Below are 72,089 nucleotides of genomic sequence, written 5' to 3' on the forward strand. Positions count from 1 at the left end.
TGAAGCACAACGTCAACACAATGCAAAGATCTTGACAATAAGAAGTGACAATGGCACCGAGTTCAAGAACTACACCTTGGATGAATTTCTTAGTGATGAGGGAATCAAGCATCAATATTCCGCACCCTACACCCCTCAACAAAACGGTGTTGCGGAGAGGAAGAACCGGACGTTGATGGATGCGGCAAGGACCATGATGTCGGAGTTCAAGTCTCCGTACAACTTTTGGGACGAAGCCATCAACACCGCGTGTCATGCATCCAATCGGCTCTACCTCCGCAAGGGCTTGAACAAGACTCCATATGAGATACTCACCGGTAACAAGCCCAATCTCAAGTACTTTCGGGTATTCGGGTGTAAGTGTTTCATTCTCAAGAAAGGTGTTCGGTTGTCTAAATTTGAGGCTAGAGCTTATGAGGGCATATTTGTTGGTTATGCTACAAACTCTCATGCTTACCGTGTCCTCAATAAATCCATGAGACTTATTGAGGAGACGTGTAACGTGGAGTTTGATGAGAATAACGGCTCCGAAGTGGAGCAAAGTGGCACTTGTGATGTAGGTGATGAAATTCCTCCCCAAGCCATAAGAAGAATGGGTGTTGGCTTTATCCTACCCATTGAGGAACCCCTTGTGGCCGAAGGAGAAGGACAAAGCTCCACTCAAGTGGAGCCATCACCAACCCAAGGCCCACACGCTTCCGAAGAACAACATGAAGGCCCTCATCCTCAAGAACATGACCAAGGGCAAGATCACGCTCAAGACAGTATTGACACATCAAGTGATGCCCAAGGTCAAGTTCTCTCCTCCGAGCAAGTTCAAGAACAAGAACAAGCCCAAGACGACGCTCAAGATGATCAAGTGACCACTCCTCGTCTCACCCCCGAGGAGGAATTAGAGCGCCGTGCCGCCAAGGTTGCTTCCAAGCTCTCCACCAAGGATCATCTCATGACGAATGTCCTTGGAAGCTTAAGAAAGGGGGTAAGCACTCGTAGACAATTAGAAAATTATTGTGAGCATCACGCGTTTGTCTCTTGTGTGGAACCCCACAAGGTCTATGAAGCGCTAGAAGATTCGGATTGGCTCGATGCCATGCATGAAGAACTCAACAACTTCGAGCGCAACAAAGTGTGGAGATTAGTGCCAAGACCGACCGGGAATCACAATGTCATAGGAACCAAGTGGATTTTTAAGAACAAGCAAGATGCCCATGGGATTATCATTCGCAATAAGGCTCGTTTGGTAGCACAAGGCTACTCCCAAGTCGAGGGTATCGACTACGGTGAAACCTTTGCTCCCGTTGCTCGTCTTGAATCCATTCGCATGTTGATTGCATATGCTTCTCATCATAACTTTAAGTTACAACAAATGGATGTGAAGAGTGCTTTTCTTAATGGTCCTATTAATGAGTTGGTTTACGTCAAGCAACCCCCCGGGTTCGAGGATCCCTACTTTCCCGATCATGTGTATCAACTCGATAAGGCACTCTATGGCCTTAAACAAGCCCCACGTGCGTGGTATGACCACCTTACCGAGTTGTTACAAGACCGTGGTTTTGAAGTTGGGCTAATCGACCCCACTCTTTTTACTAAGAAGGTCAAAGGGGAGTTGTTTGTGTGCCAATTATATGTTGATGATATTATCTTTGGTTCTCCTAACAAAGCTTTCAATGAGGAATTTGCCGCTCTCATGACCTCAAAGTTCGAGATGTCCTCCATGGGAGAGTTAAAGTTCTTTCTAGGGTTCAAAGTGAAGCAAAGAAGAGAAGGAACCTTCATCAATCAGTCCAAATACACTCAAGACATGCTCAAGAGATTCAAGCTAAGTGACGTCAAGCCGGCTTCCACTCCAATGCCCACCAAGTGCCAACTTGACTTAGATCCCAATGGTAAAGTGGTGGATCAAAAGGTATATCGTTTCATGATTGGATCCTTGCTTTACCTTTGTGCATCCAGACCGGACATCATGTTGAGTGTGGGAATTTGTGCACGGTTTGAAGCCGCACCTAAGGAAAGTCACTATGTGGCGGTCAAACGAATCTTTCGATATTTGGCTCATACCCCAAACTTTGGCTTATGGTACCCTGGATCAAACTTCAAGCTTGTAGGGTACTCGGATTCCGATTGGGCGGGAGATAAAGTGGATAGGAAGTCCACTTCCGGAGGGTGCCAATTTGGTGTGACAATGAAGCATATTGAGATGAAAGTGCCATCAAGATCTCTCTCAACCCGGTGCAACACTTCAAGACGAAGCATATTGATATTCGGTATCACTTCATCCGGGATCACATTAGCCGAGGAGAGATCGAGCTCAACTATGTCAACACTCATGACAACCTTGCAGATATTTTCACGAAGCCCTTGGATGAAGCAAGATTTCGCGAGTTAAGGCATGAGCTAAATATCATTGATTCGAGCAATGTGGCTTGAACCCTTGCACACCCCACCACGCTCAATTTGCTGTCTAGTTTAGGTGTAGGCATGGACATAGGGGGAGTGTTGTTCTCTCAATGAACTCTCCCTCTCCCCATTATGCATAAATTGATCAAGTCTTTCACTTTAGCCATTGTTGATGATACTTGTGTTTCAAAGACGAGTTTTGGTCATGGGCCCAAGGTTAAAATCTTCGCGGCGCCATACCTCTTGACTCAAACATAGGTGGCCTCGGCCATCGCCCTCTTTTGAAGAGGTGTGTCTTGGTCGTTTGCTAGTGTGCTCTCTTTTCTTGTCGTTCTTGTCTTTCCTTTGAGCAAACGCCATGTTGTTTGGTTGCCGCAGCGTGCTGGGCAGTACTACCGCTGGTGGTGCGCGGTACTACCGCCCCCAGCACGGTACTACCGCTGAGGGACGGGACCAGGGGGTTATATCGGGGCAGGGGGAGGTTTCTTCTCCCCCATACCCATTCACTTCGCCCCCTCTTTCCTCTTCCTCTCTCCAGCCTCAACTTGCCGCGGGAGGGCTCCGGCGGATCTCCGTCTCCGGGGCGTCCCTCTCCATTTCCTTTGGTGGAGTCGATCCCCACCCCGTTCTCTTGCCATGGATGCCGGTATTGCCCCCGTTCCTTCTCTCCTTTTGTCTCGTTTTCGGATCTTGTTTCTTAGGGGCAATGGTGGTAGCATCTCTAGATTTTTGGCTAAATCTAGACTTGAGTTGGTTGGAGAAGGCAACTAGACTATCTCGATTAGAGTTTGGTAGGAATATTTTTGAATTTGGCAGGCCGGTAGTGCCGGATCTGACCACGGTAGTAGGAAACCGCAGTTTCTCCGCCTCGTGCTATAGGAAACTGATGTTTCTCCGCCTCGAGCAGTACTACCGCTCTCGTTGGAGCGGTACTACCGCTTGACCTCGAGCGGTACTACCGCTCTCTTTGGGGCGGTACTACCGCTTGGGCGGTACTACCGCGGGCATGTCACGGTACTACCGCTGCATGCCAAATTCCATCATATTCCTGCCTTACCTTGATCCTTTTTGTTGTGTTTGTTGGCTTATGCTCGTTCTTTCTGGTTGTTTTGCGTGTTCTTGTGTTTGGCTCCAGGTGATGACCATTCTGAGCATCAAGCTCGCCGTATCAACCCCGGGCGTGCAACATCAAAACGCTACCGCACCTCTGAGCCAGCCAGTGGTTCCTTGAGCACCCAACCGCCTCCAGCAAGTGCATCCGCAAGTGTTCCTCCACCTCCTCAGCAATCGAAGAGATCCGCCAACAAGCCAAAGGGGAAGACTGTGATTGAGATGACCAACAAGGAGTTTTGGGAAAAGCATCACCGCAATCCCTATGAGGTGGACCAACAACCCACTTTGGTCAACCGCCCGTTCTGGAACCGATTTCAGTTTGCCATTTATTTTGATGTGATCAAGGCCAAGAAGAATCTCTTTGTTGATGTTCGCTCCATTAACACTGATGCTATGGAGAAGGACCCGGAGTACTTTGGCGAAGCCCTTCAGATGTGCACTCAGCTGAACATTCTCAGGATCATGCAATTCAACAAGGATTTTGATGCAGATTTGGTGGCTCAATTCTTTGCCACCGTTCATCTTGGGACAGATGCCGACAGAACTCTGACATGGATGACCAATGGCAAGCTGCTTTCTGTCAAGTGGAAGGCTTTCATGGAGTTACTTGATGTGGTGGATCACGGGCTTGAGACTCCAGTCGGTTTCCGTCCTCACCACAATGATACGTCCACCCACAAGCAAGCACTTTGGCCCTACTGCACTGTGAAAGTTCACCCAGTGACTAAGAAGAAAACCTATAAGCTATCTCTGTATCTGGACATTCTTCATCGTATCTTCCATGAGACTCTCTTTCCTTGCATCGGGAATCTGGATATGGTCCACTCTTATCTCGTGGACATGCTTCTGTTCTGTCAGCATGAGAAGGACGCAAACACTGGAGAGAGCCTGGATATTTCTCATGTCATGTGGTCTGAACTTCTCTCTGCCGTGTCTGAGCGCAAGTGCCCGATATATGGTCCATTCATCATGAGGCTCATTGAGAGGGCCTGGGCACAGATCTATCCCAGAGTGTTGCTAGAAACTGGAGACTTGGTTTCTCATGAGATCAAGCGTCTGAGGAAGAAGGACAATTGGGTCACCCCAGCGCCTCAAACAGGGGGTCCGTCTGCTGTTGCTGCTGCCATGGGGACCGAGGGTGGGGCTGCCACTGATGATCACGAGGAGGACTTTGGGCCCTCTAGTACAAAACCGTCATGGGCACAGAAGCTTAAACGCAAGATGAAGAAGCTTTTCTGCATGGAGTCTCATGGTCAGTACATGACTCATGTGGCAGAGAAGCATGCCAGGATACGCCACAAGGAGCTCATGCGTCAGATGGGAGCGACAGTTGCCAGTGGTTCTGAGGGTCGGATCACTGAAGAGGAGGAATGGATTCATCAGCATTGCCCTTGGACCGACTCCGATGCCGAGTAGTTTTCAACCCACGATGAAGATGCAGACGATCACGCTGAGATGTGATGTTCGAGATCCTCATCTTCCCATCACCTGGAGTCGTAGCATCACTCTTTGCCCTTTTTGGTGTCTCGCTGCCAAAGGGGGAGAGAGTGTAGGGATTTGTGTTGTTGCCGTGCTTTGAGTGTGTGTGTCGTCTTGTGTTTTCTTGTGTGTTCTCTCAGTGTCTTTGTTTGGTTTGGTTTGGTGCCTGTGAGACCTAAGTTCTAGACATATGGTGTGAGACATATGCTCCCTATCGCTACCTTATTACTTATGTCTATTCGGTACTGTAGTTTATTATGAGTTGCATGCTTGTCCTGTTTTTTTACTCTTCTCTCATATATCTTGTGCTTAAAATTGTTGGACTATAAAATATAGGGGGAGTGTTGATCCGGATGTGTGTGTCTTGCTTTCCGAATGCTCCTCTATCTAGGTGCACACATCCTGGGGGAGCCCGTCTATATTTTGTAGTTCTTAGTTTTCTTACATTTATTTCTTTTCCTTGCGCAAATCCCTAGTTGTCATCAATCCACCAAAAAGAGGTAGTTTTGGTGATTGATGACAACATGTTTGCGGACTAATCATGTGCTTTGAATAGTTCACAGATTCACCCCTAGCACGAGACGTTTTCTTCCCTTCGGAGTGTCGTTCAGGACGGTGTAGCTCTTTCGTTTCTCTCTCGGTGGACTAGTTGCGTAGAGGGCACCGTACTATCAAGAGGGGGTCCGCTGGGGTATTGCATGGGTGGAATCAACACATACACATCAACTTCTCACCCTCTGAGCTTTTCCATTCCATTGAAGAGATCTCTCCACTTTTCTTTGTCCTGTCTGGGTCCCAGCGATAGTACTGCGCAACCCAGCCGTAGTACCGCTGCGGAGCCACAAGCGGCAGTACCGCCCGTGACTCCACAGCAGTAGTACTGCTGGGGTGCCTGGCACCACCGCCTCGTCCTCAGCCTCTTTGGAGAGATTCTCTCTCTCTCTTCTGTGTCCCAGCGGTAGTACCGCACTACCAGCGGTAGTACGGCCGAAGGGTCACAAGCGGCAGTTCCGCTCCACAGCGATAGTACCGCCCGTGACCCCGTTGTCGTAGTACCGCTAGGCTGTTTGGCTCCTACCGCCTCGACTCGAGGGGTCTTTTTCTCGTGTCGGGTTTTGCGGCACTAGTTGCGGTTGTAGAGGCGGTAGTACCATTTCAGGAGCGGTAGTACCGCCCCTACCACCGCGGCAGTACCGCGTTGGGTCCTTTTCCCTACTAGTCTCCTCTGCGTGGCAGTGCCGCTGGCTGGTGCGGCAGTACCGCTGACCTAGCGGTAGTACCGCCCCCTCTTAGCGGTAGTACCGCCCTGTGCGGGGCTGGTTGGTGAGGGGCAACGGTTGGATTGTTGCCCCCACTATAAAAAGGGGTCCCCTTCTTCCCTTTGACCTACCTCTTCCTCCTTAAGCTCCATTTATTGCTCAAGCTCCATTAAATGCTCCAAGCTCCATTTTCGCCCGATCTATCTCTCTAGCCAATCAAACTTGTTGATTTGCTCGGGAGTGGTTGAGAAGGCCCCGATCTACACTTCCACCAAGGGATTTTCGATTCCCCCACTCATCCCTAGCAGATCTTGTTACTCTTGGGTGTTTGAGCACCCTAGATGGTTGAGGTCACCACAGAGCCATAGTCCATTGTGGTGAAGCTTCGTGGTTTTGTTGGGAGCCTCCGATTAAGTTGTGGAGATTGCCCCAACCTTGTTTGTAAAGGTTCGGTTGCTGCCTTCAAGGGCACCAATAGTGGAATCACGGCATCTCGCATTGTGTGAGGGCGTGAGGAGAATACGGTGGCCCTAGTGGCTTCTTGGGGAGCATTGTGCCTCCACACCGCTCTAACGGAGACGTACTTCCCCTCAAAAGGAAGGAACTTCGGTAACACATCCTCGTCTTCACCGGATCCACTCTTGGTTATCTCTTACCTTTACTTGTGCAAGCTCTTTAGTGTTACTTCTCTTGCTTGCTTGTATGCTTGTTGTTATTGCATCATATAGGTTGCTCACCTAGTTGCACATCTAGACAACCTACTTTGATGCAAAGTTTAATTTGGTAAAGAAAAGTAAAAATTGGTAGTTGCCTATTCACCCCCCCCCCCTCTAGTCAACCATATCGATCCTTTCAATTAGAACGATAATAATAAGTTATCCTTGGAATCTGCTGATTGACAAAATGTAATTTTCAGTAGCATGGCTGCTGATTACTAATTGCTATGGCATTTTATTTTCTGATACATCTAAAGCGTCCAATGTGATTTGCTTCACTGCAGAGTAATATGGATGAAGAACTGAGAGCAACGTTTGGTCAAACGATTCAGGTAGGAAACTAGTTTTCACAAATGCCCAAATCATGGTAAAGGCAGTAAAGGTAAGTTAAGAGTCTTTCAGTTACATACAGAATATAGACTATATTTATGGTGAGTGATGCGGGAAATTGACTCTGTACTTCACTTACATGTTGTACATAATGAGAAGGGTTCGTTTTCTAGAATTACTATAAATGTGATACAGATTCAGGCATAACCTTCGATTGGCTAAAATTTATGTCAAAGATACAATGCAGAAGCATGATATGAATGTGTGCCAACTCAACAAAACAAAATGTTACTCTATGAATCATTGTTTAAAGTGATTCAGTATCAGTTCATATCTTAAGATCATTGCACCATCAAGCATCTTCCTCGTAGCATGGTTTGCGGCCATTTTCTATAGAAAAATTATAGTAACCATGCATTTATGTTTCTGTAGTTTGATTTTAGCATTTGTTTCAATGAATTTGAAGGAACTGGCATAGTGGAGTTATTGTGGTATATGCCAGCATGTTTGACGTTGTCACACGAGCTATCGATAACTCGATATGCTATGAGTTGTCCTTCTGATGAAGAAGTTTTTACTTACATCTCAATTTTCATTGTGTCTGGAGGATAAATATTGATACTATCTCCTTTGATCTTTTGGTTGTCCCTCAGGCCATGAATGTTGCTACTGGGGTGAAGGTGAACATTCAGCTCATGCCGAGGCTTCACATGGTCGCCGATATCCAATACCTTGATTGTCGTGAGGCGCTCGTGTAGAAGTGCAAGATGGACTACGAGGAATCGCAGAAGTACAAGGAATGGAAGTTCATATTTGAGAAGGCAAATATTGTACGTGAGAATTGGTAGTAAATAAAAAAGTCAACGATGTGCCAAAATGGTATTATGGAGATGTGAATTGTGATCTATGCCTTTGTACATAGCAGTCACCTGTAAGTACCAATTTGTTGGTTGCACCATCTTATTTCGCGCCATAATTTACACTTATATTTTCTGTGTTGTCTCAGAACCATTTTTTGTCCATAGCTGGTTGGCTTAAGAATGTTTGATCTTTTTGTTAAACATCAAATTAAGAAATGGATCAACTTCTTGCTGTAATTTCCATTGTTACCTTGTGTAGTTGTGATGTGTTTAATGACAGAAACAAGTGTATGGCCATATAAACCATAAATACATCAGGCCCAACTTGATTGTGTATACTTTCCTTGACATCAGAATCACTTGCTCTAGAAAAAAAGGAAGCACTTACGCCACATGGCATGCGCTGTGCGTGCACACTTACAATTGAAAGATTTTCTGAAGTTTTACCCGGTACTAATTGCAATAGTTTTGTTAACAATGTCTGCACCGAACCTGACTTTCTTTTAGCTTGTTGATTGATAGTGGTTTCCATGCTGAAAAGATGTTCTTTTCTCATGTTTTTTTCCATGTCGATTAGTTGTACATATAGACGGTACCATACAATATAATTTTAATTTGAATAAATAAAAAACTTGAGAAAATCAAGCTATTATTGCCCATCGACTGCATGCCTCACAGCGGGAGTACGCGGTGGTTGTTGAAGACACGCACATCGCTCTCCATCCACCAAACCAGCTGTTAGGGCATGTACAATGGTTGATAAGACAATCTTATCTTTAAATCTTGCATGTAATTTAGATATGACAAAAAAACATGTTCTACAATGGGTCATCTCTTAGCCTTATCTTCAATAACTAGCCATTCCTAAAAACATGGTGAGACATATTGTGCTAAGAGATCACCTCTTGCCTTCTTTTAAATAAGAGAAGACAAGCCTTTTTTTATGATTTCTCTCTCCTCCACTTCATCATTTATCCTCCATGACATTGCTAAGATAGAACCATTGTACATGCCGATCGAACTCCAAGCCGCACGATGAGGAGCTAGAATCGCTAGCCATTATTGCCCAGTCGTAGAGGGAAAGAAAAACTTGCCACATTGCTGTAGCTGCTTGATAACTGATCGTCACGAGCTCATCAAATCGACATGGACGGAACTGCGACCACGCGAAGATCCCGACGTGTTCCGAGTTCCACCGCCACCACCACGTGCCCGACGGCGACGAGCGGCGAGGTTGCCGAGCGGTCGCCGTCATAAATCTTTTCCCGGCTTTAAAACCGCCATGCAAAAGTGGTTGCGAATTTGCGATCCTCCGCCCCGCACGCACCACGTGCGCTCCCATGGAGCACCTTTCCGTTAGTGTCCGTCTCATCCCGCTCCCACGCGTGCTCGCCAGACCTGCCCGTCACGCAGAGCCGGTTCAAAGTATTTTTGGGCCCGGGGCGATGTAAAATATTTGTTTTTTATACTAAACTTTTATAATTATTTTAAATAATGTGTACCACATTATAATTGTAATTAATATATATTTTCTATTACTTAGCCACATAAGATTGTTTTGAAATAATAGTTATATTATTCATTGTTATGCAATTGTAATGTATATCATTGAAAATTTTAATTCTACAAAATGAAAATTTTATCATGTACCAAAAGTTTTCTTTATTGTTAAAATAATTTTTGGATTTATTTTTCGAATATTGCATAAACAGTGTAGTGTATACACATTTGAATATCTATGCATGTGTTCATATATATTTTAATATTATTGAATATTATGGTAGAGATTTCTAAATCATATACACACTAACAAATATTTTAATAGTTCTTTCTAGTGTATATTAGGCAGTCATATTCCTGGAAACTTCTAGGGCATAGAAATTGTGACTTGCAAGTTGGGTTCGACAATAGAATCATCAAAGAAATAAAAATATTGTTGATTATACTTCTACATATGATTCGATTAACTAACTTGTTTATCCAGACTCACATGGTTTGATTTGATGCAAATGAGATGTCCTACATGTTTATCGAATAAAAAATTATGCATTTTTTAAAATTAAAAATCTAGTTATCATAATTTTTATTATGATATTAAAACATCCATCATAAAGAGAGACTAGTGTATTTGAACTCAACTCCGCCAGTCAGACTGATTTGCCTATGCATGGTACAACTTATTAGTATATGACGTGAACTTATGTTTTGACATATAGTGCTTACTAGTATAAGTTCAGTTGGGGCCTTTCCCTATTGGGGCCCGGGGCGGTCGCCCTTTTTGCCCGGCTTATGGGCCGGCCCTGCCGTCACGGCTGACGCGAGCCGGGGCGAGAGGAGATCGAGGTGTGCATAAATACTCGGCCGGCTAGATCGGGGGAGCGCGGACGGGGATGGCGCGGGCGGCGGCGCAGAGCGTGCAGGCGCTGGCGTCCTCGCTGGGCGCGCTCCCGCCCGAGTTCGTGCGGCCCGAGCACGAGCAGCCGCGCGCCACCACGTTCCGCGGGGCCGCGCCGCCGGAGATCCCCGTGGTCGACATGTCCTCACCGGACGCCGGGCGCCGCATGGCGGAGGCAGCGGCGGAGTGGGGCATCTTCCAGGTGGTGGGCCACGGCGTGCCGGCCGACGCCGTGGCGGCGCTGCAGCGCGTGGGCCGCGGGTTCTTCGCGCTGCCGCAGGAGGAGAAGCAGCGGTACGCCATGGACCCGGGCGAGGGCAGGACCGAGGGCTACGGTTCCACGCTGCGGAAGGGCGACCTGGAGGGCAAGAAGGCCTGGGCCGACTTCCTCTTCCACAACGTCGCGCCGCCGGCCGCCGTGAACCACGCCGTCTGGCCGGAGAGCCCCGAGGGGTACAGGGATGCCAACGAGGCCTACTGCGGCCACATGGTGCGGCTCACGCGGGAGCTGTTCGGGCGCCTCTCGGCGGAGCTGGGGCTGGACGAGGGCGCCATGGCGGAGGCGTTCGGCGGCGACGACGTGGTGCTCCTCCAGAAGATCAACTTCTACCCGCCGTGCCCGCAGCCGGAGCTCGCTCTCGGCCTCGCGCCGCACACCGACATGAGCACGCTCACCGTCCTCTTGTCCGACGAGGTGCAGGGCCTCCAGGTGTTCAAGGACGGATGCTGGTACGACGTCAACTACGTGCCCGGCGCCCTCATCATCCACATCGGCGACCAGATCGAGGCAAGTGCCTCAAACTTGCAGCGTCGCATCAACTATATATTATTTCACCTTTCACATGTGTTAATTTGCATTGTTCGTGATAGATCATGAGCAACGGGAGGTACAAGGCCGTGCTCCACCGGACGACGGTGAGCCGGGAGAAGACGCGGATGTCGTGGCCGGTGTTCGTGGAGCCGCCGCCGGAGCACGTCGTCGGGCCGCACCGGCAGCTCGTCGCCGACGAGTTCCCGGCCAAGTACAAGGCCAAGAAGTTCAAGGACTACAAGTACTGCAAGATCAACAAGCTACCGCAGTAGTCAAATCCTTCAGACAGAGACCTTTAACCAATAATCCCCTTGTTCATATGTACTGTAATCCTACATTTCATGCGTGTCTGTTCGGATTTTCTTCTTTGGTGGTTGGGAATTTGGGCTTGTGCTTTTCTTGAAGGGGGGTTAAGTTAAGGCTTTCGTTTGGACAGCTTTATACTCCCTCCGTTCCTAAATACTTGTCTTTCTAGACATTTCAAATGACTACTACATATGGATGTATGTAGACATATTTTAGAGTGTAGATTCACTCATTTTGCTCCGTATGTAGTCAGTTGTTGAAATGCCTAGAAAGACAAGTATTTAGGAACGAAGGGAGTAGATAAAGCGACACCCAACATACAATTCGACGCACCCACAGAACACCACACAAACACACAAACACACGCACCCAAGGCAAGATACACATGTGCCAAAGGCCAGCAACCACAACACCTCAAACGATTCAAAGTACATAAAATGACACTATGCATAATATGGAGTAGTCGGAGCTCTTCTGGACGAAAGACACCGCGAATAGGTGAAGAACAAACCATGACTTCCTAGAAAATGTCTTCAGGAAGGAAACGATGCCGAAGCGCTGCCACCACAACGGAGACTTCAATAAGGTAATGACGTCCACATGCGCCGCTTCGTCTGCCTGACCAAAGCCAAACATGTTTTTTTTACCCTAGCAAGCATACTCTGCCTTCGCCCCAAGTGTTTCCAGGCATACGGACCACAACCGCACACCACCATAGGATGTAGGTATGCCATCCACCACACCATGCACTCGGTCATGGAGGGGAAATATCAGGAGATACGGAGGCTGAGACGATACAGGCTCTCGGGAGCCGTTTGGATCTCAGATCCAATATAATGGTTCTCGGAAGCTCTTGAACATTTTGCAAAAAAAACTACCTGTGAGCACTATGAAGCCGCCGGAGCCCTTCTCGGCGAAAGACACCGCGAAGAGGTGAAGAATGAACCATGACCTCCTAGACAGTGCCTTCAGGAAGGACACGATGCCAAAGCGCTGCCACCACCTGATCCAAAGATCAAAATTTTCATCTGAAGCATGACGAAGGACAAGGAGCAACCACAACAGAGGACCTCAAGAAGGTGACGACGTCCACGGGCGTCGATTTCGTCTGCGTGACCAAAGTCAGACATTGTTTTCACCCTAGCAAGCATACTCTGTCTTCACCCCAAGTATTTCCAAGCACATGGACCACAACCGCCCACCACCATAGGACGTCAGTATGCCAGCCACCACATCGTGCACTCGACCATGGAGGGAAAATATCAGGTGATACCGAGGCTGAGGTGATACGGACTCTCAGGAATCGTTTGGATCTCAGATCCAATGGTTCCTGGGAGCTCTTGAACATTTTGCAAAAATACCCTCAAAGAGTCCCAAAATTGTGCGCATGTACGTACACCAGCTCCTCATATGTCGTCGGATCTGACATCTGAGATCCAATGGTTCAGGAGCACGTATCACGGCAGCATGTGAGTCCCGGTATCAACTGAAACTTTCCTCAGACATGGTTTCCCGGACCTAAGCTGCAAGCTCCATCCATGAGCACTACGACTACCACCACCCGGGCCGCCGCCCAGGAAACAAGACATCCTAGAGGCCATCGATGTTTACAGGCGATGAATCGACCAACAACCTTCGACTGCCACCAACATCCTGTTCGACCAGATCGATCAGGGAGCCACTAAGTCGAAGAAGAGGTGAAACATGTGGGAGTGGGCCACATCTACGACTGCCACCCTTGCCAGTGATGGCTGGCCTGACCGCATCGGCGCCACCGTTCTCTCTCACCACCTCTCTAAAATGCGACCCCATGTAACACCCAACAACAACTCCCTTCCTGGATCCGCGCACGTGGTACACCTCGGCCACCCATTGAACGACGCAAGGTGCCGAACCGAGCACAACCTCCCGCCGCGAAAGGTCACCAGGGACATCCACACTAGCCACTCGCCAAAGGGCAGACGCCAGAGCACATCCAGCTGCCGCCACAAACCGACCCGAACCACCACCTGGCCGCTGCCACCACCTCGCGCTGCACGCCGACCACCAGGGGTCAAATCCAGATGGATCTGATTGGAGCCCAACAAGCACCCACTACCTAATCTGGAGCCAGACGCAGCTGCCCCACTTCACACGGGCTCCCAAAATGTCGTCACGCCGACATAAGAGGGCCACACCACTAGGCTCGCCGCAAGCCATGCACCTCCATTTGCTCGATCGTCCCGCGCCAGCCTCTGCGAGCGAGTGAAGAAGAACAGAGAGGCCCCGCCAGGCTGTATAGCTCAATACACGCTCTCCCTCCACCAACAATAAGCTATAATAAACCACTAGAACTTGATGCACCGTTTTTTTGCTGTCACATCAATTGTGTACCTTTTTAGTCGTTTAATGCCGATGTTTGTTGGGTGATGTGTGTTGTGCTGTATGGTTTTGTAGGCAGTTGGTGTGGTTTAACTGGTCCTTGTCTTTTGAATGGACATTGTGAGCCATTGAATATGACACATGACACAAGGAAATCTACACACAGGTCACACACACCCAATAGCTTGACCAAGGTTGCTGAAACAACGAAACCCATAGTTCCACTCTTGGGAGCTTATAGTATCTTTAGAGATGATTGTGTATAGTCAATAGTCCAAATTAGAGGTATCGTGGCAGAGACGCCTGCATTCAGTACTTAATATAAACTTATGCCGAGCCATTAGAACGACGTAGTGTAACACATATTTACAAAGCCTGGGGACATATTTACATAGAGTGGCACATTGAAATACTTGCTAGAAAGAGTAGAATTGGGACATCGAGATAAGTAGATAGCACTAATGGAGCACCCTTCCAACAAAATGGAGAGGAGGCTCATCATCAAACATACGATGGTGCCAATATGGTTTAGGCACCGGCCACCTGTCGCCCAAATTTTTCAGTGAAAATTCACGTCAAGTAAATAGGAAATGAATTTGCAGTGGGAAACAGCAAAAATACCTGTTTTTCTTAACTGTGGCATCACCCATTATGTCTATGGGATGGTTCAATCCTCTTTGTCATGCAAAGAACAAGTTATTGTAAGCATACCGAATGAATATGCAGCCACACAATAAGAACCGAGACAATTTACATAAAAAGAAAGTAGAACTCTTCTAAAAAAATGCAGAACTAAGACAAACTAAGACAACACTTCAGGCAAATTAAAGCTCGTACCTTTGAGATGGGAGATCAATCCTGCTTAAAGCTCGTACAATGAATCTCCTTGGCAGGTAAGGAGTTCTATTAGTTCTATCATAGAAGTTCATGCCAGCAAAAGATCCGTTAACGAAATTAACAAGGGGTCCTCCGATCCCAGCCTGGTACATACAAGACACATTACGGAGAAGTTGTAATGCCTTGAGACAGATTCATAAGTTAACTGAAGCAAATGCATCAACAGATTATTGGGAAAACATGAATATATTCTGCTGCACCTATCTGTATTGGTTACCATTTAAAAGGGACGAGGAGAAGAGAAATTCACCAGTGTAGTGTACCTTCTTGATTTTACATGTAGACAGCTTAAGGTCTTCGCAGTTAAGTTTGCTAGTTCTGCCCGCAGGCGTCTTAATCACTTTACCAATTGTTCCCATTAACAATCCATCATCAACATCGCGCCCTATAGCTACTACTTCTCTCCGTGGCCTTTTCACTCTGCGGAAAATATTCTCCGGACGAATACCATATAGGCACTTCTGAACACTGATGACAGCAATGTTATAATCTGAATGGTACAATTCCAGTGTCCCGTCAACAACCTGTTTCGGTGGGAGAAATACCCTAATCTGTAACGGTAAAGTGAGCTCAATTAACCATCATGTCACTAAGAGGACAAGATCGAAAAACAATTAGGAGCAGCAAACCTTAAAATTTTCATCAATCTTGTCTTCATCAACCCGACTTCTAACCAAACTGGCCGAAGTCAGAATAACAGGCGTGCCATTTTTATGCCACTTTATAAGCAGGCCTGTACATGCAAAAGCTCTCACGTCTCCTACGCATCACAAATTTGGCCATCAGTCGGTGGAAACAAATACTAGAATGAAAAACTAATTAACATATAGCTGTAAAAAAAATCACCATCGTATGAACTAAGTGTGACAACACGCCGGCTGATCTTTGTGACGACACCTTTCGGAAGTTCAGCCCAGACCTCCTCCCCAGAAGTACGATCATTGATGTTGCAACAACAGCCCTTATAAGCAAGAAGTTGACCAAAAACCTCTTCAAATGTATCAAGCAATCTCCCACAGACTGGTCATAGAAACAAGAACAGAAGTTCTGTCACCGAGATAGCTAGAAAAGATTACAGAAGACATAGTCGACACTACAGAAAGCAACGACGTACCTTCGAGCATAAGTGGTGGTGGCTTAGGATATCCACCCGCCATTATATATCTACCATGCTTCATAAATCCTGATGCAATAAAATGACCGCGCGATATTAGTACTCAGATGATATGTACGATAAAATCAACATGACATTGTCCGCACATGATCATCCGGTAGCAATGTTTACACCTGATGGGACTATGCTGTGTACATCTTCAGGCAAGGTATATTCACGGAAGTTCGTAGAGTTTGGACTGCAATAGAACAATGACGACTTGTCATGGTAAGTAAATAGATACACAGAAGTGCTGTTTCAATAGCGAAACCAACACATGAGTCAAATCGTAGAGAAGGAAACGAGGTATGAAAGAAGACATGGGAATCAGGCTTATCAATACTAAACAGAAGTAATGAGAGAATAGAGAAGATCCATATGTCAAAAATATGAGTCAAACTGTCCATGTTTTAGTCTGAACAAAATTACTCCTTGTTTTGCAGGATGATATAGCTCATAAGTACTAGAAGCAGAGCCTGCAGAGGAGACCTTACATTACATGAACTTGTCCAAATATTCCAAGCGTTCACGAAGCGCCATAAGCGGTAGGATCAAGGTAGTTTCATTAACGATATCAATGCTCAAACCCAGAACGTTCCCAACTAGATCAAGAACTGGCCCTCCAAGTCCAGCCTAGAACCAAAAATAATAAAGCGGTGATGGTCGCAAAGGAAAAATGACAAAAAAAAAAGATTACTTTGATGCCCAAAGTTAGCATGACAAAATCAGTGGGGTAGGGGCTACAATGCAATAATTTTGTTCCACATTTTTCATCATGACAAAAAAGTAGGAAATAATAATTAACAGCTTACCTCTGTGATAGGACAAGGAAAAAGGATCAGATCACCTTCAGCCGGGAATTCAGTAAGGTGCCTATCAGTGGTCATCAAAGTGCCCGAGCTGAAGGCTCGCCCAACAGCTACTAGAGGAGCATGCTGCCCTTGTATATGAGAATGCAGGTCTACAGGAAGGGCCCTATCATATAGTCCCAAGAACCCATTGATACTTGTTTTGTCGGCAAGGCGCACAGTAGTCTATATTGAAAAGAATGGTACATAAGCCCACAGAACGATCACATGTTTTAGATTGAAAAACAAAGCAAGAATGGAAACACGACGATTAGCAGAACCAACCCTCAATTTATCAGATCTGTTTCTGTTAGCTTCAAATTCTGCCACCAAACGTTTTGAAGTCACAAATCTTGATAGTTCTGGTCTCGTCGTTGTGATAGGTTGTATAGCTACACCCGAGCATGCAAATAACAGCTTGTCTCCTGTATAAGATCCTCATTTAGATCATGAACTAGTGATGATTTCATACAAATTAGGAAATTTGCAAGCGTCAATAAGCATAACCACCATCATATAAAGCAAGCGAGACAATCTTGGAAGCCAACAAATCACCGCAAACGACATCTGTGGAACCAAATGGCTTCTCTTCAAAACTCCGCTCGAAACAGGTTGGTCAGGAGGACCTCCAAATCGTTCCTCAAATTCTTTCTTGCACCTGTCTGTGGCCTCTTTGACTAATTAAAGAACATAGTAATTATACAACGACCATGAGTTCTCAATAATAGTACGCCAATATATGCAAGAGAAGGAAGAACCAGCAAATAAGAAAACCATTGACTCACATTGCGCCATTCTCTCTCTCAATCTCTCTCTCATGCGTGTTTGGCGAGAAATAGCGCTTGAAAGCAATGGGCCACGACTGGCTTCTTGGTCCCTCTTCCTCTTCTCTCGCTGTATAATGCGTGTTTCGCGAGGAGTAGCTTCATGGCCCCTCTTCCTCTTCTCTCTCTGCATCTTTGCAGTCCTGAATCAAAAAAAAAGGACAGAAATGCTTAGTAGAGCATCATATTCCTAGTAAGATATTAAGAGATCCAAAGCAAAATTAATAAGTAGGCCTTATGCATAGACAAAACACTTCTACAAACAAGTTTATTTCCATTACATCGTTAATGTAATTTTCTGTCCCTTCTAATGATTAGATCTTTGCTAAAAGGAACATATGAGAACCCGTAAGTACTAATCTAACTTTTTGATAAAATGCCTCATCCTTCTAACTTAACTTGATATAAAAACTTCAAATATCAATGGTATGCAATGTTCTCCAAAATATGATCTTTTCTAGTGCTATTGCAGGTGCAGCCAATGCATTCAGTCTTTCTTGTGAACACAGATTGGTTTCCAACAAGTTCTCCTTGTAATGCCATCGTCACTACTCACAGGAAACAGCCAGCACGCATGGTTGCACAAGGGACACAAACTAATCGGTTGAGAAAATTGAGAAGGTCGGCTATTAGGATTTTTGCTGCGGTTGGGAAGAGGAAAAATGTACAGAAGAGGGAGAGGGGCTTGTTTGAGGAAATCTCCAGATAGGGAGGTCGGAGAGTTGTTGGGTTAACTGATTTCTAAAAGTAAATTCTCCAAACTCAAAAGAAGAGGAAGAAGATAATCTTTCGGGCCACAGAGATCAATCAGATACTTGTCTCGAACTGCTCCATGCGCAACTACTCCCTCCGTTCGGAATTACTTGTCTTGAAAATGGATGTATCTAGAACTAAAATACGTCTAGATACATCCATTTCTGCGACAAGTAGTTTCGAACGGAGGGAGTAGCTCCTAAATAGTGGTACTAGCAAAAGAGGAAATAGATGCTTACAGCCGCGTATAATTGGTTCCGCGCGCTGATGCACAACGGGGACGGGATGCGCCGGCCGGGGTGGATCTGTGAAGAGGTGCCGGCGATCGAGTCGGAGACGAAGGATTTGAGGAACTAGGGTTGAGGGGAATCACGGACTTGCTGTGGCTTTGTTTTTGTGCATCGGACAGAGGAGTTCGTGGAGGAGTCGCCGAAGGAGCACGTCGTCAGGCCGCACCCGCAGAAACATTCCAAGAAAAATGAAATCTAGGATAAGCTTCCCAAAATTTGAACGCGAGCTTTCAACACTAGGGCAGATTGGAGTTTTTCTTTTTCTTTTTGCGGGGACAGATTAGGGCTTTCAGCTACATGGATCTTATAGCTTTAAAAAAGGACTACCCTCTCGTAAAAAAAGGTATTACCTCCGTCCCGAATTAGTTGTCTTAGATTTGTCTAGATACGGAGAGAGAGTATATAATTAGAGTCGTTTAACCAAAGCGCCGCTAGATGTTTGCCACTTCCCAAGCACGCCACGTGCCCTATTGGTTGATCAACGTCAGACCCATCAACATTATCACTAGAGTCCGTCAATGATTACAAATGTAGCATCTCAGGACTAGCACTATGCAAATCTATCAGTTTCTCTAGCCTTCGCATAATATCAATCCTGAGAGCCACCTTACACAACAGGCATGTGGCAACATGCACGACATGTAAGTTTAACAAATTGCTTTAAGAATGCTTTAGGAAAAGCAAAGCACGTCCATATCTCTCCCCAGACTATATGTGGGATAACCGGCTAACATCGTCCATCAACAAGAGCCTAATCTTGAAATGCTACCATCTGATTTGCTACAACCCAAGGCAAAGAGAAAATAAATAAAACAAGTTGGGTACATGACATACTCCACGAGACTTACATCAGATCTATCTACTTATGCATCATTCTCAAGGAATGAAGGAAAAGGGATATATCACATGAGGGACACTAAGCATTCTATAAAAACACACTACAACTTGCGTCTACCAAAGATAAGGTAAGAGAGTGCATAAAAGAACCACCTATCATATCCATCAATCAATATGCCTTCATTCCCCCTTATATCATATCATTCCCCCTCATAAAAGAACCACCTATCATATTCATTAGGTTTCCTGGTGGCTGGACGACCGGGCCCGATCTGGGCTTGGGTGGGCCTGTTGGTGTGCGGTGTCGTTGGCTTGGCCGTGGGTGTGGCCTAGTGGGCGAATCCTAAATGGCGCCCTCTGCGCCCGTTCCTTCGGTGCACGCAAACGGGGGCAAACCCTCGTGCCGAGCTGGGCTGGCCCTATTACCTTCCAGTTTTCTATTTTAAATGGGTGCAAAAAAGAGTTCTTTGAAGTTTTCGAACCCGCGACCTCCTGGTAGAACCTAGCTACCATTGCCAGTATCTGTCAAAAAAGTTAGCTACCATTGCCAGTACGCCAACCACACGAGTGTTATTAACTAGAACCTTTTAAGTCCTTTATTCTTTTTCCTATATGTTTTCTTTTTCTTTTTCTTTTCCTTTTTCTAATTCGATGATAAAAGTTCACCAGAACTTGTGACGTTTTTTCAAATTCGGAGGACTTTTTTCAACATCCATGAACTTTCTTCCAAATTTGATGAACTTTTTCCAAATCCGACGAACTAATCTAAAAAATCGGTGAACTTTTATTCAAATTGATGAACTTTTCTCAAGTTTGATGATTTGTTTTTTCAAATTTGATGAACTTTTTTAAAATTTTGTGAACCGTTTTTGAAGTTTGTGAACTTTTTTTTAAAACCGATGAACTCTTTTCAAAATTGGTGAACTTTTTAAAAAAAAATTGATGAACTTTTTTAAGAATGGATGAACTGGTGCTCCGGCGTTTGTAGGGTCTGGGGGCCACCGTTGGCACAACATGTGGTGTTTCCTGCAAGGGCCTGCTGGTGCCTGCTGGTGGTTGACCGCAACTCTGGGCGGCGCGGTGGGTTCGATCTGGCCTTGTGGGGCGTCTTCAAGGTGACCTTGGTGCAGATCGCGTTGTGGAGTCGTCGGGCCTCGACGGCTGCTTGGCACCATGGGGGTGTAGATGGTTGCAGTGGTGGCTAGATGTGGAGGTGTTGGTTGTTTTCTACGGTGGTGTTGCTGGGGCGAGGCGATGCAGCTTCATCTGCTAGGTATTGCGACAATGGCGTCGGAGTGAACCAACATGGATGGTGCGCCCCATTTCGATGGGCAGGGATGTAGGTAAGACGATTTGGATGGATGTCCTACTCGTCTTTGGTCGATGCCATCAACGACAACAACTGTGGGTGTCATTTCCCTTTCTTGGAGGCAACAATGTGGTGTGTCGGCACCTTGCTCTCTCTCACTTGTTTGGTTATCTCTATGCAAAAGTCTAGATTCTGATTCGCATCAGCGATGGCGACGTCCTTGACATTGTTCCTCTGTTGGGAGGGAGGTCTTTGTTCGTGTTCCTTTGGTGTTCACCGCGGTTCTGGATTGTTCGTCAATGACACTATGTACAATGTCACGGGTAAGTCCAGTACGACGCCTTTCTTGAGGTTGTCCTAGTTTGCCACCCACCGGCCAACTCTTTTCGGCAATCAAGAGTGGTTGGTGCATTGGCAAGGAGATTTTCCTTCGAGTTGTTCTCTTTGGAGGTGATTGACTTCGGTCGAGACGCACCCTTGTTGGCCAGTGTAGGACATGCCCTTATGCGTCGGAGTTGTATTGTGTGCGTTCGAGTTGGAGTGTTGTTCGCTACTCACTGGCATGTGGTGGGAGCTTGCCTATATTCTTGAGTTTTACCTTTTGCTAGAAAGTTAAGACACAATTTTGGGTGCTCACTAAATAAATTAAAAAGAAAAATATATTGTCTTCAGTATTTCATCATTCAAGCATATTTCCACAGTTGGCATCACCACATGCACAAAAAATAATAACTAGAAGTCCATGTCAAACAAAGTCAAGGTGACAACAATCGAGACGAGTGTCTGCAGCTTCTTTGTTCTAATTCTTAATTATGCAGAACCATCAGAACACCATAATAATATACTCCCTCTGATCCATATTAATTGTCGCTGACTATCGGGGGATCGGCGGAGTAATAAATCTACAAAGTATCACCTTAAAATACTTGCTAGGCAAGTGGAGCTGGGATAACGAGATGAGGGCAACGGTAGACAGAGTATAGCACTACTAGAGTTGCCTTCCATAAAAATGCAACGGAGCATCATCATCGAATAGGGGATGGTACCAATATGGCTTAGGCACCGGCCACCTGTCGTCCAAATTCTTTTCAGTGCAAATTCATGTTAAAACAAATACTAAATGAATTTGCAGTGCGAAACAGCACAAATACCTGTTTTTCTTAACTGTTGCGTCACCCATTATGTCAATGGCATGGTCCATTCCTCTTCATCATAGAAAGAAAGAAAATATTAATGTAAGCACACCGAATGGATATATATCTAGACAACAAGAACCCGAGACAGATATAAATGAGACGACAAAACAGGGAAAGATGTACCTTTGAGATGGGAGATCAATCCCGCTTAAAACTTCCACGATGATTGCCCTCGGCAGGTAAGGAGTTACAGCAGTTTCACCATAGAAGTTCATGCCAACAAAATACCCATTATCAAAATTAACAAGGGGCCCTCCAATCCCAACCTAGTACAAGAAATAGAATGGAGAAGTTGTAATGCCTTGGATAGATTATGATAACTAAGTATGTGTATCAATAGATTACAGGGGAAGCACACATAGATTATGTCACACCTATCTATATCAGATTATCGGTTACCATTAGGGGGGAGGGGGGATTCACCAATGTACCTTCTTGATTTTACATGTAGAGAGCTTAAGATCTTCGCAGTTAAGTTTCTCATCTGGACGCTTCTTGACCAATTTACCAATTGTCGCCATCAATAATCCATCCTCAGCCTCGCGCCCTATAGCAACTACTCTTCGTGTTCGTTCCACCGTGCAGAAAATATTCTCCGGACGAATACAAAATACTGGCTTCTGAAGACTGATGACAGCAATGTTATAATCTGAATGGTATAGTTCCAGTGTCCCATCAACGACTTGTTTCGGTGGGAGAAGTACTTTAATCTAAAACAGTAGATAAAGTCAACTCAATTAGCCATCATCTCACTCCAGAGAACAAGGAAAGTAATTAGGAGCAACAACCTTCAGTTTCTCATCAATCTTGTCTTCATCAACCCGACTTCTAACCAAACTGGCCGAAGTAAGGATAACAGGCTTACCATTTTTATGCCACTTTATAAGTAGGCCTGTACATGAAAAATATCTCACATCTCCTACACACAAATAACTTTGGCCATTATTCAGTGGAAACAAACAATAGAATAAACAAATGGTCAACATATGACTATAAAATCACCATCGTATGAAGAGACTGAGACAACACGCCGGCCAATATTTGTAACAACTTCTTTTGGAAGTTTAGCCCAGACCTGCTCCCCAGAGCTACGATGATCAAGATTGCAATCGTAGTCCTTATAACCATATAATTGACCAAATTCCTCTTCAAATGTATTAAACAATCTCCCATCGCCTGGTTATGGAAACAAGAAGGGAAGTTATGTCACTGCAATAGCTAGAAAAAGGTTACAGAAGATAGAAGTCGCCAATATAGAAAGCAATGACTTACCTTCGAGCACAAGTGGTGGTGGCTGAGGATATCCACGTGATTTTAAATAATTCACATCTTCCATAAATCCTGAAGCAATAAAATGATCAATATAAGTACTCAAGATGATGTGTATAATAAAATCGAGAGATGTCCATATTTCAGGCCCCAACTCTTACCCTAGTCTAATCTACAACGCTCAACAATAATAACGTCTAAGAATCAACCCCGACTATTAAAACTGGCCAGGATTCAACCCTCCCCTCCCCTCCCCACATCTTGCCTTTGACCCAATTGACCATCCAGTCAGAAAAAAAAATCAAATTTCCAGAAAAAACAAAAAATATCTATACATTTAGAAGATTCAAAAATCTGTCATATCAAAAAAAATCAGGAAAATTTAAAAACTGTAAAATTGATTTTTTTCCGAAAAAAACAACTTTTTTATCATGATGTTCTGCCCAATTTTTTGAAAAATGTTGTAAAAATTCCAGAATTTTTTTAAAAAAAACTGTGAGTAAAGAAAACAATACTAAGCATTCTGGGAAAGTTGATTTTTTTATATTACAGACTTTTTAAATAAATATTTCATTTCCTTGATTTTTGTTCATTTCACAGATTTTTTTTCCTGAAAATTTTGATTTTTTGCTGATGTGGCTTGCTGACTGGATGGTAAACAAGGTAAAAACCAGGGTGTGGGGAGGGGAGGGTTGAATTTTGGCTGGTTTTAAGAGTTCGTGGCTGATTCTTAGACGGTATTACAGTTGAGGGTTGTAGATTAGACTAGGGCAAGAGAATCTCTGCACATCATCATCAGATAGCATTTTGGAAGATTGATTCACACCTGATGGGACTATGCTGTATACACCATCAGGCAAGGTATATTCACGGAAGTTTGTAGAGTTTGGGTTGCAATAGAACAATGTTGAGTTTTTCACGAAATAAATAGATGCACAGAAGTGCCAGTCCAACAGCAAAACAGCAAAAACCAACACGTGAGCCAGATCGTAGAGAAGGAAACCAGGTATGAAAGAAGACATGGAAATCAGGCTTATCAATACTAAACAGAAGTCAAGAGGATAGAGCAGATGCATAGGTCAAAAATATGAGCCACATTGTCCATGTTTTAGTCTGAACAAATGACTCTCCCTTCCTCATTTGAAAGAATATTTACCAACTTCAACACTAAGGCAATATTCTTCTCCTATCTTTTGGTTGTAATCAAAAGCTCTGCTTCCACAACAAGGTAAATCCTCTCCCAGTTCTATGAGGCACATATATATATATATATATATATGTGTGTGTGTGTGTGTGTGTGTGTGTGTGTGTGTGTGTTACCCATGGATCCATTAATCAACGGATGGATGTGGCAGACAAGCTAAGTGCAAACACATTTTTTTCAAGAATGTGGGCAACACATTTACAATGTCGATCTATCAAATTATTAGATAAAGAGTAGGTAAGATTAGAGGTGCTGCACATTTGTATCTATTTTTTGTTATTTTAGATTTATGAACTCCCAGAGCCCTACTGGCTTTTTCTATGATCTCTTGAAGCACCAAAATGTAGGCAGTAGTGTATGTAGTATCAATAGGGAACTGTTTTTCATATTACCACTTCGTTATTGAGATATAATTAATTGGTCATGGGGTTTTCACTTTTTCAACTGTTTCAGGGTTGACAAGTGATTCCATTATTCAGTTGGCAGGTTTTTGTTGACAACTTAGAAAAACAATGAATAATGTTAATTTGTGAGGATATGCTTATTCGTGGACATTTATTTATGAACAGTACTCCCCTAATTTTCTTCATGTTCTGATCGCTCTTATGGTTGTAGGCAAATACAAAATAGTTAATATTTGCTAAGTGTGAGGTCTATTTCTTATGATAGTTGCATATAATATGTTATCTTATTCAACTCTTCATATGATATTTGTGAGAACACTTAAAATCCCTTCAATGCTTGTATCAAAAGATGGTTCGCCTTACAAGGGAGGAACCAGAACAGGAGGTGTGTTTTGAACAAAACAAATATAGATACGTAAATTGGGGATGATGTAGCTCATAATCATAAGTACTACTCCCTCCGTTCCGATTTACTCGTCGTGGTTTTAGTTTCAAATTTGAACTAAAACCACGACGAGTAAATCGGAACGGAGGGAGTAGAAGCAAAGGAGACATACGTGAACTTCTCCAAATATTCCAAGTGTACACGAAGCGCAACACGTGGTAGGAACCAGGTAGTTTCCTTATCGATGTCAACCTCAATGCTCAATCCCACAACGTCCCCGGCTAGATTAATAACTGGCACTCCAAGTCCAGCCTAGAGCCAAAAAGAATAAAGCAGTAAGGATCGCAAAGGAAAAATGACTTTGGTGCCCAAAGTTAGAATGACAAAATAAAAGGGGTTGGGATTACGACGCAATAATTTTGTTCCACATTTTTTTTCATCATGCCAAAAGAGTAGGAAATAACAAACAGCTTACCTCTGTGATAGGACAAGGGAAAGGGATCAGAGCATCTGTAGCTTGCTGCTGTGACAGGATATCAATAGGCTTCCTGGCAGTGCTCATCAAAGTGCCCGAGCTAAAGGCTCGCCCAACAGCTACCAGATCATGCTGCCAATCTATATGGGAGTGCAGATCTACAGGAAGTACTTTTGCGAAGCGGAAGGACGTGACAATCGCAATATGACTATCATACAGCCCCAAGAACCCATCGAAACTTGCTTTGTTGGGAAGGCGCACATTAACCTATAGTGAAAAGAGTAGTATATATCCATCAGCCCAATCGATCACATTTACCTTGAAAAACAAAGGGAAAAATTGAAAACACAGCGATTAGCAGCACCAACCCTCAAATTATCAGCTCTGTTTCTGTTTTTTTCAAATTCTGTAACCAAACGTTTTGATGTCACAAATCTTGACACTACTGGAAACGTCGTTGCCTCGTGTTGTAAAGCTACGCCCGAGCATGCAAATAACATCTTATCTCCTGCATAAAATCGTCATTTAGATCATGAACTAGTGATGATTAAATACAAATTAGAAAATTCAGAAGCGGAAAGACGCATAATTACCATCATATAAAGCAAGCGAGACAACCTTGGAAGTCAATGAATCATCAGAAACTGCATCTGTATAACCAAATGGCTTCTCTACAAAACTCCGGCTCGGAACAGGTGGATCAGGACATCCAAATCGTTCCAAATAATCTTCATTGCACTTGTCCATGGTCTTGTTGACTAATTAAAGAACATGGTAAACCACGACCGTGAGTTCTCTATAATAGTAAAGCAATATATGCAAGAGAAGGAAGAACCAACAAACATGAAATCACTGACTCACGTTGCACCATTCGTTCTATATTGCATCTCTGGCGAGGAGTAACAGTTGAAAGCACATAGTCCATCTTCGTCTTCTCTGTCGGCCTGAAGCAAAGAATAATTGGCCAGAAATGTTAAGTAGAGAATCATATTCCTGGTAGATATTAGAGGTCCAAAGGCGAAATTTAAAAAGGACAATTAAAATTAAAAATAAGGCCTATGCATGGAAAAGAAAGTTGTAGAGAATCATTAACATAATTTTTTGTCCCTTCTAAGAATTTCATCTTTGCTAAAAGGTACATATGAGAAGTTGAGAACTCATAAGTACTAAAATACTCCCTCCATTCACCAATGTAAGATGTTCCGGAAATTTCAATATGAACTACATGAGGACTGAAATAAGTGAGCATACATACTAAAATGAGTCTATATACATCTGATTCGGAAAAAAGTTAGAACATCTTATAATTCGGAACGGAGGGAGTAACTTTTTAATAAAATGCCTCATCCTTCTAACTTTCCTTGATATAAAAACATGGAATATCTTAGTATGCAATGGTACCTAAAATATCATTTCCTAGTGCAATTGTAGCCAATGCATTGAGTAAGGGCTTGTTTGAGGAAATCTCCAAAGAGAGTGAAGTTAGAGCTGTTGGGTTAACTGATTTCCAAAAGAAAATTCTCACTTTTGTTCATACGCTGTATTATAAATTTTCAATTATTACTAATACTAGTTACCAGTATCGAAGACAAAATTAAGGGCCTTTCCCCAGCATCAGTTGGAAACCAAAACAGAAGTACTATCTGCATGTGTTTGTGGAATTACTTGCAGCCAGTTCCTAGCACTACTGGTTATGATGGAAAGGTAGTGGGAAAGAGTCAAAGAGAAGTATGTGAGATCTCAAAAGAAGAGGAAGAAGAAAATATTTCGAGTCGCAGAGATCAATCAAATACTCGACTCGAACTGATCCATGCACAACTACCACTAAATATTACTTCCTCCGTCTCATGTTATACGAGCATTTTTTACACTAGTGTAGTGTCAAAAACGCTCTTATATTATGGGACAAAGGAATAACAAATTAAAATAGATGCTTACAGCTGAAATAATGGTTCACCGTCAGGAGTAACAATTGAAAGCAATGAGCAAAGACTGGCTTCTTGGACCCTCTTCCTCTTCTTTCGCTCTATAATGTGTGTTCCGCGAGGAGTAGCACTTGAAACCAATGAGCCACTACTGGGTTCTTGGTTCCTCTTCCTCTTCGCGCTCTATAATGCGTATTTCGCGAGGAGTAGCACTTGAAACCAGTGAGCCACGACTGAATTCTTGATCCCTCTTCCTCTTCTCTCACTCTATAATGCGTGTTTCGCGAGGCGTGGCCCTTGAAACCAATGAGTCGCGACTGGCTTCATGGCCCCTCTTCCTCTTCTCTTTCTGCATCTTAGCAGTCCTGGAACAAATAATAAATGGATAGAAATGTTTAGTAGAGGGCCATATTCCTAGTAAGATATTGGAGGCCCAAAGCAAAATTTAAAAGTAGGTGCTATGCGTAGAAAAAGAAACACTTCTAGAGACAAGCTTCATCGTTAATATAATTTTTTGCCCCTTCTAAGAATTAGATCTTTGCTAAGACGAACATACGAGAACTCGATCATAAGTATGAGTCCAACTTTCTGATAAAATGTCTCATACTTGATATAAAAACTTCAAACATCTTGGCATGCAATGTTCTCCAAAATATATTTTTCTAGTGCTATATATTGCTGCCAATGATATCCAGTCTTTCTTGTGAACAGGGATTGGATTTCAACAAGTTCTCCTTGTGATGCCATAGTCACTACTCACAGGAATAACCAACTTGCTTGCATGGTTAATTACATGAGGGATACAATCTAATCGGTTCAGGAAGTTGAGAAGGTCGGCTATTAGGATTTTGGCTGCGGTTGGAAAGAGGAAACGTGCAAAGAAAAGGGGGGAGGAGGGGCTTGTTTCAGAAAATTCTCCCTTTTGTTTACAAAATTGTATTGTCAGTACTACGTCCGTTCCATAATTCTTGTCGTGGTTTTAGTTCAAAAAGAGTTATGGAAGGGAGGGAGTAGTATCGTACACCAAATTGGTAATCAATAAAATCGGAGTGACTTATGTGGAAATAAAAAAAAAGAGGTCAGAATTACTGGCAGCCACTACTACTGGGGTTATGATGGAGAGATGGTGGGAGAAGTAGCTACTCCCTCCGTTCTGAATTACTTGTCTTCGATTTGTCTAGATACGGATGTATCTAGAATCTCAAAAGAAGATGAAGAAGAGAATCTTTTGAGTCAGAGAGATCAATGAAACACAGAGGAAATAGACGCTTACACCCGCGTAATTCGGTTCCGCGCGCCGATCCACGACGGGGACGGGATGCGCCGGCCGGGGTGGATCTTCAGTGCAGAGCTGGCGGCGAGATGAAGCAGCCGCCGAGTAGGAGACGACGGATTTGAGGAATCAGGGCTCGAGGGCAATCACGCTTCTTTATTCCCGTTTGTGAATGTGAACTTTCCATATCTGAACCTGAATTTTCAACAACTGCCAACTTACAACACCCGCAGTCATGGGCAACCTGCGTGATTCACCATGCCGCAGCGGGGACGACGACAGAGGAAGGAGCAGACTGGCAGAGAGGAAGGATCGGCCAGGCGCCGCGCATCTAACGGTTATCAAGGCGAATTCAAACGTTTTCTAAAATGGACTCTCTTCTTGCGGTTACGCGTTTGCAAACCCAACTTGGAACTTAATTCAAACGCTTGGCAACATAATTCTCATGCAATCTACTAATACGTACAACAATTATGATCATGGGCAGCCACGTTCCAAAACCATAACAGCAAATGTGTAATTAGGTTAAAATATACACCTTAATTCCTACATGAAATTTATATTAGTATTACCCTCCCAATCACGATTTACATGTCTTTGAGTTGTCTAACAATAATTCGGGGACAGAGGGAGTATAAATAGCCACAAGATCACATAGCATCTTCAAACACAAGAGTAACAACATATCCACATTAGTCCAGAAACAAAGTACAACAATATCAATGTGTATCAGCCTATGAAGCTGCGAGCAAAGCAACACAAAAGTTCTTCATGCGCCCCCCAGGCCACAAGAAACCGGGTTATCATGCCGTGAAAATCACTCACTCCCAAAAGCCCTTCATGTTAAAAGTGGCAGGCACGCATGTAGGAGTACTCGGAGACACCTGTCTTTGTTCCCTCTGATGATAAACTACAGGTAAATTATTGACAAGCGCTCTGTTTCTCTGTTGCAAAGTGATACATATTGGCCTGATTTTGCTAATGGCACAGAGAGTGTAACACCAGATGATACCAAATTCTTCTCACAGCTTTGTCAGGAGCTTCGTGCTCTCTCTGTGGATGTCCTTACAACAGGGAAGCTCCGCTGGATCAATGGCGCCTGTGCCGATGATCTTTGTCTCCAGACGAGTAGTAGCCGGCACGGTCTGGAGAGGCAACAAACAAGACACATGAGAAACATAATTTGTTAGTGGGTATCAGTACGGGATTGATGAAGTGAGGTTTGCAGAGCAAATGTACGTACCGCGTGACGAGCGGTGCCTTGACTTCTCCTTGTCCGAGTATCCTGCATTGGAGGGGGATAATGCAATATATGAGTACAACGCATTACATCTCAAACAGTGTAGTCCCAACAGAAATGTTCATGGTAGTACCTGAACTTTTGTCTCTCGAACGGTGTCTCTTGGCTCTATCACGCTCCCTCTCGTGATCAGAATCTCTACCCCTAATATCACGGTCACGTTCACGGCCTCTTGATCTACTTCTTTCTCTTTCCTCAGCACGGTCGACATTAGGCTCTGACCTCTCACTCTTCGAATTCGCTGCCTGGTCTCCTTTTCCATTTAGCTCAGTAGGCAACGGCTTATCCTTGGTATCACTGTTTTCCTTCACTTTCTCTCGTCCTGCCTTGGTCAGTGAATTCTTCTCCTGGCTAGAACTCGAAGGTACGGGAGTACCCCTATCACTAGCAACAGCACTTGCTGGACTCTCCTGTATAGAAGTGCAAATAAATCCAGCAATCATAAGAACATAACTTCAAAAGCAACAAGATAATTTATAGTGATGTTCCATACCTTAGACGCGTGTGTATCCAAGGCCCTTCTAACACTGAAGGAATCATTATCTTTATACACTGGTATATATTGTGCCTTTGGGAGGCTGTAGAGGTGAGCAAGAACCCTGCAAACTTCCTGAATTGCTGCCTCATCAGCATCAAAGACTGTCCACCAAGGAGGCTCTTCTGGGAGGGGAACCCGGTGCCTCCTAGCTGCAGCATACACAACTCCGCATGCTACTACTTCACTCTTAAACCGTACACAAAGAGTTGTCCGCAAGCTGATATAACAAACAAAGACTTGTTAGTAAGAGTCGATAACTAAGTAGAAATGAAAAGGCGATGCAAACGTCCCTCAAAAGAAGAATAGGCAGATGAACAATAAAACTTGATATCAAGTAAAATGCAAGGTTTTAATGAACAAGCATTATACCAAGAAAACAGGACAGCATCTAATGAACTACTCCCTCCGTAAACTAATATAAGACGTTTTAGATCACTATAATTTTATCTCCCTTAAGAAAGATTTAGCAAGTACATTCCCTACGCACAAGTGCACGTGCACCTGGGGCCCAGACCAGGCTGCAGCAGTACCACATCACAGCATGTAGCAGGAGCATCGATTAACATATTAGGATAAATAATTTGCAGATCAGAAGACACGCAACATGAATATAGTTAACAACAATAAGATAATCCACGGTCGAACATAGTACCTATCATTGGCAAGGTTCCACGCTTCTTGTGTCAGCTCAGGGGCTTCGAGTGTTGCAAGGTAGTTCGAGATGAACTTGTGCGGGTGTTCAACGTGGCAAATAAACCCCATCTCCTTCAGCAGATGCCGTTCAGTCCTTATCAGATCATGCCTCAGCTCTGTATATTTCTGCAACAAAGATGAGAGTAGCAGCTTTCAATTAACTATCCAAGGAAAATAACTTAAAAATTTACAAAGAGCTGCAACAACAACATATGATACAGCAGCAATAATGCAAAAACTAAGGTACATATGCCATTCTAAGTTTCAAGTTTTTTTCTGCCACAAATATTAAGAAATTTGAATGTACAAATGTTTCCAGGAACATAGGATATGGGGAGTAAAGTTCTGGTTATTTTAACAAAACATACCGTTGAAAATACATCCAAGAATTCTATTGGTAGGTTTTCTCTCCTGCATTCCATTCTATGGAAGACAAATATAATATGCTTTGATCTTCTTGGACTCTCCTCCAATTTCCCAGCCAACCAAACACAACTAGCAGCAACTCTCTGCAAGAAGAAGAAAAATCGAAGAGGCTCATTAACTCAGTTCATAAAAGTCTGAGAATGGTTAGGCTGTAGTAAACTGGAGACAAACCTATTTACCTTAGCGCTAAATCGTGCAAATGATTTCTTGCAGTAAAACCGATGGAACAGTACTTGTGCTGTGGCCATCACTGCTTGAGGTCTTTGCTGAGTGAAGGAATCGACAACACACATAATCAAATGTGGAAGAACAATAAACTATATGATGCAATAATTATGTCTGTTTAATCATAACTTGTCAATAAGATAAATGTGAAGTTTTGCGATATAATTCACTGTGATATCTTCAAATAGGTTAGCATGAAAACAAAGTTTTTACTTTGGTGTATTATCAACTATGATGGAGCCACGTCTTTACTGCTTTCGTAGCCAAATCACATTGCAGATGACATCAACTCTCTGTGCTATTCAGTCTGTTATAATTACTTGTTAATACACTGAAAAAAAATGGCAGCCCCAGTGCATGTAGCTCCGCTTGCGCAGGGTCTGGGGAAGGGTCCGACCACTTTGGGTCTATTGTACGCAGCAAAAAAAAAAAACTTTGTTTTCGCACTAACCTATTTGAAGATGTCAAAATGAGCTGTGTTTCATCCATGCAACCCTAAGAGAATCCCCCTAATGCACGCAAAACTTGCATTTGAATGTGCTCGAGTTCCCATGGAAGTTTATCACCAAACCCTAGAAAACTTATGAACTTGCAAAATTCGAGAACAAAGGGAGGCGGGGGAGAGGGAGGACAAAAGGATACAGCCTGAGGAGGATGCCGCTCTCCTGGATGAGGTCGCAGCCGTAGACGCGGAGGGTCGTCTCGGCGGCCTCGTCGATCCCATCCTTCCGGGACGGCGAGTCGCGCAGCTGCTCGTCCGTGAGGTAGAACGTGTCGATCGCCGTGTAAATCATGTCTCCCCCTGCTCACGGCCTCCAATCGGGGCAGGAACCGCCCGGCCGGGGCGGCGCGCCGTGGCGGCTGGGGGTAGGGAGAGGCGCGGAGTGGTGGCCGGCGGCTGAGGGAAGGGGAGGGGAGGGGAGGGGAGGCGGCGACGGAGGACGGGGCAGGTGGCGGTAGCGTTGCAGGGGGGCAGGGAGGAGGCTGGAGGAGCTCGGGGAGGGAAGGAGGCGACGGCGTGCTAGCGGGGGGTTGGCGGCGGCGGCGGCGTCGCGCGATAGGGAGGAGCGGGGTGGAATCCTCGCCCCTCGAGGAAAGGGGATGGCTGGGATGGCAATTTTGCTGTAATTTTGCTGAATCGCCAGGGATACTTCGGGCTTGTGATATCGAAGCCATCGGGCCTTCACGCAATCACGCTACATGTCGGTCGGTTGAGTAAAAAAAATTGACACCCCTAAAAAAATTGACAGACTTACCTTTTTTGAAACTTCAGCGCACAAAAATATGGACTAAAAATATTTTAAAAAATGACAATTTTTCATGATGTCTGCCTCAAGCATCACGTTGAATAGCGAGACAACTACCTCTACCTATAAAGTGGTCATGTTATCTACCACAACACCCTAGCCCGAGGCGTAATAGAAAAGGGTCTTTCTTAAGATATTTTGAGATCGGGTTCGTTTTGCCTTGAAGTTTTAGGAAAAAGTCAACTCTGCCTGATGACGATCCGCCGCCCTCTTACTAATCCGAAGAACCAATCGCACTCCCTGATCTCCGCGTCTCCTGAGCACCAAGCATTGCAACCGTTGGGCGTTGCTACAACGGCCTCGCCCTCGTCTAGGTAGTTTTTCCCTCCTAGCAGCTAAGGACATCTTCAACACCGATCCTTAAAGCGGACACACTTTTTGTGTCTCATATGATGTCAGACGGCCATCCAACGCTGCATCTCAAATGTCTTTTTATATTAAATTTAAAAAACCTAGATTGGTGGTCTTCCGCTAAATTGTGCATTTAGTTTAGTAGCCATGATAAATTGTGCATTTTGGTCTTAGTAGCCTTCAGTCAAATTATGCATTTTGTTTAGTAGCCATGATTAGTACCTTCTGTTAGAAGGGAGAGAGAGGATTGGTGGAATAGTTCGTTCTATTGCTTGAGCCTCGTGGGCATATATATAGGAATACATGATCTACTTGGAGTACAAGACAAGCCAGAATATTCCTAGTTTATCCTATGTTTTCTAATATAATCACGTTACTCAACATTTCCCCGCAGTCACAACGGCAGCAACGCAGACGGTGAGACTGCAGAAGAATCCGAAGGCAAGCCGACGAACACACACCTCCCACAGTCATAACGGTCGATGCATCGCGGAGTCGTGGCTGGAGTGAAAACCGACGAATTGCTCAAGCAAGGCGGTAGCCCTTTGTGTCGTTGTCAAGGTAGCCGAGAGCGTGGGTGGTGTAGCCATGGTCGACGTAGCCGTGCGAAGAATGATGTGGTCGATGTCGAGTCGGGGTGGCCGGTGTCGAGGAAGTCGACGTGAAGCCGCGGGCGCAAGGGGGCGCCGAGTTAGCATGGGCGCAATGGTGCCGAAGTAGTGGTGCGTCGGGAAGAAGATGTTGTTGACGACGTGTCGCGGTGGGTTTGCCAAGCCCGGGGACACATCGTGGACGAAGGCACACACCGATGTTGCCAGCACCGGGCATGCGTAGACGGACGGAAGCGAAGTTGACGAAGCGCCGACTAGGCTTGCCAGGCCTAGGGACACGTCGTGGATGAAGGCACGTGATACGTCTCCAACGTATCTATAATTTTTGATTGTTCCATGCTATTATATTATCTGTTTTGAATGTTAATGGGCTTTATTTTACATTTTTATATTATTTTTGGGACTAACCTATTAACCGGAGGCCCAGCCCAAATTGCTGTTTTTTTGCCTATTTGAGTGTTTCGTAGAAAAGGAATATCAAACGGAGTCCAAACAGAATGAAACCTTCGGGAATGTGATTTTCTCAACAAACGTGATCCAGGAGACTTGGAGTGGACGTCAAGCAATCAACGAGGCGGCCACGAGGCAGGGGGCGCGCCCTCCACCCTCGTGGGCCCCTTGTTGCTCCATCGACCTACTTCTTCCTCCTATATATATTCGCGTACCCCGCAAACATCCAGGAGCACCACGAAACCCTATTTCCACTGTCGCAACCTTTTGTACCCAAGAGATCCCATCTTGGAGCCTTTTCCGGAGCTTCGCCGAAGGGGGCATTGATCACGGAGGGCCTCTACATCAACTCCATGGCCCCTCCGATGATGTGTGAGTAGTTTACCTCGGACCTACGGGTCCATAGCTAGTAGCTAGATGGCTTCTTCTGTCTCTTTGGATCTCAATACAATGTTCTCCTCGATCTTCGTGGAGATCTATTCGATATAACTCTTTTTGCGGTGTCTTTGTCGAGATTCGATGAATTGTGGGTTTATGATCAAATCTATCTATGAACAATATTTGAATCTTCTTTGAATTCTTTTATGTATAATTGGTTTATCTTTGCAAGTCTCTTCGAATTATCAGTTTGGTTTGGCCTACTAGATTGATCTTTCTTGCAATGGGAGAAGTGCTTAGCTTTGGGTTCAGTCTTGAGGTGACCGATCCCAGTGATAGAAAGGGAAACGACACGTATTGTATTATTGCCATCGAGGATAAAAAGATGGGGTTTTACATCATATTGCATGAGTTTATCCCTCTACATCATGTCATCTTGCTTAAGGCGTTACTCTGTTCTTATGAACTTAATACTCTAGATGCATGCTGGATAGCGGTCGATGTGTGGAGTAATAGTAGTAGATGTAGGCAGGAGTCAGTCTACTTGTCGCGGACGTGATGCCTATATACATGATCATGCCTAGAAATTCTCATAATTATTCGCTTTTCTATCAATTGCTCTACAGTAATTTGTTCACCCACCGTAATACTTATGCTATCTTGAGAGAAGCCACTAGTGAAACCTATGGCCCCCGGGTCTATTCTCCATCATATAAGTTTCTGATGTCTACTACACAACCTTCTTCTTGTAGACGTTGGTGGTCCTCCAAGTGCAGAGGTTTGTAGGACAGTAGCAAATTTCTCTCAAGTGGATGACCTAAGGTTTATCAATCCGTAGGAGGCGTAGGATGAAGATGTTCTCTCTCAAGCAACCCTGCAACCAAATAACAAAGAGTCTCTTGTGTCCCCAACACACCCAATACAATGGTAAATTGTATAGGTGCACTAGTTCAGCGAAGAGATGGTGATACAAGTGGTATATGGATGGTAGATAAAGGTTTTTGTAATCTGAAAATATAAAAACAGCAAGGTAACTAATGATAAAAGTGAGCACAAACGGTATTGCAATGCGTTGAAACAAGGCCTAGAGTTCATACTTTCACTAGTGCAAGTTCTCTCAATAATAATAACATAATTGGATCACATAACTATCCCTCAACATGCAACAAAGAGTCACTCCAAAGTCACTAATAGCGGAGAACAAACGAAGAGATTAGTGTAGGGTACGAAACCGCCTCAAAGTTATCCTTTCTGATCGATCTATTCAAGAGTCCGTAGTAAAATAACACGAAGCTATTTTTTCCGTTCAATCTATCCTAGAGTTCGTACTAGAATAACACCTTAAGACACAAATCAACCAAAACCCTAATGTCACCTAGATACTCCAATGTCACCTCAAGTATCCGTGGGTATGATTATACGATATGCATCACACAATCCCAGATTCATCTATTCAAACCAACACAAAGTACTTCAAAGACTGCCCCAAAGTTTCTACCGGAGAGTCGAGACAAAAACATGTGCCAACCCCTATGCATAGATTCATGGGCGGAACCCGCAAGTTGATCACCAAAACATACATCAAGTGAATCAATAGAATAACCCATTGTCACCACGGTTATCCCACGCAAGACATACATCAAGTGTTCTCAAATCCTTAAAGACTCAATCCGATAAGATAACTTCAAAGGGAAAACTCAATCCATTACAAGAGAGTAGAGGGAGAGAAACACCATAAGATCCAACTACAATAACAAAGCTCGCGATACATCAAGGTCGTACCACCTCAAGAACACGAGAGAGAGAGAGAGAGAGAGAGAGAGAGATCAAACACATAGCTACTGGTACATACCCTCAGCCCCGAGGGAGAACTCCCTCCTCATCATGGAGAGCACCGGGATGATGAAGATGGCCACCGGAGAGGGTTTTCCCCTCCGGCAGGGTGCCGAAAACGGTTCTAGATTGGTTTTAGGTGGCTACGGAGGCTTCTGTCGGCGGGACTCCCGATCTATTCTGCTCTCTGAAGTTTTTATGGTATATGGACATATATAGGAGGAAGAAGTACGTCGGTGGATCTCTAGGCTGTCCACGAGGCAGGGGGCGCGCCCAGGGGGGTGGGCGCGCCCCCCACCCTCGTGGGCATCCCGGGACTCTTCTGGTCCAACTCTGATGCTTTGTGGGCTTCTTCTGATCCAAAAATAAGCTCCATCAATTTTCAGGTCAATTGGACTCCGTTTGGTTTTCCTTTTCTGCGATACTCTAAAACAAGGAAAAAACAGAAACTGGCACCGAGCTCTGGGTTAATAGGTTAGTCCCAAAAATAATATAAAAGTGTCTAATAAAGCCCAACATCCAAAACAGATAATATAATAGCATGAATACTTCATAAATTATAGATACGTTGGAGACGTATCAGCATCCCCAAGCTTAATTCCTGCTCGTCCTCGAGTAGGTAAATGATAAAAGAAATAATTTATGAAGTGTGAATGCTAGCAGGTGCACAAGTTTGATCAATGATAATTTCAATCACCTTTTCTAGCATCATTATATATCATAACAATAGCTCATCTCATAAAGCTTCTCATGATCAAGTAACAAACTATTCACATGTTAAAGTATAGATCATAAACTTTCTTGAAAACTAACAAACCATGTTATCAGTCATCAAACAATTACAATTCATCTTATTTTCAGGAAGAGTCTATGTCAGAGCTTTGATTTAGCAAACCCCACATACTCAACTATCATGTAGTCTTTCACAATCGCTAACACTCACGCGATATTTATGGGTTCAAAGTTTAATCAGACACAGAGAAATATAGGGGCTTATAGATTCACCTCCCAACCTTTTACCTCAAGGGTAATGTCAACAATAATAGTTCATGATGCCTTACATCCAATTGGATATATATATATCAGAATCTTTCCAACACAATGTGCTTTACAAAGGATAAAATGTAAAAAGGAAAGGTGAAGATCACCATGACTCTTGCATAGGGTAGAAGACAAGAATAAAAGATAGGCCCTTCGCGGAGGAAAGCAGAGGTTGTCATGCGCTTTTATAGTTAGATGCATAAAATCTTAATGCGAAAGAATGGTCACTTTATATTGCCCCCTATGATAGGGACCTTTATTATGCAGTCCGTCGCTTTTATTTCTTCCATATCACAAGATCGTATAAAGCTTATTTTCTCCACAGTAGAAGATCATACATATTTAGAGAGCAATTTTTATTGCATGCACCGATGACAACTTACTTGAAGGATTTTACTAAATCCATAGGTAGGTATAGTGGACTCTCATGGCAATACTGGTTTAAGGGATGTTTGGAAGCAAAAGTAGTATCTCTACTTGGTGCGAAGAATTTGGCTAGCATGAGGGAGAAAGGCAAGCTCAACATGTTGGATAATCCGTGACAATATACTTTATTTCGGATATAAGAAAACATAACCCATTACGTTGTCTTCCTTGTCCGACATCAACATTTTAGCATGTCATATTTTAATGAGTGCTCACAATAACAAAAGATTTCCAAGATAGTATATTTATATGTGAAATCTCTCTTCCTTCAATATTCTTTCATGAATTGTTCAAGTGACCAATACAATGTTTGCTAACCTTCAATAAATTTACCACCTCTACTTCTTATATGTGAAGTCATTACTCCCCATGGGGTAAGCATATGAAACATATATAATTTCAGATTTATGATATTTTCTCATTCAACTATTTACTCATATGATATAAGTGAAGCACACGAGTAAATGACAAGCTATTCCAAAAAGATATAAGCGAAGATCAATGAGTAGTTGAATAATTATGCAACTATGTGAAGATTCTTTAACATTTAATAATTTCAGATCTTGATATTTTATTCAAACAGCAAGCAAAGCAAAATAAAATGACATTCTAAGAATGGCAAACATCATGTGAAGAAGCAAAAACTTAGGATCAACCGAAACTAACCGATAGTTGCTGAAGAAGAAAGGTGGGATGCCAACCGGGACATCCCCAAGCTTAGACGCTTGAGACTTCTTGAAATATTATCTTGGGATGCCTTGGGCATCCCCAAGCTTGAGCTTTTGTGTCTCCTTAATTCCTCTCATATCACGGTCTCCCTAAATCTCAAAAGCTTCATCCACACAAAACTCAACAAGGACTCGTGAGATAAGTTAGTATAAACCCATGCAAAAACCTTATCATACTCTACTGTAGCAAATCACTAAAATTATTATTCAACATTGCATACTAAATTCCTCTGCATATTTAATAGTCCTATCCTCAAATAGAATCATTAAATAAGCAAACATATGCAAACAATGCAAACATAACAACAATCTGCCTAAACAAGACAGTCTGTAAAGAGTGCAGGAAGATTCATACTTCCCTAGCTCCAAAAATTATGAAAGAAAATTCCCATTGTAGTAAATTTATCAGATCTTAATATTCAAAAAGTTTCAACATTTTATCACATTCTGACTTTTCTAGGGAATTATTGCAACAGCGGTAAACTTTCAGTTTTCAAACAGCAACACGAAGACTTGTAAAATAGGCATAGTAAAGGCTATCAATGCCACTTTTATTGAAATAAAAGATGCAAAACATTGTTCTAAATAACAGCAAGAAAATCCTAACAAAATAAATTGACGCTCCAAGCAAAACACATATCATGTGGTGAATAATAATATAGCTCCAAGTAAAGTTACCGATGAACGAAGACGAAAGAGGGGATGCCTTCCGGGGCATCCCCAAGCTTAGGCTCTTGGTTGTCCTTGAATATTACCTTGGGGTGCCTTGGGCATCCCCAAGCTTTGGCTCTTGCCACGCCTTATTCCATAGTCCATCGAATCTTTACCCAAAACTTGAAAACTTCACAACACAAAACTTAACAGAAAACTTGTAAGCTCCGTTAGTATAAGAAAGCAAATCACCACTTAGGTACTGTTGTGAACTCATTATAAATTCATATTGGTGTAATATATACTGTATTCCAACTTATCTATGGTTCATACCCTCCGATACTACTCATGGGTTCATCAAAATAAGCAAACAACACATAGAAAACAGAATCTGTCAAAAACAGAACAGTCTGTAGTAATCTGAATCAAACGTATACTTCTGGAACTCATAAAATTCTCAAATAAATTTCTGGACGTGAGGAATTTATCTATTAATCATCTGCAAAAATAATTAACTAAATATCACCTTCCAATAAAAACTGGTAGAAATTCTTGTGAGTGCTAAAGTTTCTGTTTTTTACAGCATGATCGCAAAGACTTTCCCCAAGTCTTCCCAAAGGTTCTACTTGGCACAAACACTAATTAAACACAAAAAACACAACCATAACATAGGCTAGATGAAATATTTATTACTAAACAGGAACAAAAAGTAAGTAACAAAAATAAAATTGGGTTGCCTCCCAACAAGCGATATCGTTCAACCCCCCTAGCTAGGCATGATGATTTCAATGATGCTCACAAAGGTAAGAATTGAAACATAAAGAGAGCATCATGAAGAATATGACTAGCACATTTAAGTCTAACCCTCTTCCTGTGCATACGGATTTTGTGAGCAAACAACTTGTGGGAACAAGAATCAACTTGCATAGGAAGGTAAAACAAGCAAAACTTCAAAATTTTAAGCACATAGAGAGGAAACTTGATATTATTGCAATTCCTACAAGCATATATTCCTCCCTCATAATAATTTTAAGTAGAATCATGAATGAATTCAACAATATAACCATCACATAGAGCATTCTTTTCATGATCTACAAGCATAGAAAATTTACTACTCTCCACATAAGCAAAATTCTTCTCATTCGGGATAGTGGGAGTATCATAAGAGACTTGAATACTATAAATTGTTTCCACATTAAAAGAGTAATGTTCAGAAAAGGGGTAATAATAATTCATAAGCATGACACGTTTTATAAATATAATCATCACTACTTTTTATAGCATATGTGTCATCACAATAATCATCATAAGTAGCAATTTTGTTCTCATCATAATCGATTGAAACCTCTTCCAAGATAGTGGAATCATCACTAAATAAAGTCATGAACTCTCCAAATCCACTTTCATAGTTATCATAATAAGATTCAACATCCTCCAAAATAGTGGGATCATTACTTCCTAAAGTTGTCACTCTTCCAAACCCACTTTCATCAATATAATCATCATAAGTAGGAGGCATGCTATCATCATTATAAATTTGTATATCAAAACTTGGGAGACTAAAAATATCATCTTCATTAAACATAGCATCCCCAAGCTTGGGACAAACATTAATTGCAGCAAATATATTCCCAAAAACACCATCTTCATCAAAATAGCATCCCCAAGCTTGGGCCTTTTCATCTCATAAGCATAATCACTCTCATCATTAATAGTATGGATAGCACCAATAGTATAGCAATTATCATCATCACAATGAGTATTAGGAGTAACATCATTTGGGAGGGATACCTTTTTACCTTTGCTTCTCTGTTTTTTCTTTTTCTTCTTCGCATCATGTGCGGGTTTATCCCTCTTTTTTGAGCTCCTTATTGATGAGATTGGCTGAATAGAAAGCTCCTCCTCGTTACCTGATTCATCATAAGAAATAATAGGAGGCTATTGGGAAGCCTCTTCCCTTTCATTAGTATTCTCTTCATATTCTATTTGTTTTCTTTTTTTTATGTAATTGGCAATATAAGGATTTTTAATGCAATTCACCGCACAATACATATAAATTTCTTCTAGATCAATATCGAGGAATTTCTCGAGGTTATATTATGGAATAAACTTAGTTTGACGTTTCAATTCTTCATAACCCAAAAGCAAACTAAGTTCATTATAATGTGCAAGGGAAATCAAGTCGTCACAATTTTTGGACACGATTCGATCATGAAACAATTTGCATTTGATATTTAAATGACCATGTTCATTGCAAAGTTCACAAGTATGGGTAAGAAATTTTAAATTTTCAGCACTAACATTTAGCCTTTCTTGCAACCATTTAGTTTCTAAATTCTTATGCCTCTTGCAATATCTATCTTCCCTATTTGGTGTGTACTTGCAAACCCAATGCACTCCACAAAAATTGACATGTTTATCAAAGACATTTTCATCATAACTAGGGCAATCATCATTAGAACTATGGATATTCAAGGAGTTCATACTAACAACATTGCAATCATGCTCATCATTCAAAGATTTAGTGCCAAACATTTTAATGCACTCTTCTTCTAACACTTTGGCACAATTTTCCTTTCCATCATACTCACGAAAGATATTAAAAAGATGAAGAGTATGAGGTAAACTCAATTCCATTTTTTTGTAGTTTTCTTTCATAGACTAAACTAGTGATAAAACAAGAAACAAAAAGATTCGATTGCAAGATCTAAAGATATACCTTCAAGCGCTAACCTCCCCGGCAACGACACTAGAAAAGAGCTTGATGTCTACTACACAACCTTCTTCTTGTAGACGTTGTTGGTCCTCCAAGTGCAGAGGTTTGTAGGACAGTAGCAAATTTCCCTCAAGTGGATGACCTAAGGTTTATCAATCCGTAGGAGGCGTAGGATGAAGATGGTCTCTCTCAAGCAACCCTGCAACCAAATAACAAAGAGTCTCTTATGTCCCCAACACACTCAATACAATGGTAAATTGTATAGGTGCACTAGTTCGACGAAGAGATGGTGATACAAGTGGTATATGGATGGTAGATAAAGGTTTTTGTAATCTGAAAATATAAAAACAGCAAGGTAACTAATGATAAAAGTGAGCACAAACGGTATTGCAATGTGTTGAAACAAGGCTAGGGTTCATACTTTCACTAGTGCAAGTTCTCTCAAAAATAATAACATAATTGGATCACATAACTATCCCTCAACATGCAACAAAGAGTCACTCCAAAGTCACTAATAGCGGAGAACAAATGAAGAGATTAGTGTAGGGTACGGAACCACCTCAAAGTTATCCTTTCTGATCGATCTATTCAAGAGTCCGTAGTAAAATAACACGAAGCTATTCTTTCCGTTCAATCTATCCTAGAGTTTGTACTAGAATAACACCTTAAGACACAAATCAACCAAAACCCTAATGTCACCTAGATACTCCAATGTCACCTCAAGTATCCGTGGGTATGATTATACGATATGCATCACACAATCTCAGATTCATCTATTCAAACCAACACAAAGTACTTCAAAGAGTGCCCCAAAGTTTCTACCGGAGAGTCAAGATGAAAACATGTGCCCACCCCTATGCATAGGTTCATGGGCGGAACCCGCAAGTCGATCACCAAAACATACATCAAGTGAATCAATAGAATAACCCATTGTCACCACGGTTATCCCACGCAAGACATACATCAAGTGTTCTAAAATCCTTAAAGACTCAATTCGATAAGATAACTTCAAAGGGAAAACTCAACCCATTACAAGAGAGTAGAGGGGGAGAAACATCATAAGATCCAACTATAATAGCAAAGCTCGCGATACATCAAGATCGTACCACCTTGATACGTCTCCAACATATCTATAATTTTTGATTGCTTCATGCTATATTATCTACTGTTTTGGACATTATCGGGCTTTATTATCCACTTTTATATTATTTTTGGGACTAACCTATTAACCAGAGGCCCAGCCCAGAATTGATGTTTTTTTGCCTGTTTTAGGGTTTTGAAGAAAAGGAATATCAAACGGAGTCCAAACGGAATGAAACCTTCGGGAACGTGATTTTCTCACCGAATACAACTCAGGAGACTTGGACCCTACGTCAAGCCAATCAACAGGAGGCCACGAGGTAGGGGGGCGCGCCTGCCCCCCCAAGCGCGCCCTCCACCCTCATGGCCCCCCTGTTGCTCCACCGACGTACTTCTTGCCAAAACCCTAATTCCACTGCCGTAACTTTCTGTATCCACGAGATCCCATCTTGGGGCCTGTTCCGGAGCTCCGCCGGAGGGGGCATCGATCGCGGAGGGCTTCTACATCAACACCATAGCCTCTCCGATGAAGTGTGAGTAGTTTACTTCAGACCTACGGGTCTATAGTTAGTAGCTAGATGGCTTCTTCTCTCTTTTTGGATCTCAATACAATGTTCTCCCCCTCTCTTGTGGAGATCTATTCGATGTAATCTTCTTTTTGCGGTGTGTTTGTTGAGATCGATGAATTGTGGGTTTATGATCAAGTCTATCTATGAATAATATTTGAATCTTCTCTGAATTCTTTTATGTATGATTGGTTATCTTTGCAAGTCTCTTCGAATTATCAGTTTGGTTTGGCCTACTAGATTGATCTTTCTTGCAATGGGAGAAGTGCTTAGCTTTGGGTTCAATCTTGCGTTGTCCTTTCCCGGTGACAGTGAGGGAAGCAAGGCACGTATTGCATTGTTGCCATCGAGGATAACAAGATGGGGTTTTCTTCATATTGCATGAGTCTATCCCTCTACATCATGTCATCTTGCTTAAGGCGTTACTCTGTTTTAACTTAATACTCTAGATGCATGCTGGATAGCGGTTGATGAGTGGAGTAATAGTAGTAGATGCAGGCAGGAGTCCGTCTACTTGTCTCGGACTTGATGCCTATATACATGATCATACCTAGATATTCTCATAACTATGCTCAATTCTGTCAATTGCTCAAAACTAATGTGTTCACACACCGTAGAATACTTATGCTCTCGAGAGAAGCCACTAGTGAAACCTATGGCCCCCGGGTCTATCTTTATCATATCAATCTCCTACTACTTAGTTATTTACTTTGCTATTTATTGTGTCTTTATTTTACTTTGTATCTTTATCATAAAAATACCAAAAATATCATCTTATCATATCTATCGGATCTCACTCTCGTAAGTGGCCCTATAGGGATTGACAACCCCTATTTGCGTTGGTTGCGAGGATTTATTTGTTTTGTGCAGGTACGAGGGACTTGCGTGTAGCCTCCTACTGGATTGATACCTTGGTTCTCAAAAACTGAGGGAAATACTTGCGCTACTTTGCTGCATCATCCCTTCCTCTTCGGGGAAAACCAACGCAGTGCTAATAGAGGTAGCAAGAAGGATTTCTGGCACCGTTGCCGGGGAGGTCTACGCAAAAGTCAACATACCAAGTACCCATCACATTGTTGGAGAACGTAGCAGAAATTCAAAATTTTCCTACGCGTATCACCAAGATCTATCTATGGAGAGACCAGCAACGAGTAGAAAGAGAGTGCATCTACATACCCTTGTAGATCGCTAAGCGGAAGCGTTCAAGTGAACGGGGTTGATGGAGTCGTACTCGTCGTGATTCAGATCACCGATGATCAAGTGCCGAACGGACGGCACCTCCGCGTTCAACACACGTACAACCCGGTGACGTCTCCCACGCCTTGATCCAGCAAGGAGAGAGGGAGAGGTTGAGGAAGACTCCATCCAGCAGCAGCACAACGGCGTGGTGGTGGTGGAGGAGCGTGGCAATCCCGCAGGGCTTCACCAAGCACCATGGGAGAGGAGGAGGAGGAGGAGAGGCAGGGCTGCACCAAGAGAGATCAAATCATGTGTTATGGGCAGCCCCTAGGCCTCATATATATAGGGGAAGGGGAGGGCTGCGCCCCCTTTAGGGTTTCCCACCCCAAGGGGCGGCGGCCAGCCTCCAGATGGCATCTGGTGCGGTGGCCAAGAGGGGGGGGGAGGAGTCCATCCTCCCCAAGGCACCTCGGAGGTGCCTTCCCCCTTGAGGACTCTTCCCTCTAGGGTTCCCTAGGCGCATGGGCCTCTTGGGGCTGGTGCCCTTGGCCCATGTAGGCCAAGGCGCACCCCCCACAGCCCATGTGGCCCCCCGGGGCAGGTGGCCCCACCCGGTGGGCCCCCGGGACCCTTCCAGCGGTCCCGGTACAGTACCGATGACCCCGAAACTTGTCCCGATGGCCGAAACAGGACTTCCTATATATAAATCTTTACCTCCGGACCATTCCGGAACTCCTCGTGATGTCCGGGATCTCATTCGGGACTCCGAACAACATTCGGTAACCACATACAAGCTTCCTTTATAACCCTAGCGTCATCGAACCTTAAGTGTGTAGACCCTACGGGTTCGGGAGACATGCAGACATGACCGAGACGTTCTCCGGTCAATAACCAACAGCGGGATCTGGATACCCATGATGGCTCCCACATGTTCCACGATGATCTCATTGGATGAACCACGATGTCAAGGACTCAATCGATCCCGTATACAATTCCCTTTGTCTATCGGTATGTTACTTGCCCGAGATTCGATCGTCGGTATACCGATACCTTGTTCAATCTCGTTACCGGCAAGTCACTTTACTCGTTCCGTAACACATCACCCCGTGATCAACTCCTTGGTCACATTGCGCATATGATGATGTCCTACCGAGTGGGCCCAGAGATACCTCTCCGTTTACACGGAGTGACAAATCCCAGTCTCGATCCGCATAAAACAATAGATACTTTCGGAGATACCTGTAGTGCACCTTTATAGTCACCCAGTTATGTTGTGACGTTTGATACACCCAAGGCACTCCTACGGTATCCAGGAGTTACACGATCTCATGGTCAAAGGAAGAGATACTTGACATTGGCAAAGCTCTAGCAAACGAACTACACGATCTTTGTGCTATGCTTAGGATTGGGTCTTGTCCATCACATCATTCTCCTAATGATGTGATCCCGTTATCAACGACATCCAATGTCCATAGCCAGGAAACCATGACTATCTGTTGATCACAACGAGCTAGTCAACTAGAGGCTCACTAGGGACATATTGTGGTCTATGTATTCACACGTGTATTACGATTTCCGGATAATACAGTTAAAGCATGAATAAAAGACAATTATCATGAACAAGGAAATATAATAGTAATACTTTTATTATTGCCTCTAGGGCATATTTCCAACACACATACCCTTATCTCCCGCATTACATTATTTGCCATTTGCCTCTCGTTTTCCTCTCCCCCCAATTCACCCTTGCCATTTTATTCACCCTCTCTCTCCCTATCCTTCCTCTCTTTCTCTATTTGCCCTTTATGTCCGCTTGCTTTTTGTTTGCTTGTGTGTTAGTTTGCTTGGTTGTCGTTATGGCTAGTCCCTTATCTTCTCCGTTGTCTCCCGAGAATGAAATTCTAAATTTTAAGCAAAGGGAGGGTGAAAATCTAAAATATGCTTGGTATAGAATTTGCAATGCTCAAAATAAATCTGCTAGGAAGCAATCTACTACCATTCTCCTTCACAATTTTTATGTAGGCACTACTCCTTGGCACCGTTATGTTCTTGATACTATTACCGGAGGGAATTTTTTGGGTAGCCATACTTTTGATTCTTATAATGCTATGTTAGATTTATTTGGCTCCCCCCTCTTTTGGTTAATGGAACTATATTAACTTTGGAGCATGTAATGCAAAGGCTTGAAATTATTGAAAATAAGGTTGCTACCGTAGAGTTAATTGAAAATTTGGATAAAAAGATCCACAGCCGAATATCTCAATATGGATCTAAAGTAGGAGTTACTTTGAAAGATATTAAAGAAAAGGAACCCATAGTTAATGAGAAAATAAATCACGATTCCGTTAGGATCGATAAAGTTGAGAATATTATTACCAATCTGGGAACCGCTTTTTCTTCCGTAAAGAATACTCCAAGTTCCTCCACTAAAGTTGCCAAGCTTATGTATGTTCCTAAAAATAAGGGTGAATCATGTAGTAAGGAAAATGCGGATCTTAAATCTATAAGTGTTCATCCCAATCTTTTTGCTATCATTAAGGAACCATTTGTTACAAATGAATTTTTCGATCTTGTGCCTAAAATTTTGATAATTAATAAAAAGAAAGAAACTCCTAAAGATGGTAGATGCCTCATTGAAGAATTGCCTACCAAAGATGGCAATACCGAGCTCTATTCTTGCTTGTTATGCCTAGCTAGGGGCGTTAAACGATAGCGCTTGTTGGGAGGAAACCCAATTTTATTTTTATTCCTTGATTTTTGCTCCTGCTTAGTAATAAATAATTTATCTAGCCTCTTTAATGGTTGTGTTTTTTGTGTTTAATTAGTGTTTGTGCCAAGTAGAACCGTTGGGAAGACTTGGGGAAAGTAATGTTGAACTTGCTGTAAAAAACAGAAACTTTAGCGCTCACGAGAACTGCTGTAATTTTTATTTGGAAAGTGCTATTTAGTTAATTATTTTTGCAGATGATTAATAGATAAATTCCTCACGTCCAGAAATTTATTTTAGAATTTTTGGGGTTCCATATCTTGCGCTAGCTACAGATTACTACAGACTGTTCTGTTTTTGACAGATTCTCTTTTGCGTGTGTTGTTTGCTTATTTTGATGAATCTATGGCTAGTAAATTAGTTTATAAACCATAGAGAAGTTGGAATACAGTAGGTATAACACCCATATAAATAAAAAATGAGTTCATTACAATACCTTGAAGTGGTCTTTTGTTTTCTTTCGCTAATGGAGCTCACGAGATTTTCTACTTTAAGTTTTGTGTTGTGAAGTTTTCAAGTTTTGGGTAAAGATTTGATGGATTATGGAACAAGGAGTGGCAAGAGCCTAAGCTTGGGGATGCCATGGCACCTCCAAGATAATCTAAGGACATCTAAAAGCCAAAGCTTGGGGATGCCCCGGAAGGCATCCCCTCTTTCGTCTACTTCTATCGGTAACTTTACTTGGAGCTATATTTTCATTTACCACATGATATGTGTTTTACTTGGAGCGTATTGTATGATTTGAGTCTTTTCTTATTAGTTTACCACAATCATCCTTGCTGTACACACCTTTTGAGAGAGACATACATGATTTGGAATTTGTTAGAATACTCTATGTGCTTCACTTATATCTTTTGAGTTATATAATTTTGCTCTAGTGCTTCACTTATATCTTTTAGAGCACGGTGGTGGATTTGTTTTATAGAAACTATTGATCTCTCATGCTTCACTTAGATTATTTTGAGAGTCTTAATAGCATGGTAATTTGCTTAAAATCCTAATATGCTTGGTATGCAAGATTAATAATAAAAATTCTCTTATGAGTGTGTTGAATACTATGATAAGTTTGATACTTGATAATTGTTTTGAGAGATGGAGATGGTGATATTAAAGTCATGCTAGCTGAGTAGTTGTGAATTTGAGAAATACTTGTGTTGAAGCTTGTGATTCCCGTAGCATGCACGTATGGTGAACCGTTATGTGATGAAGTCAAAGCATGATTATTTATTGATTGTCTTCCTTATGAGTGGCGGTTGGGGACGAGTCTTTTCCTACAAATCTATCCCCCTAGGAGCATGTGTGTAATACTTAGCTTTGATAACTTGTAGATTTTTGCAATAAGTATATGAGTTCTTTATGACTAATGTTGAGTCCATGGATTATACGCACTCTCACCCTTCCACCTTTGCTAGCCTCTCTAATACCGCGCACCTTTCGCCGGTATCATACACCCACCATATACCTTCCTCAAAACAGCCACCATACCTACCTATTATGGCATTTCCATAGCCATTCAGAGATATATTTGTAACGCCCCCGATGCGGCTATAGCTCCCATGTGTCGAGGCACGACTTAGAGGCATAACCGCATTGAAAGCAATGTCGCAAGTTAGGCAATCTTCACAACATCCCATGTAATATAGATAATAAAAGGGGAGATACATAGTTGGCTTACACTCGCCACGTCAACCAAAGTACATAAATAGCATAACAACATTCAAACACTCATGGCCCGACTACGGCGCCAAAATAAAAAAGCAACCCAACATGCGACACGGTCCCGATCACCCCAACTGGGCACCACTACTGATCATCAGGGAAAGACACGTAGTAACGGCGTGAGTCCTCGTCGAACTCCCACTTGAGCTCAAGCGCGTCATCTGGAGCGGAATCATCAGGCCCTGCATCTGGTTTGGAAGTAATCTGTGAGCCACAGGGACTCAGCAATCTCGCACCCTCGCGATCAAGACTATTTAAGCTCATAGGTAAGGCAAGGTAAAATATGTGGAGCTGCAGCAAGCGACTAGCATATATGGTGGCTAACCTGTTCGCAAAAGAGAGTGGGAAGAGGAGGCAAAGCACGGACGAGTAACTAGAGAACATCCTGCGGCAAGCATTACTCCAACACCGTGTTCACTTCCCGGACTCCGCCGAGAAGAGACCATCACGGTAACTCACATTGTTGATTCATTTTAATTAAGTTAAGGTTCAAGTTATCTACAACCGGACATTAACAAATTCCCATCTGCCCATAACCGCGGGCACGGCTTTCGAAAGTTCAAATCCCTGCAGGGGAGTCCCAACTTAGCCCATGACAAGCTCTCACGGTCAACGAAGGAATAGACCTTCTCCCGAGACATTCTAATCAGACTCGGTATCCCGGTTCTACAAGACACTTCGACGAGTTAAAACAAATCCAGCAACTCCGCCCGAATGTACCGACAAATCCCGATAGGAGCTGCACATATCTCGTTCTCAGGGCACACTCAGATTGTCTTAACTTCCGGTAGGCCAGCCCAGAGTTGCCCCTGGTGGCCACTGGCGGCTGACGAGTTGGACCAACACTCAGAGGAGCACTGGCCCGGGGGGGATCAAAATAAGATGACCCTCAGGCTTCGGAAACCCAAGGGAAAAAGGGGCTAGGTGGCAAATGGTAAAACCAAGGTTGGGCATTGCTGGAAAAGCTTTAATCAAGGCGAACTATCAAGGGGTTCCCATTATCACCCAACCGCGCAAGGAACGCAAAAATCCGGGAACATAACACCGATATGACGGAAACTAGGGCGGCAAGAGTGGAACAAAACACTAGGCGAGAGGCCGAGCCTTCCACCCTTTACCAAGTATATAGATGCATTAAGATAACATGGCAATATAATGATATCCCAACAAGTAAATAATGTTCCAACAAAGAACGGCCTCCAAACTTCACCTGCAACTAGCAACGCTATAAGAGGGGCTGAGCAAAGCGGTAACATAGCCAATCAACGGTTTGCTAGGACATGGTAGGTTAGAGGATTGACATGGAAATTTGGGAGACATGATAAGCAAGTGGTAGGCATCGTAGCATAGGCATAGCAAAAGAGCGAGCATCTAGCAAAGCAAAGATAGTAGTGATTTCGAGGGTATGATCATCTTGCCTGCAAAGTTGTCAGAGTTGACTGGATCCTCGAAAGCAAACTCAACGGGCTCCTCGTTAGCGAACTCGTCTCCCGGCTCTACCCAAACAAGACAAACAAGAAGCAAGGACACAATCAACCACGTGCAAACTCAAACAACATGATGCAAAGATGGTATGCTATGCAGAATGCAATATGTGATGCATATGCAAGATTTGACAAGGAATGCATGAACCTGGCCTCAACTTGTAAATCCAAGTGTGCCACTAGAAAGATGAGATGAAATCGCTTGAAAACGATATAAAGAACGCCGGAATCGGAGATACGGTTTGGAAATGGCAAGCAATTCAAATATGACCACGTTCTACGATTTACAGCAAGTAGCCATCTAAATGCAACAAGATGAACATGCTACAGCACCCAAAGATGGCATAAAAATACATGGCAGGGATCCACTCATGATGCTTAACAAAAGACTAGCACTAAGCTACGGCCAATTCATCCATTAACAGGTTCAAACTAGCATGGCAAAAATGCATTTGGTAAACAGATTTCAGACTTAGTGAAATTAACACTTGTCTGGAATTTCAGATCAGGTAGCACTCTTTGGAGCATGAAAACAATATGCTATAGGATCTGAACATGGAAAAGTAAAGCATGGCATAGAGCTACTCAAAGAGCTTAACAAAAGTCCCTTAGTGACCTTGAGCCAAAAGGGATCAGAAGATACATTTGCAAGCATGTGAACATGGCAAAAATATAATCAGTTCTCAGACTTAGTGAAAACTGGAGCATGCTGAAACAGATATCAAGTAGGCATGTTTACGAGCTCGATGCACTCACTACAGAGCAAGTCATGACAATCTAAGCATGCACCCATCAAGAATACACAAAATACAAGCTAGACATGGCAAGAACAATAACATAGCATGCACGGATCAACTACAACATCCTCGGCAAAATTGCTAACAAGTAGACAATCTGCCCAGATTCACGAAATGACAAAAGTAGAGCTCGATTGACTCAAGCTAGGGTGCTCCATAATTGCAGACAAGGACATGGATGGATAGAGCACTACAAGATTAACAAAACATCCTTACTGATCATCCTCAAAATAGGCACGGATCATTAGGAAACAACATGAACATATGGCATATTGAGATAAACAGATCAAGGACTTAGTGGAAATGCTAAGTCCCTGAAATCAGCATTAACGAATGCACCACTTTGCAAGCTTGTGCTAGTCACCACACACATCACAAAAATACATGGGTTGCACCTCTGGATAGATGGAAAAACATGTTACAAAACTCATGTAGATTTCAGGGGCATATCATGCACACAATAATCATGGCAAAAATGACAAATATCTAATTGGAGCAGCAGACCTGACAATTATCTCAAATAGCACTCTTCCAACAGCATTTCGGGCATTAAGATGAACTCAATTGAAAATGATGCAATGAGATTAAATGATGTGCTCTCTGAGCGAACATTTTGATATGCTATATGCCCAAAACGGAGCTACGGATGAGGAGTTACGATGCGATGAAAAATGCTAAAAATTACTGGGACTTAGGGCAAAAATTAGGTCAACCTCTCAGATCCGAATCTAGATCTGGCACGTTCTTCAAGGTTCGTCGGAGGGGGCTCGCCGGAGACGCGCCGGAGTCGAGGGAGAGGGGCGGTGCCACCGGATCCATTGCCGGGGTCCCTGCCGGCGACGAGGGCGGCGCGGCGGACGATGGAAGGAGGCGGAGGACGATGTGGTGGCCCGGGCGGCAAAGGCGGCGGTCGCCGGTGATGGCGGCGGGTGTCGGCAAGGTGAGAGCGCGGCGGTGCGGCGAGGAGGGAGCGGGCGCAGGCGCTGTCGGGCGGCGCCGGGCGGAGCGGGCCGCGGGGGCCGGAGTAGGGCCCGGCGGGCCTTGGTGTGTGGGGCGGCGGGGCGCCACGTGGCGGGTGGCGACTGGTGCAGAGCGGCGGCGGAGATTCGTCCGGCACGGACCGGACGTGTCCAGCGCGCGGAGGGGAAGGGGGGCTAGGTTTAGGGTGGAAATGATCCGAGAATTTCGGGAATGGGTCTTTAAATAGGCATAGGAGGAGCTAGGAGAGTCCAAATGAGGTGCGGTTTTCGGCCACGCGATCGTGATCGAACGCTCTAGATGATGGAGAGGGTTTTGGTGGGTTTTGGGCCAAAATGGAGGGATGTTGGGCTGCAACACACACGAGGCCTTCTCGGTCCCTCGGTTAACCGTTGGAGTATCAAACGAAGTCCAAATGGTACGAAACTTGACAGGCGGTCTACCGGTAGTAAACCAAGGCCGCTTGGCAAGTATCGGTCCAATACGGCAATGTTTAATCCCAATACACGAAAGAAAGGTAGAAATGACCACCGGAGGAGTAACGGAGCGCCGGAATGCAAAACGGACAACGGGGAAAATGCTCGAATGCATGAGATGAACACGTATGCAAATGCAATGCACTTGATGACATGATATGAGATGCATGGCAACGATAACAACACACGGAGACAAAAACCCGAACCCGAGAAAATAAAATAGCTTAATCCCGGAAACAGCAAGAGTTGGAGTACATATTGGGAAAATCATGGGGTGTTACAACACTCCACTACTACGAAAGGATCTCGTCCCGAGATCTAGGACTGAAAGAACGCCGGGTATTCAGAACGGAGGTGATCCTCGTGTTCCCAGGTAGCTTCACGGTCGGAATGGTGTGACCACTTGACTTTGAGGAATTTGATTGACTTGTTCCGAGTCTTGCGTTCAGTCTCTTCAAGAATAGCAACGGGGTGCTCACGATAAGAGAGATATTCTTGGAGCTCAATGTCCTCGAAGTTGACAGTGCGGTCAGGAGTCTTGAAGCACTTTCGGAGCTGAGAGACATGGAACACGTCATGAACATTTGCAAAGTTTGAAGGAAGCTCGAGTTGATAGGCGAGATCGCCTCTCTTGCTGACGATCTTGAAAGGTCCCACGTATCTGGGGGCAAGATTCCCTTTGATACCGAAGCGATGAGTACCTTTCATTGCAGAGACGCGGAGGTAAACATGATCTCCGATCTCGAAAGCCAAATCATGGTGCTTACTGTCATAGTAGCTCCTCTGGCGGGATTGGGCTGCTTTGAGGTTATCTCGAATGACTTTACACATTTCCTCTGCCTCTATGATTAAGTCATTTCTGAGAAGCTGACATTCACCGGTTTCAGACCAGTTGAGAGGGGTACGACACTTCCTGCCATACAGAATTTCAAATGGGGCCTTGCCCGAACTTGCTTGAAAACTGTTGTTGTAGGAGATTCAGCATATGGAAGACAATCCTCCCACTTCATGCCGAAGGAGATCACACAAGCCCTGAGCATATCTTCAAGAATCTGATTGACACGCTCGACTTGACCGCTAGTTTGAGGATGGAAAGCTGTGCTGAAGCGGATGTTGGTGCCCATGGCATTCTGAAAAGAATCCCAAAACTTGGAGATAAAGATGCTGCCACGGTCTGAAGATATCACTTGAGGAATACCGTGCAGAGAGACAATCCGAGAGGTATAGAGTTCCGCCAATTGAGCTGCAGTGATTGACTCTTTGATAAGCAGAAAGTGAGCCACTTTAGTGAGTTTGTCGATTACAATGAATATAACATCATTGCCACGCTTGGACTTTGGAAACCCAGTCACGAAGTCCATCTCAATGTGGTCAAACTTCCATTCTGGAATGGCAAGAGGTTGGAGGAGACCAGCTGGCCTTTGGTGTTCTGCCTTCACTCTTCTACAGACATCACATTCATTCACGAATTGAGCAATCTCGTGCTTCATTCGAGTCCACCAATAAACCTGCTTGAGGTCCTGATACATCTTCGTGCTCCCAGGGTGGATGGAGAGGAGAGAATTGTGAGCCTCATTCATGATCACTTTACGAAGGTCACCTTTGGGCACAACAATACGATCCTCGAAGAAGAGAGTGTCCTTGTCGTCAAGGCGGTAGCACTTGTACTTGGGTTGACTCTTGGCAATCCCAATCTTCACCTTCTTCACCATAGCATCAAGAAGCTGGGCTTGGCGAATCTGGTCTTCCAAGGTAGGAGAGACTTGAAGGTTGGCGAGGAAACCTTGAGGAACAACTTGCAGATTAAGTTTGCGAAAAGCTTCACAAAGCTCGGGTTGATAAGGCTTGAGAATCAGACTGTTGCAATAAGCCTTCCTGCTCAATGCGTCAGCAATCACATTGGCCTTGCCTGGAGTATACTCGATACTCGGATTATACTCTTGAATCATTTCGACCCATCGAGTTTGCCTAAGGTTGAGATTAGGCTGAGTGAAGATGTACTTGAGACTCTTGTGATCAGTGAAAATGTTCATTTTTCTTCCCAATAAGAGATGTCTCCAAGTCAAACGAGCATGCACAACTGCCGCCAACTCGAGATCATGAGTGGGGTAGTTCTTCTCATTGGGCTTCAACTGGCGAGAGGTATAAGCCACAACTTTCTTCTCTTGCATCAACACTGCACCAAGACCTTGGAGAGAGGCATCACAAAAGACCTCGTACGGCTTGGATTCATCAGGCGGAGTCAGAACTGGAGCAGTGACCAATTTCTCTTTCAAAGTGTTGAAAGCAATGTCACACTCCGGAGACCAAACGTACTTGACGTGCTTCTAGAGAAGATTTGAGAGAGGCTTCGCGATCTTAGAAAAGTTTTCAACGAATCTTCGACAATAGCTTGCGAGACCGAGGAAGCTACGGAGTTGCTTCACGTTCTGAGGTGGTTCCCAATTCACAATTGCAGACACCTTCTCAGGATTCACCGCAATGCCCTTGGCAGAGATGATATGACCAAGATAAAGAACCTCATCGAGCCAAAATTCACACTTGGAGAACTTGGCGTAGAACTTGTGTTCCCTGAGCTTATCGAGTACCAAACGCAAGTGCTTGGCATGATCTTCCTTGTTCTTCGAAAAGACCAGAATGTCGTCGAGATAGACCAAAACGAAGTCATTGGTGTAGGCGTTGAAGATGAAGTTCATCATGCGAGAGAACGTTGGAGGAGCGTTGACGAGGCCAAAAGACATGACAGTGTATTCATATGAACCAAAGCTTGTCCTGAAAGCCGTCTTGGGAATATCTTGCTCACGGATTCAAATCTGATGATAGCCCATACGGAGATCAAGCTTGGAGAATACTTGGGCACCTTTGAGTTGTTCGAACAGCTCGTTGATGTTGGGAAGTGGGTATTTGTTCTTGATGGTCTTCTTGTTCAATGGACGGTAGTCAACACAAAGTCGGTCCGTTCCATCCTTCTTCTTCACAAAAAGAACACCACAACCCCATGGAGATGAACTAGGTCGGATGAGGCCCATTCTCTCTTGAATATCGAGTTGCTTCTTCAGCTCCTTCAACTCTTCAGGTCCGAGCTTGTAAGGACACTTGCACATAGGTTCCGTGCCGGGCTCAAGATCAATGACGAATTCAACTGGCTGGTGCGGAGGCATTCCTGGAAGTTCGTCTGGAAAGATGTCTTGATATTCGCAAACGACTGGAATTTGCGAGATAGCATCCAGTTCACCCTTCTCATTGAGAGAAAACAGACGGATGGTATTATCCCGAGCGGCAAAGACAATTACATCCTCAGACGAATGAGTCAATTGAATCTGCCTGGCTGCACAATCAAGCTGAGCCTTGTGCTTAGACAGCCAATCCATCCCGAGAATAAGATCAATATCCGAGTTACTAAGGATCATTGGAGAAGCCAGAAACTTGAAATCACCCAACGAAATAGAAATATCTGGAACCTCGTAGTTAGCAAGCAAACATCTACCCAGAGAGACAACTGCTAACGGTTTATGCATAACTTGAGAAAACCACCCATGTTGACCTCTGAAAGCGGACGGTGATACGGAGCACTTGATCTTGGAGTTTGAGACGAAGTCTTGTTCTGAAAGCCAGGGTTGGGTGGGTGGGAAGATCCACTGCCACCTTTGCTCTTCTGCCGATACGGCTGACGGAACGGAGGAGGGGGAAGCCAATACTTCTACTGCTTGGCCACTTGAGTAGAGGAAGAAGGAGTAGTGTCTCTGACTCGCTTCTTGGAAGCATCACACCTCAGTTGAGCAGCCTCTTGCTTCAATGCAATGTTGTAGAACTCATCGTACCTCAAGGGCTCAAAGAGAACAAGAGCTAGCTAGATTTCTTCTCTGAGACCACCCCTGAACTGGTATATCATGCTCTTCTCGTCAGGGACGTCCTGCTTAGCAAAGCGGGCGAGCTTCTGAAACAACTTGTTGTAGTCATAGACAAACAAAGAGCCTTGCTTCAGGTTGCGGAATTCCTCACGCTTGCTTTCAACCACGCTCTGAGGAATATGATGAGCTTTGAAGTCTTGACGGAATTCATCTCAGGTAATCGCACGGCCTCCTCTGGAATCCTTGTACTGCTGGAACCATTCTGTAGCTTGGTCTTTGAGTTGGAAGGATGCGAACTTGACAAAGTCCTCAGGCCTGACGTTACTGCACTCGAAATGCTTGCACAGATCCACGAGCCAATCGTCAGCATCAGTTGCCTCAACACAATTGCTGAAAGTCTTTGGCCCATTAGCAAGGAACTGGTTGAGTGTAGCAAAGTGATTCTGATTGTTGCCTTGGTTCGCTTGATTGCACTCTTGAAGAATTTGCATGATCAACTGTGTGTTTTCATTAGTTGCGGCCATCACAGCTTGCCATGCCTCCGGAGGTGGTGGAGGTGGTGGCGGATCCTGATACCAATTCTGATTGGTGCTCTTAGCGGGAGCCATCCTGAAGAGGGTGACAACCGTTAGCACATTGACAGACAAGTATTGAAGCTGAATCCAACGGAATGAAAATTGCAACATATAGTCTTCACATCCGAACAAAATGAACGAATGCATTCCACTTGAAATGGTCACATATCCATAAATTGAGAAGCCACTTAGAATTTAGGTAGAGAAATAAATCAACAAGGTACGGATCGAGAACGAATACTCGGTAAGAAATCCCAATATCGAACCAAATATCCGTGGAAGAAGAACTAGAGCTACTTGAATTCCCACCTATGAAACTCCCGAACCTTTCCGGTTATGCAATCAGGTGTTGGGGATACAGGGGAAGCATAATATCTCACCCAAATCTAGCAAATACTACATCCAGCTATATCCATCCTTCAAGACATAACCGAGAAAAACTTCAGAAACCATCTACCTCTACCTTCGAAAAGCATCCGTTATACAAGTTATGGCGATACTCCCGAACTCCCGCCCCAGTACTGGGTGGCGTCGAGGTTATCTCACCAACGAACTACATAAAAGAGATTTTCGATGTCGGCGTACTAAACTCAGGTATTCCAGAACTGCAACGATAAAATTGTGACGACAACACCTCGGAGCTCAACTCCCCGGGACACTGCCACAACCCCTAAAGACAGGAGGCACCAAGAACAATGTTCTCGTCACAAAACCATCGGAACGATTCCAAGATATCCACGTGATCCTAAATTTTTTTTAGTGAAATTGTAGAAGAGAAGAGTCAAAACTCTACGTCAGGATGCCTTACCAGAGCGATGAGGAGACTGGGGAGTAAAAAGAATTCCTAAGCTCTCCGATATATAATTCCTAAATGACTCAAAACATTTTTCTAGACACAACTCGGCCGCTAAAAAACAATCAAGCAATGGGGCTCCTAAGGTCGGGGAAGGCTCTGATTACCAACTTGTAACGCCCCCGATGCGGCTATAGCTCCCACGTGTCGAGGCACGACTTAGAGGCATAACCGCATTGAAAGCAATGTCGCAAGTTAGGCAATCTTCACAACATCCCATGTAATATAGATAATAAAAGGGGAGATACATAGTTGGCTTACACTCGCCACGTCAACCAAAGTACATAAATAGCATAACAACATTCAAACACTCATGGCCCGACTACGGCGCCAAAATAAAAGAGCAACCCAACATGCGACACGGTCCCGATCACCCCAACTGGGCACCACTACTGCTCATCAGGGAAAGACACGTAGTAACGACGTGAGTCCTCGTCGAACTCCCACTTGAGCTCAAGCACGTCATCTGGAGCGGAATCATCAGGCCATGCATCTGGTTTGGAAGTAATCTGTGAGCCACAGGGACTCAGCAATCTTGCACCCTCGCGATCAAGACTATTTAAGCTCATAGGTAAGGCAAGGTAAAATATGTGGAGCTGCAGCAAGCGACTAGCATATATGGTGGCTAACCTGTTCGCAAAAGAGAGCGGGAAGAGGAGGCAAAGCACGAACGAGTAACTAGAGAACATCCTGTGGCAAGCATTACTCCAACACCGTGTTCACTTCCCGGACTCCACCGAGAAGAGACCATCAAGGTAACTCACACTGTTGATTCATTTTAATTAAGTTAAGGTTCAAGTTATCTACAACCGGACATTAACAAATTCCCATCTGCCCATAACCGCGGGCACGGCTTTCGAAAGTTCAAATCCCTGCAGGGGAGTCCCAACTTAGCCCATGACAAGCTCTCACGGTCAACGAAGGAATAGACCTTCTCCCGAGACATTCTGATCAGACTCGGTATCCCGGTTCTACAAGACACTTCGACAAGTTAAAACAAATCCAGCAACACCGCCTGAATCTGCCGACAAATCCCGATAGGAGCTGCACATATCTCGTTCTCAGGGCACACTCAGATTGTCTTAACTTCTGGTAGGCCAGCCCAGAGTTGCCCCTGGTGGCCACCGGCGGCTGACGAGTTGGACCAACACTCAGAGGAGCACTGGCCCGGGGGGGGGGGGTTTAAAATAAGATGACCCCCGGGCTCCGGAAACCCAAGGGAAAAAGGGGCTAGGTGGAAAATGGTAAAACAAAGGTTGGGCATTGCTGGAAAAGCTTTAATCAAGGCGAACTATCAAGGGGTTCCCATTATCACCCAACCGCGTAAGGAACGCAAAAATCCGGGAACATAACACCGATATGACGGAAACTAGGGCGGCAAGAGTGGAACAAAACACTAGGCGAGAGGCCGAGCCTTCCACCCTTTACCAAGTATATAGATGCATTAAGATAACATGGCAATATAATGATATCCCAACAAGTAAATAATGTTCCAACAAGGAACGGCCTCCAAACTTCACCTGCAACTAGCAACGCTATAAGAGGGGCTGAGCAAAGCGGTAACATAGCCAATCAACGGTTTGCTAGGACATGGTGGGTTAGAGGTTTGACATGGCAATTTGGGAGACATGATAAGCAAGTGGTAGGCATCGTAGCATAGGAATAGCAAAAGAGCGAGCATCTAGAAAAGCAAAGATAATAGTGATTTCGAGGGTATGATCATCTTGCCTGCAAAGTTGTCAGAGTTGACTGGATCCTCGGAATCAAACTCAACGGGCTCCTCGTTAGCGAACTCGTCTCCCGGCTCTACCCAAACAAGACAAACAAGCAACAAGGACACAATCAACCACGTGCAAACTCAAACAACATGATGCGAAGATGGTATGCTATGCAGGATGCAATATGTGATGCATATGCAAGATTTGACAAGGAATGCATGAACCTGCCCTCAACTTGTAAATCCAAGTGTGCCATTGGAAATATGAGGTGAAATCGCTTGAAAACGATATAAAGAACGCCAGAATCGGAGTTACGGTTTGGAAATGGCAAGCAATTCAAATATGACCACGTTCTGCGATTTACAGCAAGTAGCCATCTAAATGCAACAAGATGAACATGCTACAGCACCCAAACATGGCATCAAAATACATGGCAGGGATCCACTCATGATGCTTAACAAAAGACTAGCACTAAGCTACGGCTAATTCATCCATTAACAGGTTCAAACAAGCATGGCAAAAATGCATTTGGTAAATAGATTTCAGACTTAGTGAAATTAACACTTGTTTGGAATTTCAGATCAGGTAGCACTCTTTGGAGCATGAAAACAATATGCTACAGGATCTAAACATGGTAAAGTAAAGCATGGCATGGAGATACTCAAAGAGTTTAACAAAAGTCCCTTAGTGACCTTGAGTCAAAAGGGATCAGAAGATACATTTGCAAGCATGTGAACATGGCAAAAACATAATCAGTTCTCAGACTTAGTGAAAACTGGAGCATGCTGAAACAGATATCAAGTAGGCATGTTTACGAGCTCGATGCACTCACTACAGAGCAAGTCATGACAATCTAAGCATGCACCCATCAAGAATACACAAAATACAAGCTAGACATGGCAAGAACAATAACATAGCATGCACGGATCAACTACAACATCCTCGGCAAAATTGCTAACAAGTAGACAATCTGCCCAGATTCATGAAATGACAAAAGTAGAGCTCGATTGACTCAAGCTAGGGTGCTCCATAATTGCAAACAAGGACATGGATGGATAGAGCACTACAAGATTAACAAAACATCCTTACTGATCATCCTCAAAAGAGGCACGGATCACTAGGAAACAACATGAACATATGGCATATTGAGATAAACAGATCAAGGACTTAGTGGAAATGCTAAGTCCCTGAAATCAGCATTAACGAATGCACCACTTTGCAAGCTTGTGCTAGTCACCACACACATCACAAAAATACATGGGTTGCACCTCTGGATAGATGGAAAAACATGTAACAAAACTCATGTAGAGTTCAGGGGCATATCTGAAGGAAATATGCCCTAGAGGCAATAATAAAGTTATTATTTATTTCCTTATATCATGATGAATGTTTATTATTCATGCTAGAATTGTATTAACCGGAAACATAATACATGTGTGAATACATAGACAAACAAAGTGTCACTAGTATGCCTCTACTTGACTAGCTCGTTAATCAAAGATGGTTATGTTTCCTAACCATGAACAATGAGTTGTTATTTGATTAACGGGATCACATCATTAAGTGAATGATCTGATTGACATGACCCATTCCATTAGCTTAGCACCCGATTGTTTAGTATGTTGCTATTGCTTTCTTCATGACTTATACATGTTCCTATGACTATGAGATTATGCAACTCCCATTTGCCGGAGGAACACTTTGTGTGCTACCAAATGTCACAACGTAACTGGGTGATTATAAAGGAGCTCTACAGGTGTCTCCAAAGGTACATGTTGGGTTGGCGTATTTCGAGATTAGGATTTGTCACTCTGATTGTCGGAGAGGTATCTCTGGGCCCTCTCGGTAATGCACATCACTTAAGCCTTGCAAGCATTGCAACTAATGAGTTAGTTGCGGGATGATGTATTACACAACGAGTAAAGAGACTTGCCAGTAATGAGATTGAACTAGGTATTGGGATACCGACGACCGAATCTCGGGCAAGTAACATACCGATGACAAAGGGAACAACGTATGTTGTTATGCGGTCTGACCGATAAAGATCTTCATAGAATATGTAGGAGCCAATATGAGCATCCAGGTTCCGCTATTGGTTATTGACTGGAGACATGTCTCGGTCATGTCTACATTGTTCTCGAACCCGTAGGGTCCGCACGCTTAAGGTTACGATGACAGATATTATGAGTTTATGCATTTTTGATGTACCGAAGTTTGTTCGGAGTCCCGGATGTGATCACGGACATGACGAGGAGTCTCGAAATGGTCGAGACATAAAGATTGATATATTGGAAGCCTATGTTTGGATATCGGAAGTGTTCCGGGTGAAATCAGGATTTTACCGGAGTACCGGGAGGTTACCGGAACCCCCCGGGAGCTAGATGGGTCATAGTGGGCCTTAGTGGAAAAGAGAAGGGGCTGCCCAAAGTGGGCTGCGTGCCCCTCCCCTCCCTTGGTCCGAATAGGACAAGGAGAGGGGGCCGGCCACCCTCTCTCTCTTCCCCCCTCCGCGAATCCTATTCCAACTAGGATTGGGGGGGGGGGGGAATCCTACTCCCAGAGGGAGTAGGACTCTCCTGGAGCGCCTCTCCTAGGCCGGCCGCACCCCCCTTTAGTCCTTTATATACGGAGGCAGGGGCACCCCAGAAACACACAAGTTGATCCACGTGATCATATTCTTAGCCGTGTGCGGTGCCCCCTTCCACCATAGTCCTTGATAATATTGTAGCGGAGTTTAGGCGAAGCCCTGCTGTAGTAGAACATCAAGATCGTCACCACGCCGTCGTGCTGACGGAACTCTTCCCCGACACTTTGCTGGATCGGAGTCCGGGGATCGTCATCGAGCTGAACGTGTGCTAGAACTCGGAGGTGCCGTAGTTTCGGTGCTTGATCGGTCGGGCCGTGGAGACGTACGACTACATCAACCAAACGCTTCCGTTGTTGATCTACAAGGTACGCAGATCATACTCTCCCCTCTCGTTGCTATGCATCACCATGATCTTGCGTGAGCGTAGGAAATTTTTTGAAATTACTACGAAACCCAACAGTGGCATCCGAGCCTAGGTTTTATATGTTGATGTTATATGCACGAGTAGAACACAAGTGAGTTGTGGGCGATATAAGTCATACTGCTTACCAGCATGTCATACTTTGGTTCGGCGGTATTATTGGACGAAGCGGCCCGGACCGACATTACGCGTACGCTTACGCGAGACCGGTTCTCCCGACGTGCTTGGCACATAGGTGGCTTGCGGGTGACAGTTTCTCCAACTTTAGTTGAATCAAGTGTGGCTACGTCTGGTCCTTGCGAAGGTTAAAACAGCACCAACTTGACAAACTATCGTTGTGGTTTTGATGCGTAGGTAAGATTGGTCCTTGCTTAAGCCCGTAGCAGCCACGTAAAACTTGCAACAACAAAGTAGAGGACGTCTAACTTGTTTTTGCAGGGCATGTTGTGATGTGATATGGTCAAGACATGATGCTAAATTTTATTGTATGAGATGATCATGTTTTGTAACCGAGTTATTGGCAACTGGCAGGAGCCATATGGTTGTCGCTTTATTGTATGCAATGCAATCGCGCTGTAATGCTTTACTTTATCACTAAACGGTAGCGATAGTCGTGGAAGCACAAGCTTGGCGAGACGACAACGATGCTACGATGGAGATCAAGGTGTCGTGCCGGGGACAATGGTGATCACGATGGTGCTTCGGAGATGGAGATCACAAGCACAAGATGATGATGGCCATATCATATCACTTATATTGATTGCATGTGATGTTTATCTTTTATGCATCTTATCTTGCTTTGATTGACGGTAGCATTATAAGATGATCTCTCACTAATTATCAAGAAGTGTTCTCCCTGAGTATGCACCGTTGCGAAAGTTCTTCGTGCTAAGACATCACGTGATGATCGGTGTGATAGGCTCTACGTTCAAATACAACGGGTGCAAAATAGTTGCACACGCGGAATACTCAGGTTATACTTGACGAGCCAAGCATATACAGATATGGCCTCGGAACACGGAGACCGAAAGGTCGAGCGTGAATCATATAGTAGATATGATCAACATAATGATGTTCACCAATGAAACTGCTCCATCTCACGTGATGATCGGACATGGTTTAGTTGATTTGGATCACGTAATCACTTAGAGGATTAGAGGGATGTCTATCTAAGTGGGAGTTCTTTAAGTAAATTAACTGAACTTAAATTTATCATGAAACTTAGTACCTGATAAGTATCTTGCTTGTTTATGCTTGTTTGTAGATAGATGGCTCGTGCTGTTGTTCCGTTGAATTTTAATGCGTTCCTTGAGAAAGCAAAGTTGAAAGATGATGGTAGCACTTACACGGACTGGGTCCGTAACTTGAGGATTATCCTCATTGCTGCACAGAAGAATTATGTCCTGGAAGCACCGCTGGGTGCCAGGCCTGCTGCAGGAGCAACGCCGGATGTTATGAACGTCTGGCAGAGCAAAGCTGATGACTACTCAATAGTTCAGTGTGCCATGCTTTACGGCTTAGAATCGGGACTTCAACGACGTTTTGAACGTCATGGAGCATATGAGATGTTCCAGGAGTTGAAGTTAATATTTCAAGCAAATGCCCGTATTGAGAGATATGAAGTCTCCAATAAGTTCTATAGCTGCAAGATGGAGGAGAACAGTTCTGTCAGTGAGCATATACTCAAAATGCCTGGGTATAATAATCACTTGATTCAATTGGGAGTTAATCTTCCAGATGATTGCGTCATTGACAGAATTCTCCAATCACTGCCACCAAGCTACAAGAGCTTCGTGATGAACTATAATATGCAAGGGATGAATAAGACTATTCCCGAGCTCTTCGCGATGCTGAAAGCTGCGGAGGTAGAAATCAAAAAGGAGCATCAAGTGTTGATGGTCAACAAGACCACTAGTTTCAAGAAAAAGGGCAAAGGGAAGAAGAAGGGGAACTTCAAAAAGAACGGCAAGCAAGTTGCTACTCAAGAGAAGAAACCCAAACCTGGACCTAAGCCTGAAACTGAGTGCTTCTACTGCAAGCAGACTGGTCACTGGAAGCGGAACTGCCCCAAGTATTTGGCGGATAAGAAGGATGGCAAGGTGAACAAAGGTATATGTGATATACATGTTATTGATGTGTACCTTACTAATGCTCGCAGTAGCACCTGGGTATTTGATACTGGTTCTGTTGCTAATATTTGCAACTCGAAACAGGGACTACGGATTAAGCGAAGATTGGCTAAGGACGAGGTGACGATGCGCGTGGGAAACGGTTCCAAAGTCGATGTGATCGCAGTCGGCACGCTACCTCTACATCTACCTTCAGGATTAACATTAGACCTAAATAATTGTTATTTGGTGCCAGTGTTAAGCATGAACATTATACCTGGATCTTGTTTGATGCGAGACAGTTATTCATTTAAATCAGAGAATAATGGTTGTTCTATTTATATGAGTAATATCTTTTATGGTCATGCACCCTTGAAGAGTGGTCTATTCTTGTTGAATCTTGATAGTAGTAACACACATATTCATAATGTTGAAGCCAAAAGATGCAGAGTTGATAATGATAGTGCAACATATTTGTGGCACTGCCGTTTAGGTCATATCGGTGTAAAGCGCATGAAGAAATCCATACTGATGGACTTTTGGAACCACTTGATTATGAATCACTTGGTACTTGCGAACCGTGCCTCATGGGCAAGATGACCAAAACACCGTTCTCCGGTACTATGGAGAGAGCAACAGATTTGTTGGAAATCATACATACAGATGTATGTGGTCCGATGAATATTGAGGCTCGTGGCGGATATCGTTATTTTCTCACCTTCACAGATGACTTAAGCAGATATGGGTATATCTACTTAATAAAACATAAGTCTAAAACGTTCGAAAAGTTCAAAGAATTTCAGAGTGAAGTTGAAAATCATCGTAACAAGAAAATAAAGTTTCTACGATCTGATCGTGGAGGAGAATATTTGAGTTACGGGTTTGGTGTACATTTGAAATATTGTGGAATAGTTTGGCAACTCACGCCACCCGGAACACCACAGCGTAATGGTGTGTCCGAACGTCGTAATCGTACTTTACTAGATATGGTGCGATCTATGATGTCTCTTACTGATTTACCGCTATCGTTTTGGGGATACACTCTAGAGACGGCCGCATTCACGTTAAATAGGGCACCATCAAAATCCGTTGAGACGACGCCTTATGAACTGTGGTTTGGCAAGAAACCAAAGTTGTCGTTTCTGAAAGTTTGGGGCTGCGATGCTTATGTGAAAAAGCTTCAACCTGATAAGCTCGAACCCAAATCGGAGAAATGTGTCTTCATAGGATATCCAAAGGAGACTATTGGATACACCTTCTATCACAGATCCGAAGGCAAGACTTTTGTTGCTAAATTCGGAAACTTTCCGGAGAAGGAGTTTCTCTTGAAAGAAGTGAGTGGGAGGAAAGTAGAACTTGACGAGGTAACTGTACCTGCTCCCTTATTGGAAAGTAGTACATCACAGAAAACTGTTTCTGTGACACCTACACCAGTTAGTGAGGAAGCTAATGATGATGATCATGAAACTTCAGAACAAGATACTACTGAACCTCGTAGATCAACTAGAATAAGATCTGCGCCAGAGTGGTATGGTAATCCCATTCTGGAAGTCATGCTACTAGATCATGATGAACCTACGAACTATGAAGAAGCGATGGTGAGCCCAGATTCCGCAAAGTGGCTTGAAGCCATGAAATCTGAGATGGGATCCATGTATGAGAACAAAGTATGGACTTTGGTTGACTTGCCCGATGATCGGCAAGCAATTGAGAATAAATGGATCTTCAAGAAGAAGACTGACGCTGACGGTAATATTACTATCTACAAAGCTCGACTTGTCGCAAAAGGTTTTCGGCAAGTTCAAGGGATTGACTACGATGAGACCTTCTCACCCGTAGTGATGCTTAAGTCTGTCCGAATAATGTTAGCAATTGCCGCATTTTATGATTATGAAATTTGGCAGATGGATGTCAAAACTGCATCCCTGAATGGATTTCTGGAAGAAGAGTTGTATATGATGCAACCAGAAGGTTTTGTCGATCCAAAGGGAGCTAACAAAGTGTGCAAGCTCCAGCGATCCATTTATGGACTGGTGCAAGCCTCTCGGAGTTGGAATAAACGCTTTGATAGTGTGATCAAAGCATTTGGTTTTATACAGACTTTTGGAGAAGCCTGTATTTACAAGAAAGTGAGTGGGAGCTCTATAGCATTTCTGATATTATATGTAGATGACATATTACTAATTGGAAATGATATAGAATTTCTGGATAGCATAAAGGGATACTTGAATAAGAGTTTTTCAATGAAAGACCTCGGTGAAGCTGCTTACATATTAGGCATTAAGATCTATAGAGATAGATCAAGACACTTAATTGGACTTTCACAAAGCACATACCTTGACAAAGTTTTGAAGAAGTTCAAAATGGATCAAGCAAAGAAAGGGTTCTTGCCTGTGTTACAAGGTGTGAAGTTGAGTAAGACTCAATGCCCGACCACTGCAGAAGATAGAGAGAAAATGGAAGACGTTCCCTATGCTTCAGCCATAGGATCTATCATGTATGCAATGCTGTGTACCAGACCTGATGTGTGCCTTGCTATAAGTCTAGCAGGGAGGTACCAAAGTAATCCAGGAGTGGATCACTGGACAGCGGTCAAGAACATCCTGAAATACCTGAAAAGGACTAAGGATATGTTTCTCATATATGGAGGTGACAAAGAGCTCATCGTAAAAGGTTACGTTGATGCAAGCTTTGACACTGATCCGGACGATTCTAAATCGCAAACCGGATACGTGTTTACATTAAACAGTGGAGCTGTCAGTTGGTGCAGTTCTAAACAAAGCGTTGTAGCGGGATCTACATGTGAAGCGGAGTACATAGCTGCTTCGTAGACAGCAAATGAAGGAGTCTGGATGAAGGAGTTCATATCCGATCTAGGTGTCATACCTAGTGCATCGGGTCCAATGAAAATCTTTTGTGACAATACTGGTGCAATTGCCTTGGCAAAGGAATCCAGATTTCACAAGAGAACCAAGCACATCAAGAGACGCTTCAATTCCATCCGGGATCTAGTCCAGGTGGGAGATATAGAGATTTGCAAGATACATACGGATCTGAATGTTGCAGACCCGTTGACTAAGCCTCTTCCACGAGCAAAACATGATCATCACCAAGGCTCCATGGGTGTTAGAATCATTACTGTGTAATCTAGATTATTGACTCTAGTGCAAGTGGGAGACTGAAGGAAATATGCCCTAGAGGCAATAATAAAGTTATTATTTATTTCCTTATATCATGATAAATTTTATTATTCATGCTAGAATTGTATTAACCGGAAACATAATACATGTGTGAATACATAGACAAACAAAGTGTCACTAGTATGCCTCTACTTGACTAGCTCGTTAATCAAAGATGGTTATGTTTCCTAACCATGAACAATGAGTTGTTATTTGATTAATGGGATCACATCATTAAGTGAATGATCTGATTGACATGACCCATTCCATTAGCTTAGCACCCGATCGTTTAGTATGTTGCTATTGCTTTCTTCATGACTTATACATGTTCCTATGACTATGAGATTATGCAACTCCCGTTTGCCGGAGGAACACTTTGTGTGCTACCAAACGTCACAGCGTAACTGGGTGATTATAAAGGAGCTCTACAGGTATCTCCAAAGGTACATGTTGGGTTGGCGTATTTCGAGATTAGGATTTGTCACTCCAATTGTCGGAGAGGTATCTCTGGGCCCTCTCGGTAATGCACATCACTTAAGCCTTGCAAGCATTGCAACTAATGAGTTAGTTGCGGGATGATGTATTATAGAACGAGTAAAGAGACTTGTCGGTAACGAGAATGAACTAGGTATTGGGATACCGACGATCGAATCTCGGGCAAGTAACATACCGATGACAAAGGGAACAACGTATGTTGTTATGCGGTCTGACCGATAAAGATCTTCGTAGAATATGTAGGAGCCAATATGAGCATCCAGGTTCCACTATTGGTTATTAACCGGAGACATGTCTCAGTCATGTCTACATTGTTCTCGAACCCGTAGGGTCCGCACGCTTAAGGTTACGATGACAGATATTATGAGTTTATGCATTTTTGATGTACCGAAGTTTGTTCGGAGTCCCGAATGTGATAACGGACATGACGAGGAGTCTCGAAATGGTCGATACATAAAGATTGATATATTGGAAGCCTATGTTTGGATATTGAAGTGTTCCGGGTGAAATCGGGATTTTACCGGAGTACCGGGAGGTTACCGGAACCCCCCGGGAGCTAGATGGGCCATAGTGGGCCTTAGTGGAAAAGAGAAGGGGCTGCCCAAAGTGGGCTGCGCGCCCCTCCCCTCCCTTGGTCCGAATAGGACAAGGAGAGGGGGTCGGCCACCCTCTCTCTCTTCCCCCCTCCGCGAATCCTATTCCAACTAGGATTGGGGGGGGGGATCCTACTCCCAGAGGGAGTAGGACTCTCCTGGCGCGCCTCTCCTAGGCCGGCCGCACCCCCCCTTTAGTCCTTTATATACGGAGGCAGGGGCACCCCAGAAACACACAAGTTGATCCACGTGATCATATTCTTAGCCGTGTGCGGTGCCCCCTTCCACCATAGTCCTCGACAATATTGTAGCGGAGTTTAGGCGAAGCCCTGCTGCAGTAGAACATCAAGATCATCACCATGCCGTCATGCCGACGAAACTCTTCCCCGACACTTTGCTAGATCGGAGTCCGGGGATCATCATCGAGCTGAACGTGTGCTAGAACTCGGAGGTGCCGTAGTTTCGGTGCTTGATCGGTCGGGCCGTGGAGACGTACGACTACATCAACCAAACGCTTCCGTTGTTGATCTACAAGGTACGTAGATCATACTCTCCCCTCTCGTTGCTATGCATCACCATGATCTTGCGTGAGCGTAGGATTTTTTTTGAAATTACTACGAAACCCAACAATATCATGCACACAATAATCATGGCAAAAATGACAAATATCTAATTGGAGCAGCAGATTTGACAATTATCTCAAATAGCACTCTTACAACAACATTTCGGGCATCAAGATGAACTCAAATGAAAATGATGCAATGAGATGAAATGATGTGCTCTCTAAGGCGAACATTTTGATATGCTATCTGCCCAAAACGGAGCTACGGATGAGGAGTTACGATGCGATGAAAAATGCTAAAAATTACTGAGACTTGGGGCAAAAATTAGGTCAACCTCTCAGATCCGAATCTAGATCTGGCATGTTCTTCGAGGTTCATCGGAGGGGGCTCGCCGGAGACGCGCCGGAGTCGAGGGAGAGGGGCGGTGCCACCGGATCCGTTGCTGGGGTCCCTGCCGGCGACGAGGGCGGCGCGGCGGACGACGGAAGGAGGCGGAGGACGACGTGGTAGCCCGGGAGGCAGAGGCGGCGGTCGCCGGCGATGGCAGCGGGCGGTGGGCGTCGGCGAGGTGAGAGCGCGGCGGCGCGACGAGGAGGGAGCGGGCGCAGGCGCTGTCGGGCGGCGCCGGGCGGAGCGGGCCGCGGGGGCCGGAGTAGGGCCCGGCGGGCCTCGGCGATGTGGGGCGGCGGGGCGCCACGTGACGGGTGGCGACTGGTGCAGAGCGGCGGTGGAGATTCGTCCGGCGCGGATCGGACGTGTCCGGCATGCGGAGGGGAAGGGGGGCTAGGTTGAGGGTGGAAATGATCCGAGAATTTCGGGAGTGGGTCTTTAAATAGGCATAAGAGGAGCTAGGAGAGTCCAAATGAGGTGCGGTTTTAGGCCACGCGATCGTGATTGAAAGCTCTAGATGATGGAGAGGGTTTTGATGGGTTTTGGGCCAAAATGGAGGGGTGTTGGGCTGCAACACACACGAGGCCTTCTCGGTCCCTCGGTTAACCATTGGAGTATCAAACGAAGTCCAAATGGTACGAAACTTGACAGGCGGTCTACCGGTAGTAAACCAAGGCCGCTTGGCAAGTCTCTGTCCAATCCGGCAATGTTTAATCCCCACAAACGAAATAAAGGTAGAAATGACCACCGGAGGAGTAACGGAGCGCCGGAATGCAAAATGGACAACGGGGAAAATGCTCGAATGCATGAGATGAACACATATGCAAATGCAATGCACATGATGACATGATATGAGATGCATGACAACGATAACAACACACGGAGACAAAAACCCGAACCCGAGAGAATAAAATAGCTTAACGCCGGAAACGGCAATAGTTGGAGTACATATGGGGAAAATCATATC

The 72,089-nt window shown here is 44.0% G+C and overlaps 1 protein-coding gene and 2 pseudogenes across 1 annotated transcript; 1 reads left to right on the top strand and 2 right to left on the bottom strand.

Moving 5' to 3' along the window:
* The first annotated feature begins 10,506 nt into the window (after window positions 1-10,506).
* On the top strand, window positions 10,507-11,888 carry LOC123131062 (flavonol synthase/flavanone 3-hydroxylase). Its single transcript, XM_044550828.1, has 2 exons — window positions 10,507-11,336; window positions 11,420-11,888. The coding sequence occupies exons 1-2, from the start codon at window positions 10,545-10,547 to the stop codon at window positions 11,630-11,632; spliced, it is 1,005 nt and encodes a 334-aa protein (XP_044406763.1). The 5' UTR covers window positions 10,507-10,544; the 3' UTR covers window positions 11,633-11,888.
* A 2,597-nt stretch (window positions 11,889-14,485) lies between these two features.
* LOC123129707 (uncharacterized) lies at window positions 14,486-20,142 on the bottom strand (annotated as a pseudogene).
* Window positions 20,143-21,926: 1,784 nt separating this feature from the next.
* LOC123128574 (uncharacterized) lies at window positions 21,927-33,394 on the bottom strand (annotated as a pseudogene).
* Window positions 33,395-72,089: the final 38,695 nt, after the last annotated feature.

Source organism: Triticum aestivum, chromosome 6A (genome assembly GCF_018294505.1).
Source record: "Triticum aestivum cultivar Chinese Spring chromosome 6A, IWGSC CS RefSeq v2.1, whole genome shotgun sequence".
Taxonomy (NCBI): Eukaryota; Viridiplantae; Streptophyta; class Magnoliopsida; order Poales; family Poaceae; genus Triticum; species Triticum aestivum.

What these genes read in the sequence shown, in the direction of transcription:
- LOC123131062 (XM_044550828.1), top strand. Translation starts at nt 10,545, where the DNA reads ATGGCGCGGGCGGCGGCGCAGAGCGTGCAGGCGCTGGCGTCCTCGCTG. An exon ending in ACATCGGCGACCAGATCGAG is followed by an intron (nt 11,337 to 11,419) that starts GCAAGTGCCTCA and finishes TGTTCGTGATAG; the next exon opens with ATCATGAGCAACGGGAGGTA.